General features: G+C 36.8%; 3 protein-coding genes across 6 annotated transcripts in view; 2 read left to right on the forward strand and 1 right to left on the reverse strand.

Moving 5' to 3' along the window:
• Nucleotides 1-2,617: 2,617 nt before the first annotated feature.
• LOC149798713 (uncharacterized) lies at nt 2,618-15,813 on the forward strand. The gene is made up of 4 exons (XM_089956971.1): nt 2,618-2,770; nt 3,866-3,903; nt 10,218-10,299; nt 14,309-15,813. Exons 2-4 carry the CDS (start codon nt 3,874-3,876, stop codon nt 15,604-15,606), a joined length of 1,410 nt encoding a protein of 469 aa, XP_089813097.1. The 5' UTR covers nt 2,618-2,770; nt 3,866-3,873; the 3' UTR covers nt 15,607-15,813.
• An 11,782-nt stretch (nt 15,814-27,595) lies between these two features.
• On the reverse strand, nt 27,596-42,560 carry LOC149798714 (lumican-like). 4 transcript variants are annotated; one of them, XM_089957580.1, is made up of 4 exons: nt 42,289-42,560; nt 40,660-41,132; nt 38,327-38,372; nt 27,596-29,121 (listed from the first exon to the last, which is right to left on the reverse strand). In XM_089957580.1, exons 3-4 carry the CDS (start codon nt 38,336-38,338, stop codon nt 27,730-27,732), a joined length of 1,404 nt encoding a protein of 467 aa, XP_089813706.1. In that variant the 5' UTR covers nt 38,339-38,372; nt 40,660-41,132; nt 42,289-42,560; the 3' UTR covers nt 27,596-27,729. The 4 variants fall into 4 exon arrangements, with proteins under 4 accessions (XP_089813706.1, XP_089813707.1, XP_089813708.1 ...); XM_089957581.1 differs by having other exon boundaries at nt 40,656-41,132; XM_089957582.1 differs by lacking the exon at nt 40,660-41,132.
• Nucleotides 42,561-70,163: 27,603 nt separating this feature from the next.
• Nucleotides 70,164-72,089, forward strand: part of LOC149798715 (lumican-like) — a 6,621-nt gene continuing 4,695 nt past the window's right edge. Inside the window, exons 1-2 of the mRNA XM_089957583.1 lie at nt 70,164-70,298; nt 70,737-70,783. Coding sequence (XP_089813709.1) covers nt 70,772-70,783 — 12 coding nt within the window. The 5' untranslated portion in view covers nt 70,164-70,298; nt 70,737-70,771. The remainder of the gene's footprint in view (nt 70,299-70,736; nt 70,784-72,089) is intronic.

Here is a 72,089-nt window from a genome sequence, read left to right on the forward strand (position 1 = left end):
TAGAACAACACAAACAGGCACAAAGGCAAATAGAACAACACAAACCAGGCACAAAGGCAAATAGAACAACACAAACAGGCACAAAGGCAAATAGAACAACACAAACTAGGCACAAAGGCATGTAGAACAGCATAAAACAGACACAAAGTCAAATAAAACAAAACAAAAAACAGGCACAAAGGCAAATAGAACAACACAAAACAGGCACAAAGGCAAATAAAACAACACAAACCAGGCACAAAGGCAAATAGAACAACACAAACCAGGTACAAAGGCAAATAGAACAACACAAACAGGCACAAAGGCAAATAGAACAACACAAACCAGGCACAAAGGCAAATAGAACAACACAAACAGGCACAAAGGCAAATAGAACAACACAAACTAGGCACAAAGGCAAATAGAACAACACAAACAGGCACAAAGGCAAATAGAACAACACAAACTAGGCACAAAGGCATGTAGAACAGCATAAAACAGACACAAAGGCAAATAAAACAAAACAAAAAACAGGCACAAAGGCAAATAGAACAACACAAAACAGGCACAAAGGCAAATAAAACAACACAAACGAGGTACAAAGGCAGATAGAACAACACAAACAGACACAAAGGCAAATAAAACAACACATACAGGTACAAAGGCAGATAGAACAACACAAACCAGACACAAAGGCATGTAGAACAGCATAAAACAGACACAAAGGCAAATAAAACAAAACAAAAAACAGGCACAAAGGCAAATAGAACAACACGAACCAGGTACAAAGGAAAATAGAACAACACGAACCAGGTACAAAGGAAAATAGAACAACACAAACAGGCACAAAGACAAATAGAACAACACAAACCAGGTACAAGGGCAAATAGAACAACACAAGCCAGGTACAAAGGCAAATAGAACAACACAAACAGGCACAAAGGCAAATAGAACAACACAAACAGGTAAAGAGGCATATAGAACAACACAAACCAGGTACAAAGTCAAATAGAAGAAGACAAACAGGCACAAAGGCAAATAGAACAACACAAACCAGGCACAAAGGCAAATAGAGGAACACAAACAGGCACAAAGCAAATAGAACAACACAAACCAGGCACAAAGGCATGTAGAACTGCATAAAACAGACAAAAAGGCAAATAAAACAAAACAAAAACCAGACACAAAGGCAAATAGAACAACACAAAACAGGCACAAAGGCAAATAAAACAACACAAACCAGGTACAAAGGCAAATAAAACAACACAAGCCAGGTACAAAGGCATGTAGAACAGCATAAAACAGACACAAAGGCAAATAAAACAAAACAAAAAACAGGCACAAAGGCAAATAGAACAACACGAACCAAGTACAAAGGAAAATAGAACAACACAAACAGGCATAAAGACAAATAGAACAACACAAACCAGGTACAAAGGCAAATAGAGCAACACAAGCCAGGTACAAAGACAAATAGAACAACACAAACAGGCACAAAGGCAAATAGAACAACACAAACAGGCACAAAGGCATATAGAACAACACAAACCAGGCACAAAGGCAAATAGAAGAAGACAAACAGGCACAAAGGCAAATAAAACAACACAAACCAGGCACAAAGGCAAATAGAACAACACAAACAGGCACAAAGGCAAATAGCACAACACAAACCAGGCACAAAGGCATGTAGAACAGCATAAAACAGTCACAAAGTCAAATAAAACAAAACAAAAGCAGGCAGAAAGGCAAGTAGAACAACACGAACCAGGTACAAAGGAAAATCGAACAACACAAACAGGCACAAAGTCAAATAAAACAAAACAAAAGGCAGGCACAAAGGCAAATAGAACAACACGAACCAGGTATATAGGCAAATAGAACAACACAAACAGGTACAAAGGCAAATAGAACAACACAAATAGGCAAAAAGGCAAAAAGAACAACATAAACAGGTAAAAAGGCAGATAGAACAACACAAACCAGGCACAAAGGCAAATAGAACAACACAAACCAGGTACAAAGGCAAATAGAACAACACAAACCAGGTACAAAGGCAAATACAACAACACAAACCAGGCACACGAGGTTCGATAGTGTGTCTTACACTAGAAGTTTATTATGGCATCGTTTACTGTAAATTTAATTATTGTCGCGGATATCGAAGTCGTGGGTCTTTTTCAAACCAAGGGACATTTTTGTCGGTACTTAATGTTTTGTATAAGAAACGGAGAACTTTTTTTATAAGATGAATCCTTGTTCGTTTGTGTTTAACTTCGTGGTTTCCTGCAACTTAAACATGTATGAAAATGTGTACCCACGATGAAATAGTGAACTCACTGTCATCATAAATAGGACTTAGATCTAATTTATTGCAGATCAAATGAAAATTCCTTTTGTGGGTTAATGAAACTACACAAGTAGTTAAGATTTTGGGTAAAGTAAAATGAATCACGAGCTCTTTGTTAAAGATGCCAGAAAAGGATTTCGCACCAAATAGGTAGACTGTACTTCCTTTTTGACAAGAAAGCTTGCGTGAGATCTTGTAATCAGTTATTTCTGTTATCATTTAACGCCACTTGAACCTATTGACCTTCTTTATGCATCTGAAATATTATCTACGCTGATTTTGCATTCTGAAGTTGTCGAGGCCAATGGGTTGGCTGATACTCTGTCTTGTTACCGGGCAAATAAATTCTACCGGGTAATAAGTCAACGACGTTCCGTGCAAGTTCAATCAATACTGCCTAAGTGTCGATTGCGGGTCATTCTCAGAGTATACGAGAGTTTGGGGGTAAGTATTTCATATGTTTCGCAGATTACGCCGTTTACAGCGTTCGTGCTTTTTTTTTTTTCATACATTTTTTTTTTTAAAAGTTGAACATGTACTTGCTGTTTTAATTACCATAATGTTGGTGATTTGCCTTTCTTGTCGTCGTTGTTGTCGTCGCTATCATCATCATCATCATATTATTATTATTATTAGTAGTAGTAGTAGTAGTAGTAGTAATAGTAGTAGTAGTAGTAGTATCAACATCATTGTCGTCGTTAAAATTTTGATTAATTCTTGTAATCCTAATTGATATATTATAGATCTCGTTTGATTTTCTAAACCAAAATTTGCACGTGCTTTATTATTGACGTAATCGTTTAATTACAAGCGTGTAAACTACAAATTGCAAGACATAATAATATACTTTAAATGCATATTATTCTTCTATATATCACAATTTAGAACTAAAATGCGAATTATTACGACCCAGTGATATTACTTTAATAAGAATTATTAGAACTACTTAGTGTTCAAATTATTACAACCCATTGATGTTCCTTTAATATAAATTGTTACAACTACTTAGAGGTCTTTTCTATTAAAATACATTGTTACAACTAATTTATATCCCTTTAATATCAGTTATTACAATTCGCTAGTGTTCTCCCTCTAGCAATACAAAAAATGCTCGATGAATGACAAATTGACAATTATAATTGTATAAAACTGTCTGTCTTCTATTCAAATTGTACCTCTCAGTTTCAATCAGGCTTTACATAATATGTTCACTTTTTTTAATTTTGAACTTTTCGTATTGTAGTTCATGGAAACTGACAAGCCAAAATGTTTGTTCCCCAAACGTTTGATGAGATGTTAACACATTTCAACTATTAAGCGACGATGCAGATAATGTTATATGCAAATATGTCAAATCTACAATAACTTAAAAACAATTAATTTCACTTCATGTATGCCATAATGAATTTATGTAATATCTGTGATAACATGCAATGTATGCCATAATGAATTTATGTAATATCTGTGATAACATGCAATGTATGCCATAATGAATTTATGTAATATCTGTGATAACATGCAATCTAACTGATTTTACAGGAAACAAGATGACTCATTTAATACGGAGTTTCGTACTGGTAAGTAGGTTTAATAAAACCAATTAATTACTTCAATAACGTATTAAAGCAAATTTTGCATTATTTACAAAACCGAAATTAATGAGTTCTGATTTATGAACCATGCATTATTTGTACACTTATTCGCATGCGCATCAATAAAATTATATTTTAAAAAATTGTCCATTGACTGCTTATTGGTAGGTTAATTGAATTAGTCTTTATCTATTGTTATGTCTAAAGCATCTGGGTTTATTTATGTTTAATAAAAACATTGTTCAGTCCCAAAATTACTAAGATGGTTAAAAATCCTTTACTACGATTGTCATTTCAATGCACTGTCTTGAAGATGAACATTAAAAATAACTAGTAACCGTTCGACCCCTCCAATGGCCTAAGTGGTTTGTGCTTCCGCCTCGAATGCGGGAGGCTGTGGGTTCGAACGCCAGCCAAGTCATGCCAAAGATTTACAAAAATTGTACTAGTGGCTCAGAGGTTAATGTTAGGACTGGCCGGCCTCGTGTCCGGATAATGTGAGTTGGTGGGACATGATTCTACCTATCTGCGGCATGATACCCCAGTGCTAGACATCAGTATAGACTGCCGCACTGCAAACATCGTAGCGATATGACTATAGTTGTTAAAGCTACATTAAAAATCCAAACATGCAAACACATTGCTAACGGTTCCTTCGGCTCAGTCAATTCAAAATAACCAGTGAATTGAAGCATGTTCGGCTGAAGTCAAAACATTTTTGTGATCATTAAATGTACTTTATTCTTCAAAATGATAGATGATATTCGTATCAGGTGCATTGATAATAAAAACATCAAAAACTTCCATTTGTCTACAAAGATATGATAATTTAATGAAAAGATGATATAAGACCTGTCCTGCTGACTTGGAGTGAAACAGCGTGGTTTTTTAAAGCCACTTTGCTTACATGTTTCATGAGGTAATAATCCATGTATTTCAAAAACCAATAAATATGCTTCTTTGCAATTATATGCCATTTTGTTAAAAAGCACCGTGTACGCTGAGAATCCTTTGATACTTTTACTTCTTTGTTGATTGTTTTATTGAACACAAGTTTTCAGGATTTGACGTGTCCTCCTATATCACCACCTGACCAGGTGTATGGGGAATTACCGTAAACTTACTTTTCATTTTGAAATATTTACATATGTTCTCTTACTCAGACACAATATAAACACATGCATATACCAACACATGCATCCAAAAATATTGTACACAAAGAACCACACATTGACAAACCACAAGGTGTTTTAAATTGACTGTTTGTTTCATTTGAAAGTATAGAAAACCTAAGAGTTCAAACCAAACATTTAGAAAAGGGTCCACTTTGTCTTAACATCATCACTTCTGTTATTCGCTTTGGGGATATATTTTCCCAGCCTTTTGTATGATAAAAAAACAATTTTTATGTTTATGAGATCTGAGATTTTCGATGCACAAAGCGATCTGCATATAATATCTATACAAGCAAAATAATGAAGTTGATAATATCATCAAAGGTTTTTTCCTATAAAGACATCTTTTTGTTTAATTTTAAATTTGGATCGTACGTTGGAATCCATTGCACAAATAATTTCCAAAAAGTGTTCAGTAACTGAACAGTCACAGAACAATTTCTCAATTTGTTTTATTCCTTCGTTATCGAAGGTGCATTTATTTTTATCACTTAAATTAATTTTTTTTCAAGAACTGAATTTTGACAATATTTATATGTAAAAGTCTAACTTTACAGCTAATCAGTAACGTGTCATATTTACACAGATTTGCCAAATCATAGGAGTTGATACATTCATTTGTTCCAGTTTCACAACCTAGCTGCCTAGACCAAGTTTCATTTTTACCATTTGGCTTTTGTATCTGGGTTCTTATTTTATAAATAAATATTCTTTGTTCTTACCCTAAGGAGCGACGTTTTGTCGAGTAATACATGGAAACTGTTTCCAGTTTCGAAAAAAACATAATTTTATTTTTCCTCTTCACTGATATATTTGAGATAAGAACAAAGTACTGTATAAATATAATATTTAGATTTCCTTGCTCTATTTCATTACAACTTAATGGAGATAGATCATTGTGTATCAAAAGGTGTTTAATAAGTACAACACCGTTTGTTCTCCCCCGTGTCTATGATTTAACATTATATGTAGTTACCAAAATTAGGAATATCTTGAGACAAGTATCCCAGTACAAACGATGGTTCATTTTTCCATTGTAATCAAGCATGCATAACATCATGCCAGAATATATTTTTAATTGCTTTAGAGATTTCGTTCAGTTCGGTTTTTCTAATTTTAATAGCAGCATACCTCCAAATGTTCCAAAATATTTGTTCAGAAACCAGTATTTGCCATAAACCATTATCGTTTAGTAAAGGCAAAAATTCCCGAATACCTTTATATCACAAACAAATTATAGCACGTTAATCATATTTAATCCCCTTACCTTAACGAGTATCTCTTCTTACCTTCCTTAGTGTGAAAATTTGGTTCAATAGTGGTTAAATAAATGGATTGTATGTCTATTCTGAAAAATAAAAAAAAAAACAAAGATTAAACAGATAAAACAAAATTGTATGATATTTATGAAAAATTAAAGAAAACAATAATCCTTTTTAATTTTGATGGGAGCGAATTATCACTTCAAGGTCAGAATCACGACCTAATCAAGCAACTAGTTAACATATCGTTGAAAGGGCAATGTAATATCATCTCACCGTACATTTTCGATAGCTCTAATAATGTTACACACTGAACTTGGTCGTGGCCTGTGAAGAAGCACTCGCGTTAGCTCTGAGACTAACACACACACACACACACACACACACACACACACACACACACACGCACACACACACACACACACATATATATATATATATATATATATATATATATATATATATATATATATATATATATATATATATATATATATATAATACATCTTTATCTCAATTAATACCTAATTTGTAACTTTTCTCCTGATAGCACCAAAAATGGTTTTTTTTAATTTTATTTGGATAATATTTTAATACTTGTAAGAAACCTTGCTCTAGTTTTAGTCGTTATTTTCAAAACATTTAAGGTTTTGGCGCCATTTTTCAGCTAATAATAGGCTGTATAGGACGGCCAGTATATCTGGTGCAAGAAAAACGCAAGTAAAAAAGCTATAAAATCCGCCTACCCACGGGAAACTCTTAACACATTTTCTCACACACTTATGTTTGCCGAGATGAGACTCAAACCAACATGGCCAGAGGTGAGGTGTAGTGATCTGTAGAGGGGAAAGCCGTTGACCACTCTGCCTCTTTTTAGTGGGAAATGAATATTTGTGTCATGATATATTATGTACACTTTGATATCAAGATTGAAAACAAAGGCGACTTTTAATCCCTCCTAGGATCGCCTTATATAGATTTGGCGATAATTTGTTTACCACTTCCATTTTTTATGGAATAAAAAATATTCACCAATATAAGGTTGTAATTGTGAATTCATATAATCTTGAATCAAAACTTAAAATATATAATGAAGATTTAAAGAGTTCTCGAAATATACTAGCATTACATTGAGCTAAAGCAAGGACTGCAAAACACAAGTCGGACATATTTAAGTGTCATGTTTTACATTGTACTGAAAAGTCAAATTATTCCTAATGGGGTCAAGTCCATACCTAACATTTATAAAATATATGAAAAGTTTGTTAAATTTCGCAGAAAAACAATGACGCATAACGTTTTCAGCATTCTATCATATGCTCTGCCAATAGTTTATGACTGTTTAAAAAATAAATGTAGAAATATAAACGTTATATATTGTACTATTTTTGTTTGAGTAAACTTTTTATTTAGTAATCACTTATGTATCTTCTTAAGGAAATATAATACAGTCATAGGTCGTTAATGAAATTTCACATTTGCATTTTGGACAATAAAACCTGAATGAATTCAATAAAGGTTTTTTTGCAATTTTATTTGTTTTTATTTTAAGATTCAGGCAATTTGACAGCTTAGTTGTAGATGGACTCTTCTATCCCATACACTGAACTCAGATATATAGTACAATATATAGTACAATATATAGTACAATTTGCTATATAGTATAATATATAGTACAATATATAGTACAATTTGATAAAGCAGGCAAACATTTGCTTCTTACAGCTATGTATTATGTTAGTACTTTCATTTGTAAATCATGTTAGCTTGTAATCACAAAACCCTCGTTTAATTCCCTATAAAAACAATTGTATTCTTCTCATTTGTATCTGTGTGGTATATCAAAGTTATTTTCTTTATATGGTGTACTGAAATGTTATGTTCGCAGAGGTGCATCACGTTATGAATGACCTATTTAGGATATACTTTACACAAACAAACATGTCATGAATGACCTATTTAGGATATACTTTACACAAACAAACATGTTATGAATGACCTATTTAGGATATACTTTACACAAACAAACATGTTATGAATGAACTATTTAGGATATACTTTACACAAAGAAAAATGTTATGAATGAACTATTTAGGATATACTTTACCCAAACAAAAATGTTATGAATGAACTATTTAGGACATACTTTGCACAAACAAAAATGTTATGAATGAACTATTTAGGATATACTTTACACAAACAAAAATGTTATGAATGAACTATTTAGGATATACTTTACACAAACAAAAATGTTATGAATGAAATATTTAGGATATGCTTTACCCAAACAAAAATGTTATGAATGAACTATTTAGGATATACTTTACACAAACAAAAATGTTATGAATGAACTATTTAGGATATACTTTACACAAACAAAAATATTATGAATGAACTATTTAGGATATACTTTACACAAACAAAAATGTTATGAATGAACTATTTAGGATATACTTTACACAAACAAAAATGTTATGAATGAACTATTTAGGATATACTTTACACAAACAAAAATGTTATGAATGAACTATTTAGGATATACTTTACACAAACAAAAATGTTATGAATGAACTATTTAGGATATACTTTACACAAACAAAAATGTTATGAATGAACTATTTAGGATATACTTTACACAAACAAAAATGTTATGAATGAACTATTTAGGATATACTTTACCCAAACAAAAATGTTATGAATGACCTATTTAGGATATACTTTACACAAACAAAAATGTTATGAATGAACTATTTAGGATATACTGTACACAAACAAAAGTAACCCCGGTATTTTGGACAACCGTCATCGAAATATAAAATGGAAAATAATGGTACAACTTCAACGTTTAATTTGATACTTTTACTCCAATGAATTAACCTACCCGTCGTACATCATTCACTGAATGAATCATATTAATGCTGACATCTTTATGGCTTTATATGATGTAACTGGAGTAGTGAGTTCATATTGTAAGCACAGTGTGAAATTACACTAGTTGCTTTCAAAGGGCATTGCGAATGGCATCAGGTACTGTATAAAGAAATCTAAATGCCTTCACTAATAGATAAAGAGAGTTTCTTTTCCACAAGCTTTAATTATTGTTTGCTATTTAATACGTAATCAGTGTTAAAACTGCTGCCATGTTGATAAATCTTTTATCCTGGCAGCCGTGCGCAGGTTCCAACGTCAAAGCTGATTTCCGGTCAAAACTGCTATTTTAGTTAGTTGCTTTGAATCTTTTATCTAGGTTTATAAAATGCTATATTTGTCTTGTTGGCCTCGTATTCATTATGCGGTAAAAAAAAGTATATAATTACACATTACAACACAGACGACGTCAGCATGCGATTATATAAGTGATATTCATCCAACGCACTAATAAGCTGGCCATTCTTTGAGGGTGCTGAAAGATCGCATTACATAATTCTTCAACTTTCGACAGTTAATGGCATGCTTTACATCTCTGAATCTTGGGAAGAAAAAAACCGCATAAAATCGTTTAAGCCTGTTGCAAAAAGATAGTTTCTTTATATGTACATTATCAAGATGTTTCAATAAATACATTTTAAATGCAGAAGTAGTTATCGTTTGTGATGCTATCTGAAACAACTTCATTGTCATTTTCGCCTTGTTTGCACACAATTTCAGGAAAAAAAAAGAACTTAGTCACATACAACAAGGCAAATTAGTATACACTTCCACAAGAATGAATAGAATCCCGTATCTGTTATGACGTTTTCTTGAAATTACATAAATAGCTGAATGTACCTCTGCTAGTTGCGTGTCCTTCATATATATATATATATATATATATATATATATATATATATATATATATATATATATATATATATATTTCAAGGTTACTGTTCTGTTCGGATTCAGTCACACCGTGGAAGATGACAGGTGCTATGGGCCTCCACCGCCATGTGTTTGTAAAGGAGGTAAGGACATACACTGATACATACATACATACATACATACATACATACATACATACATAGCACATAGTCGAGTGCTATTTTGTACATTTTGACTTTTTTCCCGTTGTGTTTTTAACATGAATTACAATTTATGCTTGATACAATCTTTATGTGCTGCTGCTCAAAAGATTTATTTATTCATTTATTATTTAGTTATTTATTTATTTATTACCGCTCCAGTGGCCTAGTGGTTAGAGCATCCGCCTTGGATGCGGGAGCTAACGGGTTCGAATCCTAGCCGAGTCTTACTAAACACTTATAAAACTGGTACTAACAGTTATTTATTTATTTAGTTACGCAACGAATTTATTTTGATCAATATCGAATACAGACAAGTTTAATAATTATGTCAAAACTACAAAGGACGTGTGGCTGCAAGTCCCAAATTTAAAACGGATCTAGATCTTTCCAATTGTAAAGTCGCCGATTTGTTGACCGGTTAGTCGGCGTTTGTACTATATACATAGATAACATAAATTAATAATTTTATATTTTGTTTGTTTTTGGAATAATCACACAGAGTACTTTTCTGTAATAAAAGTCTGTGTTTCTTTACAGTTACTTTGAAATTATCATATTTCATGCCTAACAATTTAGCACATAATTCTACATTCTACAATCTTGACAGTGAAATATAAATATCTGTATATTTGTCACTAATGCACAAATACTGTTAATGGACATTACGGTATAGATTACATATTCTTGAGACTGAAGAAAGTGCGACACCTATTGGTAACATTCAATTATTCCGCCTTCATCCAGATTTGCATAGATCACCTCAAGGTCACACCACAGTTTGGCTGAATGAAACTATAATAAATCTGTCGTCTCATTATCAATATATATATATATATATATATATATATATATATATATATATATATATATATATATATATATATATATATATATATATTTATTTATTTATTTATTTATTTATTTATTTATTGAAGAAAAACGCGCATACCGAATTCGACCGATTGACGAAAATAAAATACTGCAATGCTTACCATTGGAAAAGAGTCAATGGTCACCAGAATATTCTGTTCAAAATAACATTAATTTTGGACACACGGGATACCATCCCTGTGTTTTCATGACTTGCGATATGTCGGTCAACTGCGCACAGCTTTGAAAAGATGTAATGTTTATCCATCGGGCTATAGAAATGAAATACATTACCTTGGGCTGTTTCTGTCAGCATTTCAGTCGAATAATTAGGTAAGGTTTATAGCTAGTTTTACAAAATTCAACGTAACAACGCCAATAAATGGCAAACTAAACCGATCTTGTAAAAAATTAGTAAAACTCACCATTTTATATAAAAAAGCTATTATGTGGAAAAGAAACAATAACCAATAGGATGTAACGTGTTTATAACGTCTTGTTTATGGGAAAAAAATTCACTAAAGAATATAGAAACAGACTATACGCCGAGAAGTTTCGTGAGAATCCCGTTTTAGCGGCAAGCTGACATGTTGGGTACCAGACGATTTTGTACGGGACAATTTCTTGCAAAATAGGAAACTTGGATTAAGATGCAGAAATCTTTTAAGGTATACATTTCCATCTTTTATAAAAATGTATTTGTTTGTATGATTCTAACAGATACATAGTAAATAGGATTTTTTGGGTTACAGCTTCAAGAAGGTCATGGAGTGGGTCTTCATCTCGACATTTAGAAATCACATTTTCATATGCATTTCGAGTCGAAATGTGGGATATTTTTGTACATTTTATGAATATCACTTTACGCAGTTAAAGTACGATCGTTCTTTCTTGATACAAAATGGATTTTTGACAAAATAAAACCACGTGATCCAATGTTTACAGAAATGACGTATCGTTGCGCAGAGTTATAAGAAATATTTGATTGTTAATTCAAATTAATCTAAATAATGAACAACATAAAACCATAAATACACATCATATAAAACATTTAAAATGCAGATAATTGCTGTAAGCCAGTTTGTTACAAATGTAATGTAATTTTACTAAAGGATGGATAGCGTGGCAAGATAACATAACATGTATGGTACAAATGTAATGTAATTTTACAAAAGGATGGATAGCGTGGTGAGATAACATAGCATACATGGTACAAATGTAATGTAATTTTACGAAAGGATGGATAGCGTGGTGAGATAACATAACATGTATGGTACAAATGTAATGTAATTTTGCAAAGCATGGGAACTTTGGTAAGACTGCATGTATGGTACAAACGCAAAGTAATTTGACAATTGATGGGAACTGTGGTAAGAGAAAATAATATGTATGGTACAAAAGTAAACTAATTTCACAAATGATGGGAACTGTGGTAAGATTGCATGTATGGTACAAACGTAAAGTAATTTTACAAATGATGGGAATTGTGGTAAGAGAACAGAAATCAATTTATGTTATGTATATTCATTAAGCAAACGAAGATAATCAGTTATTTTTGTAGAAGTGCTGTATAGTTGTTCTCCGAATATTTATATTTTAGTAAGTATATCACGATTCTCAGAGTTATAAGATCATTAGATTTTATAGAAATACGACTTTAATGTACATCCTAGAAATGGAGCATTTTTCTTGTGTGTGCAAAAAAGGAAAACTAAAATGATAATGACAACCGTCACCTAGATTGTCCTTGTTAGACGATAAACGCTTTCTAATAGCTGCCTCCGTGTCAAAGAAACAACGGTATTATGTGGGTACCAGTATATACATATGGAATGGCATAGCTATACTGTAAGTGTTGTAGCAATGAAACATGTATATTTGATTGATAATTGTTTTTTAAAATGTACATATAAAAACTTTTACTCAAACTATAAATATTGTATCTCCAGGTTTGAATTTATTTGTTTGTAATTGTCTGTTGTACTTTTTGAATAATCGATCTTAAGTGAGGTTTTTTTTATACCTTATATACTCTAATCCAACTACAAATACACATATTTGGCTTAGTATTATGCGACTGGTCTGTGCAATTGTTTAAACCTAATGAGTAGATCAAACAAAATAGACCTTGATTTGCAGTATCATTATGCGACGGTACGTCAGGGTCTCTGTTCTTTGCAGTAAAATCTGACTTACATGCGAATAGACGGTTATTCGATTCACTCAAAATTCGGTATGACATTGTTTAGTGGATTCCATGATGAGCAAAAGACCCATTGAGAAGTCCACAGAAAACGTGCCCTAATTTTACTTGCTTTACCATTTATCCTCACACATAATTTAGTTTGGTAATACGTATATCTGATAAGAATAAATACTTTTTCATCTGCACAATTCTTTGTGATATAGTGTTGTCCTGCGTAACGAACAAAAAAAATGGTTTGGTAATAAGTGAAGGCAAAATATACTTAACATTGCTTACATATGTACAAATCAATTCAAATTGAAAAAGGCAGGTCTTTTATACTAAAAAAAAAACCTTCAGAACCTTGATTATTCTTCAACAAGGAACATTTAACAACTCGTTGGTCTTGAAAAAAGTAACAAAAAGAAGCGAAACTATCAACTCTATTAACAGTAATAAAACGGTTATTTCTCTAAGTTAAAAAGCGAAAGATTAAGACGAATTAGCAATATTGCGAACTAGATCCCAAATAATCCTAAATGTTATATGACATGTCCAAATATTTCGAATGTAACCAACCTACTTCCAATATTGAATGTGCTGATATGTAGTAGTCTTGAAATTGCTGATGTATTATATATATATATATATATATATATATATATATATATATATATATATATATATATATATATATATATAGTTTATACGCAACGATTGATCAAGTTAAAACGTGTTTAAGATCATAGTACTGCCAAATCACATTCCTAAAAAAGTATCAGAATTTCTTTGATTTTTTGTTGCCAACTATCCTAACTTTCAAAATATTTTATATCCAGATTTATGACCTCATTCTTACTAAAAAATGAACCTCTCTCGCATAATCCATTTCAGTGGTAATTGACTGCAGCTACAAGCATTTCAGTAAAGTGCCCAGACTGATAGACCCAGATGATCGCTACGATGTCCTGAACTTGGGAGGCAACGCCCTGAATCAAATTCAAGCCAGAATGTTCGAAAATATAACTGTCCATACCATACGCTTGAACAACTGCAATCTCGGCCACATCGATGATAATGCCTTTGGAGGAATAGAACAATATCTAACTACGCTCGATTTAAGAGATAATCATCTTGGTGAAGGCATTAAATCTCTTCCAAACGCTCTTCTTCATCTCCACAAGTTACAATACCTTGATGTCTCTGGTAACGCCTTTCGTGCAAGAGATTACACCGACCACGTCATGCGATCTATTGGTGCCAGTCTTACCACTTTCATCTTTGGTGACGATGCTACTCATAACCTCACGGAATGGCCTGCAAGTATTCGCCATCTTCAACAGCTGGTGAATTTGGACGTAGAGGGAGGTTTCCTGGTATTCCTTCCAGCGGAGGCCTTTCGTGGCTTCGAGGTAACTCTCAGGAATCTGACCTTCAATAAAGTAACCACATACACGGTACCGTTGGGAATTGCGTCGTTAAGAAACCTGGATGAACTTCACATGGACAATCTTCGAGAATTCAGTAATTCTGGCTTAATTGAGCAACCATTCCAAGGGGTGAGTAAGACACTTAGAATATTATCCCTGAAAAACGATACATTGACCGTTTTCCCAGAGGTGATCAAAAGTCTGATCAATTTAAAAGAACTAACCCTTGATGAGAATACATTGAAGTTTGTCAGCGACGACTCAATCTCACTCTTACAACAGAGGAATGTTACCTTTCTGAGCCTCAGATCATGTGATTTGAGTAGGGTTCCTGGCGCCATTTCCAACATCTCGGGCCTTCAGACACTGGACCTGTCTTATAACAGAATTACAAGTATCGAACAGAATGATGTACAAAACATGACCAACCTCAAAACCTTGTCGCTTGCCGGAAATCCTCTGGAATATGTGTCAAACATGTCCTTCAGAGGCTTATATAGTCTGGAATCAATGGACCTGTCCTCGACTAGACTTACAGTCATTTCCCAAGCCATTGAGCACCTCAGTAGCCTTCAAACTCTGGATCTGAGCAACAACACAATTGACTGCAATTGCGATTTGGTTTGGTTGAAGCGATTCCTTGGCTGCACCACAAGCGCAATAAACATAAAGGGTAAATGTGAAACGATCGATATTGGAGTCCAAGATTATGTGAACACATTTATCCCAAACTGTCTCGCCTATCGCGACACTCATTGTTAAGCTCCAGAACGGTGGTTAGACTGAACTATGGTGTAAAACTGGCTTATTCGTAAAACAACTTGTTGTAATTCATCAGAAAATATATATAACGAAATTCCTCATTCAATGTACGTGTTCATGCTACAATATGTATCAAGCTTTTTGTAGTTTTGCAAAATTGAAATAAACTTCAGACAACGTCAGGCATAATATGACGTAACAAACTCAGTCCATGTTTTCACTCACTTTTACTGATTAAAATAAAAGAATGAAGATTCTCTTTTAGACTGTGCGGTTAACGAATCTCATCGTAGATAGTTCTTTTATAGAAAAGTTGAATGGTAATATTTCTACTAATGCCTATTCTTATTTTGAGAAGTTTTCCCAAGTAATAAGTGAAAATAGAACAGATTACGATAATCTCATTTTACAGCATTTTATTTAAAAATGAAATGCTGGAATCATAGTAGCTCCATACTGTTCCGTCCAATATACGAAGCCTAATGATCTTTTTAAAAGCTGACGATATACTTTTTATCATAAAAATTCTTTGTGTAAAACGATACTGGGAAATATCTTGATTAATAACAGAACAGAATGTAATGTCACTACGAGATAACGAAGTAAAGGAATAGCAAGAATCCTCCCTATGAGATAACGAAGTAAAGATGACGATTAATATTCAAAACTTGTCCGAGATCCATAAAAAATATCATAAAATCTGAATGCGCAATGTAAATTATTTGCTTTACGGAAAGCGATCCAGTGGCTATTTACAAGCAAGGAAACCAAAGCGGACTGATACTATTTGTCACGTTTCTCTGTCTCAGAATCATTTAGTAATTAGTAATGAACAAAATGATATAGTAGAGCAATATTATTTTTAAAAATATTGATGTTATACAAACTCCTGTGCGCGTGTGTGTTTAGCTAATTATTCAAAGAACGTTTTGTACTGATTTAGAATGTTGGCAAGTAGGTCAGCACATTTCGCCATTAATTGATGACTTGTAGCAATGAAAATTGACAATCTTGAGTTTGCACTTGTGATTTGCTCTCGACCAATCAGAAAAAAGCGTTACTTTTCAAAGTTCGTTTCTGATTGGCTGAGAGTGATAACTCAATCTCAAACTCTACCTCAAATTGGTATGACCACAACCTGAGCCTCTTTGACTGAGGTGAAAAGCTGTAAAGCGCAATGAATACGTCATTGTGGTTTTTTATGCTACTTTTCATATAGAGCTTAGCAGAGTGATTTTTTTAAGACAGGTTCAGAAAATTATTGTTTCACTCTCTCTTAGAATTAGGGCATTAATGTATTCAAGGTTTTGATAACAAAGATGTGACAATATTTTGATGGTAAATCCACCTCCAAGTTTTCCCGCATATAAAACAGCTTGCTACAGAATGCAAGTTTAGTGCACACATTGTAGTTTAATTGTGTACTAAATTTATAAATGGGAGGAGGACCTGTTCCTGACAAAAAATACTTATTGGCAGATCATCTCTTTATAAGAATAGAGTATGCTTTTATTTTGAACATTAATAGAAGAACGTGGTGTCTAGGTCGTGGCAATAATGACAGGTAAATAATAAACAGTAATTTATTTCAGCAATTTGGAAACAAATGTTTAGAAAAGAATGTCAATAATAATAGTTGCTTTTGGTGTCTTCCCTAATCCAGTCCCAACCCGGCTTCATCCTGTGACAAGGCAACATCAATACATTGCAGTGGGTTATTTGTATAGTCACAAATGGAGGAATGGTGCTCTGATGTTTTAATGAAAAATGCTTTATCATTCTGAAAAATAAACAAGAACAGAAAATTCAATCAGAGATAAGGCCTCGTTGATTTAACTCGTTAAGGGATGAAGCAGAAATGAACAGCTCGAGGACAGCTAATGGATTTTTGAAATAGAGATTATATTTGCTTCTAAGTAGAGTATGTTTCCTGCATTTTAAACTATGCTTTTTTTAAATTAAAATTTGGCTTAAAAGTCCTATTGATGGCGAGACCTGAATTAAGAGAAACCCTCAACTTTTATTAAGCTCTTCACGTTTGCATCGTCAAATCAAGTATGTATAAATATTTTGTCTTTGATCTGGCCACTTCTCTCCAGTATCAAAATTCGAAAATGTCTTCTGTAAGGGGCTACGTGAACGGTGACGTACGGTATTTTTAAGTATGAGAATCGAAATGAATACAAGATTCTCTGTCCGTCAGTAACATATACAACTGACTTCCGGTGTGGTGATCTGAGATGCGTCCACAAACATTAAGTTTTTGGTCAACCAAAGCTTCTATAAATGGAATCTATGTTGACAATGTACATGATGATAGTTTTTAGAACTGGTCAAGAAGCGCTCGGATCAATATAACTTTCATGCGACGAGAAATTTAAATTGCACTAACACACGGACACACAATTTTAATCACTCGGATAGAATATACATAAAAACTTTCCTACGTTAGTAAAGTATTAGACAGGAGGCGAGTGAAATTTCGTCCAAAGGAAATACTACTCTATGTAATTGTTTAATATAAATGAAATTAATGTAAATTAAAGATTGTTATTTCTTTCGCTGATAAAGTTTATAATAATTTGATTGCATGAAGAATGAACAAACATGAATGGGTGGTCCATGCAGTCGAGAAAAGCAGGTCAGTGCATTCCCATTTTCATGACTGCTAACGTAAGTATACAATTTCAATACCGATATGCAACATTATCTAAGAAACTATATTACATGTAAATACAAATAATATCAATGAAGTATAAAAAGAGATAGATATTTTTTTCTTTGTCTATTCAAATTCCGTTAGAGATGTTTTGACTCGTACGTAGCAGTGGAATGTTGTATCTCATGCCCATAGAAAATATGTAATTTGCTAGCTCCACTCGGTAGTGACAAAGAGTAGTCGCTTTACACAGAGGCAAGGAACATTAAATAACAGTGGATTTAATCATACCTGCTTGATATCTATAAGGAGAATATTTATCTTTTCTTTAATACAAATTAATTATCGTTTATAATCAAATGTGAAAATAAAAATACTTAAAAATATATCCATGTCAGACAAACTGATCTCATTTAAACGTACGTGCCGGTCAGACAAAGATTCTGATAATGTCAATCATTCCATGCTAATTGCATGACCAAATTGGAACGAGTCTAGAAATGGGTGAACGTTAAAACGAGTACATAACTGGGTTGGAAAACGAACAACTGGTTGATTATGAAAATTAAAATTTCACTAAAAAGAATATTTTGATAGACGATCCCCTATGTAACTGAAAATAATAGGAACGCTGCTTTATTGTTAGAATTTCATTCCTTTAACAAACTTGACTTTCGACCAACCCTTATTGAAATTTGCACCTAAATTTGGTGCGGAACGGAAAGCATTTGTTTCAGACACATGAAGATCAATACATTTTCCTGGATCAGAGGGTTTTTTCTATAAAGAAGCTTCCATTCAGGGTGGATCTGTGCTCACAAATACAGGATAAACCGGAATGTTAAGGTTAATGAAATGAGTACCATGGTGTATACATAGGTTTGCAATGGGATCGCAATAAGTACGTGAATCCTTCCATCTCTTCATTTATGTAATCGTGGACAGTAGAACATTGTCTGGCACACTGTTCTATTTACGAGTGTGCATACTGGGAAGTAGTATTTTGCTTCAAAAGAAATAACCACAGTCAATAAAGAGTCGTATCCGATATTTCAAATCTAATAAACTCGGCCTTCTCTTCCTTTAATAAACATTCTGTCTTTTTTAAATATGCATTTTATTCCCCGAGTATTTACATGTGAGAGTTAAGATCCTGCATACATCTAAGTAAAGTTAGTGAATATTTGATTTCATAGTTCATAGTAGGCGACACAAGCAGTTTAATTTGGTCATATAAATTCTTGATATTTTGTTTTTATGTTAGCAGTTTAGCTGTCACAATGACCTAGTTTCGGGTTAATATTGTTGCATGTTCGAAAAACATTATCTTTATCAGTGCCAGATCAGGTCAAGTGTTGGGTTTAGAAAATTTCAAAAGGGCCTGGACTTTCTTCAAAAAGGGCACTAATACAAACGTCTATATTTACTAACAGTCTGCATAATGTACAATAAATGTGCGAATGAATGAAACGATGGTCCTAATTCAAGTGATACGTGACTGTCCGTTTGTTTGTGTACAGATATTTTTATGCTTGTAATATTGTAATTATCCAATATACACAATTGTTATTATTATTAGTAGTAGTATCAGTAGTAGTAGTAGTATTGTTACTACTACTACTACTACTACTACTACAAAGAAAAAGAGAGGAAGAAGAAAACGTGATAATGAAAATGTGGTACTTTTGATATCTACAGCAAAAGAACCCATTCCCGTACACGCTTGATTATCTTTATGCCGAAGTTATTTTTCTTTCATGTCATGAACAAGAAATCATTAGCAAACTTCCAAAATAAATATAGGTATAATTAACATTATAAGATATAAATAATAGCTAATTTGCCGAAAAATCAAAAGAAAAAGTGTCCGTAAATAATTAGTTCTTGGTGATGATGACAACCCGCTCATGGAATTAATTATTTCTAAAACAACATATCAACTGATTTCTTTGTTTATTGCACAATAACACAAGTAAGATAGTGCACGCCTTATCCAATAAAGCTGACTCTGGCTTAGACAAACACTGTGATGGTGGTGGTTGGGGGAAGGGGACTCGAAGAACACCCTTTGGTTCTAACCCTGGCTCATCCTATGGTATGATTAGAACTTGCACCCTTTCAACTTGAGAGGACGGCACGCTATTGACCGCTGCTCCGTTGATCGTTATTTAAAGTAATATCCACGCCCACGAGCGCATTTGGCTATTTCAATATTCCAGAACCAGGATAACGGGGTCAGCTAACTCTATCAGACATGATTTTATTTACTTATATAAAGTTATGATTACTTATAACAACACAAAGTTTTTGGAACATTTTAAATAATGCTATTTTAAACACATAAATGAACAGTGACTTGATACTGTTATATATATATATATATATATATATATATATATATATATATATATATATATATATATATATATATAACTGCCCAGGTCACTTAAAATTACTATTAACCTAGTCATTTTCTGCTAAAGGATGCAGCTCATTCAATTGGAAACAGATGTACAGTAGGAGATATGCGCAACGAATCATGCGAACGCACAAACTAGTACATATTGAGTATGTTACGCACACACACACACACACACACACACACACACGGTCGCCACCAAATTCGAATAAAAGCTGTACTGTGCGAGACATCACCGCACTCGGTGCAGTCAAGCCTATACTGTGTCGGATAACTGAGGGCATGCACGATATACACTATGGTAAGACTCCACATCCACCTAGACGTACTCCCGCCCACTCCCCTCCCTAATCTGATCATCTGTCTCTCTCTCTCTCTTACACGATCCCTAATCCATCCCGTATCGCTCTTCCTTGTTGAGTATCTGATAAGAAGGACAAACGAACCTAGGCGGTCCCTTTGATTATATCTACAAATGCATCCAGGAAGATAGCAGTATCATAGGTCAAGAGTCGGGAACGCACCAATTTTAATGAGTCCTCGCTGGAAGAAAACTTATCCATGAATCAAGATAAAACGATTAGTAGTTGAATATACGACCAATGACAATGTAGAACTATTGGCCTGTCGTTATATAGCGTCCTTGAAACTGGGTCAGGTCACCTCAAACTTCTTAAGGCATACATGATAAAACAAGAAGTGCGCACGATATAAAGGCAGTAGAGGTCAAGAAGTTCCAGTCCAGACGTGCTTATGAAGTATGGATCAAGAGGTCAGATTTTTGAGGGAGACATAAACCTCTCAACCCCCTAAAAATGGGTAATATATTACAGATTGGGTTTGGGTTTCTGAAATAAGAGTCCCCCCCCCGACCCGTCTAGATTCTTGACGTTTTTTGTAATTATTTACACGTCGTGTTCTGTACCTTACATGTATCTTATTTTCATAAACAGGTCAATTTTCGAATTAGCACTAATAATTGCAACTCATTTATATATTTTCTCTAGTAAAACAAAACTGCTCGAAGCACGACAAAATGACAACTCTAATTATGTGAAATTAAGTCATCTCTTCAACTAATAAATTGAAATCATATTGTAATAGTCTGTTCATCATTTATTTTGAACCTTTCATAGTGTACGTCGTGGAACTGGTCAAATCAAACATTTTGTTCAGCAAACTTTTAATGATCTTAAAACATTTCAGCCATTATTCGGCGTTGCAGTGATTGTGTCGAATCTAAAATAAACTTAAGGTAATGTATTTCACTACCTGTATGTTTTTATCTCATAGCTGGGATAACATCAAATCTGACTGATTTTGCAGGAACTAAGATGGCTCATTGATACCGAGTTTGCTAATAATAAGTAAATATAGTTAATTCAAATAACAGAAATAATGAGTTGAAGGAAAAGTGGACCCTTTTGTCAACTTTTGGTACCCAATTTCCTACATGTTATTTATTTTAGATCAACAAAAATACAGGCAATTGAAATCACCTCGGTGATTGTGAGTGAGTGGTTCTTTCTGTATATTTGTGAGTGTAGTGTGTGTTGTGTCTGTGTAAAGGACTACATGTAAAGATCAGGATGGCAAATAATTTAAGGCAATGCCCCATACACCAGGTCATGTGGTGATCTTTATTGCAAATTCTGACAATCTCATTAAAAAAGCTTTGTCAAAGCAATCAATTACTTAATTGATTTATTTCAAATATTTTGCGTTATTAACAAAAAAGACAAGATAGTCATAGTTTTCATTTTCAGCCAAGCATCACTTACCCAATTATTCGTCTGCGCATCAGTTTTAATCATTGATAGATTAATCGAATTAGTCTTTAAGCATCTATAATTATTTATCTTTAACATAGACCCTTTAAGTCCCAAAAATACCAGCTCTAACAATCTTACACACAGAACTCGGTCGCGAACTGCGCGAACGCTTTTCAGTACTTGTGTTAGCTTTGAGAATAGTGCATACTTTATAAATTGTATTATTATAAAACTTTTATTAATAACAAATTTTAAATATATTTTGCCTGATAGCTCCAAACGCCTTTATTCCTGTATTTAATTAAATAAGTATTTCATAATGTTAGGAAACTTGGCTTCTGTTATTAGCCTTATTTTAACCCATTATTGGTGTGGCGCCATTTTTCAGTACCTCATAGGCCATACCTAGGGGCTATCATATATGACGAAGTAAGAAAACAGGAAAACCCTCCCAACCAAAACTCTAGATCATAGTAAACCATACGCAAATCACAACAACAGTAATTATCATCAATCAGTATGTATCCTACACAACGTAAATGCTTGATACTGTGGCAGTGGAACTGCCGCGGGATCATTAAAAATTTGCCGAGCTAATCCAAAAAATTAACACCGACCAACTAAAACCGGACTTTATCTGCTTACAAGAAACCCACCATACTCAGGACTCTAAGACCATCCCCAAAATTCCAGGATACTCAACGGTATATACTAAAAATAGATCCAACGGAAAAGCATAAGGGGGGCTAACACCTTATATTACTGACTCACTTCCAAACACACTACATAAGTTGCCTCAGATCAAAACCAGGACACACCAGAACAAATAGAAATGCAAACCATCATGACTAACACTGGCCAGAGGAAAACCTTATCATATGTGGGAATTTTGACGCCCAACGTAAGATTAGGAGGAAAAACACAAAATCTAAGGGGAAAACTACTTGGAAAACGAACAACCAAGCAACCATCCCCCAAATTGACTTGAAATCGAATCAACAAAGAAAATGCAAAAACTGCTTGGCAATACACTTTGCAAGCATGAACAACAACTCCAGCCATACCCCAAAATCCAAAGAGCACCGCCCAAATGTAAAACAAAAGTATCCAAAGCTCTTCTCTGACCTAGGATCCAAACAATCTAGTTAAATGAGTACTTCTCAATAGAAGAATGGATAGCTGCACTTGCTAAGAAAAAGGCAACCTCAACCGGAGAAGACAAACGTGGCTATGAAATATACAACCACATCCCGGGAAACATAACCGAAATCATACTAGATCTACTTAATAATAGCGGACGCATGGGTCAACTACCCAAAAGTTGGAAAAAAGCTATCATCATTACATTCCCCAAACGTGGAAAAACCTCAAATGACATCAATGCATATAGACCTATATCTCTAACTTTAAACATATGCAAAATAATGGAAACAGTTATTAATGACAAACTAAAACACCATCTGGAAAGCAACAACTACACTGCAGAAACATATTTCGCAACAAAAGATCAACCCTGGACCATTTGTTCAGACTCGAAGCAAGCATCAAGCTATCATTTAATGCCAAACGCAAATGCAATAGACACCTAATCGCCGTAATTCTCGACCTAGAAAAAACATTCGATTTGGTCTGGACAAATGGTCTTATTGCGACACTTAGCTGATTTCCTAACAGATAATAGTGACAAAAGTAAGGGACTAATACTCAGATATATACAACCTATAAAACGGTACGCCACAATGTAGCGTGCTTAGCCCAATTTCATTCAACATCATGGTAAACGACCTTGACATTATAATTAATAAAAATAAGGTAGATATATCCCAAATAGCTGACAATAGCGGGATATGGAAATCAGGAAATCCAAACAGCAAACTAGGCATAGGGCACATACAAGATAGTCAAAACTAAATAGGTCGGTGGGCAGATAAATGGGGTTTCAAAATATTGAACACTAAAACAGAAACATTATCTTCTTCTCACACAATAGAAATGCCATAGAATATCCCAAACTGTATATACAGGGGAAAATACCAAAAAATGTATATAAAAAATAGCCAAATTCCTAGGAATAATTCTTGATGAAAATCTAACATGGAACAGCACATTAAAGAGGTCCCCCAAAAATGCAAAGCTGATCTAAATCTACTTATAAACCTCAAGGGAACTACGAAGTGGGGGACCAAAAAACACTTTAAACACTATATAATACACTTATAAGATCACATATATATTACGGATGCCAAGTCTATGCATCAGCTAATCAAACCTCACTCAACAATCTAGATTCCATACAACATAAGGCACTCATCATTGCACTGGAGCACTAAACTCAACCTCCCTAGAGCAGCTCAAAATACTGATAGGAGAACTACCACTGCAACTAAGAAGAAATGAAATCATATTAAGATATGCCGCACTAGTTTCTATCCACCAATCAAGCCACCCCACCAGGAAAATTATCCAACAAATTAATATCCCTTTCAGTGGAGAACTAATCCTACAACCAGCCAGTGCAAAATAAATACATGAACTAACTAAAGATCTCATCCTACCCACACTACAGGCTGAGCAGTGCAGTTACCCCGACCCATCACCTTGGACCAGAGGTAATCCTAATTGTAACATAATAGCCCTTACTTATGGCAACAAACAAGACCAAGTACATTATATTAGATCCGAAATTCTAGCCGAGCTAGAAGAACAATACATAGGGTACACCAAAATTTACACCGATGGCTCAAAAATTACAAATCAGAACAAAACTGTCACGGCAATAGTAATCCCTGAAACCAACACAGAATTCCAAGCTAGATTACCCGACACATGCTCCATTTACACAGCCGAATTATGGGCCATTATGGAAGCTCTAAAAATGGATCCAACTAACAAACACTAGACATACAGCTATCATTAGCGATTCCCTTTGCGTCATCAACTCGATTAAATCAAACCACTCTATCACAAGAAGCAACTTCCTAATGGAAACCAACCACTTAATAAAACAACTGCTAAATAACTAACATAGAATAGAGTTCATGTGCGTGCCCTTCCATATCGGAATAGCCCGTAACGATAAAGCAGACCAAGTAGTTAAACAATATCTCCATGAACCTGACTCCATAGCATTATACTACAGCGTCCAAGAATTTTACAGCATTATCAGAATTAAAATCAACAATCAGTGGCAACAACAATGGTATAACAGGAAAAAGGGACGCAAGTTATACTCCATACTAAACAAAGTCGCAAAATATACAAAAACACCACGACTCGTTAGAGGTCAGTATCACAAACATATAAATAGGATACTAATAGACAAAACTAAATTAACCAACAGTCCTGGGAAATATCTGACAACTAACACAGTCCCAAATGGCACATGCCCACGCTGTCCGCTCCGAGAGGATTTAGAACATGTTTTAACACCTGCCATAAGTATGGAACCCAAAGAAATAGGTTTAGGACCAAACAACACAAAATTGGGTTCCCACCAACCTAATCAGAATTCCTCAAAGAACAAAACCTAAATATGGGCACTACTTAGGAAAACATTATAAACTTACCTACCGACATTGGGAAAAAGGTGGGATTTAAACAAAAGATCAATTTAATGTAACAATTCAGCTGGCCACTTCAGTACCGGACGCTCCTCCTGGTGTAACTGGCTGGGGAATTGGGTGCGGAGGTAGCATACAGTTTACCACTCAATGAGAGGTGTGTAACGCCAATCGCGGGCTTATGATGCACCTACACATATCACCCAATGCAGCACCCTGTGTTATCCGGTTGTATGACACGCTAAACAATACAAAAATGCCGTTCAATTAATTACAACTAGGGGACAGGCTAACAAACTAAATGTAAGGAACAAAAGCATCAGATGTATTTGACACGTCTTAGCGACCCAAGTACTCGGCAAAGATATCTGTCTTAACAAAATAGATTTGGCCTGAAAATAAAATAACACCATACTCGTAGCTTCAGCCATACGCTAGGAAAATGAATAAAACATAAATATAGATCAGCAAGTACCACACCCAACCTTAACCTTACAATAAGCTGTATACCAAATAAAATATGAAACCACAGTATCATAACCCATCTAATATAGCTGGTCACTACACCACCGGACGTCCCTCTTGGTTTGACTGGGTGGGGGATTAGGTGTGGGGGCTAGTATACGGTTGACCGCTCAAATAGGGTCTGTACCGCCAAGCGCGTGCTGATGCTGCACCTGCACCTATCACCAACTGCAGCACCCTGGGTCATCAATCAGATGTTTATATAAAAAAACAATAATTTTTATTATCATCGCTAGGGTCCCAAAATCCTAAATAATGAAATTAAGGATACTAACATCTTTCCTACCGCAAGGTGACCGCAGTAAAACAAGCGCAACTGCACTACGGCACAAATTCTCTTCGAGCACTAAAACAATTAGAACACCTAGATAAGTCGAAAAAATGTAAAATATATACAGTGATCTTAAATGACCAGAACCATCAGGTCCTGCTGCACAAGGCGGCAAAGAATAACAAGTTAAGAAACTTATTATGACCAACAAATTAATGCACATTAGGTGGTCCAAACCCCAAGGACCATCAGGCCCCGCAGCACGATGCGGCAATCAAATATCTAGCGCAACTAGTTAGGACCCTAAACTTAACAACAAATCAGGTGGTCCAAATCCCAAGGACCATCAGGCCCAGCTGCACAAAGCGGCGCACCAACCAACCTAGGAAAACTAAAATAACCATACATAAAAGAGTGAACCCAATACAAGAATCACCAAACCCAAATCATACTCAATAGAAAAAGTTTAAATAATCTTTATTCTAAAAAGCACGAAACAGAATATATCTCCAAAATTCCGTCAGAACAATTCATTAACCTTTTGGCAAGGGAGTCAAAATGTATACCCTGGATAAACCACGGTGTATTCCTAGTGCGCTGGCTCCTCCCGGACCGAACCTTCTTCTTTGCCACCGCTGGACATTAAATTAATAATCGTGCATAGCACATGTTAAATACACGAAGGGAGAGGAACTTTTTCCTCTCTTCACGAACCATTAATGTGAAAATATAAATGGTAAAATGTTTGTGTAACTTATAGCTTACGGTTCACACAAATATAAATATAGTTTGGAGCAAACTTTATTGACTACATATCGCCATTAAGTCTCTAGCATATGTTTCTTGTTTGTATCTGAATATGTTCAAAGAAAACTGATCATATGTACATATGATATTTCGACTTTAGTGCCAAATTGTTAAGGATTACAATAGTCCTGTACACGCTTTAACGCATAATCTTGGATGCTAACTGCAATGGTCTCGCAATCGCCATAGATTATAATATTGCGCATTTGGAGAAAATTATACAGCCAGATCATATGTTCGCAGTTGCATTCTATGATTGGCGTTGGGCCACTCAAATCAACCACCTGAAGGTTCGGGATATTGCGGATTGCTTCCGGTACTAGGTTAACATTGGTATTACTCATTTCTAGTCTTTGCAGGGCAGAGAGGTCCCCGAACGCACTGTTGGAAACATAAGCCACAGGATTATTGTCGAGTGTTAAATTTATCATATTAACTAGTCTTTTCAAGTCGTTTGACTCTATAGTGTGTATTTTGTTGTTTGATAGGTCCAATTCCAAGAGATTAGTCAGCTGAGAGAGGGCTCCAGGAATCCGATCAAGTCCACACTCTTGAAGGTTAAGATAAGAGAGATTTGGATTGGCTATCTTCTGTACGGAAGCATCACTCACAAACTTAAGTGGATTCTTTGCCAAACTCAGGTTTGTAACCGCTTGTAGTGTTAACAAAATGTCTGGAAAGTCAGTAAGACTGTTATTTTCTAACGTCATTGTTTTTGTAGTGTTCACCATCCCAGCGAATGCGGGGGCTAGAATTCCAGCATCGCCCACTAGTATGTTGTTATCAAAATGGAATGCCGTGACATTGTGGACATACTGGAGTGCAATCGGCACAGAAATAAGCTTCGTGGTCCTTATGGACAACTCCTGAAGGGTCCACTCGAATCCCTGAAACGCTGATATCGGTAACTCATGCATATTGCCTCCGCGGAGTTCCAACTGGCGTAGCTGCTGAAAATGACGGATGGCCGTGGGCCAAGCGTCAAGCTGCTCATATCCAAAATAAAAGGTATTCATATAGTCGCCCATTTGTCTCATTATTACATCGTTAAAACCCGAAGAAGAAATACTGTTACCTCGCAGGTCGAGGTAATACAGCTTGTTGAGTGTTCCCAGTTCCTGTGGAAGGGCAGTCAGCTGATTGTTTTCAAGGTCCAGCAATTTGAGATCATTTCTTAGATAGTTAAAAGCCCCATCTTCAATAAAGTTGATGTTATTTCCTCCAAGAAGAACCTCAGAGACGTTAACGTTCATGAAGTTGTTTACGTTGATCGCGTTTATACTGTTGTCTCTGAGGTTTATCACCCTGTAAGACCACGGAACATAGTGTGCGGTAGGGACTCTGATCAAGTTTCTTCCTGAGCAGTCAATCACAAACTGATTTACGCAGTGGCAGTCTGTTTTCGAAAAGGGGCAGTCTTGGGTCTCATCCCATATAACGGCATCGGAGACCATATACATCGGGCTTAGTACGAGCAGCAGGTATCCAACTCCGACCTGAACCTAACAATGAGGAAAAGTACACAAAGTATGTAAATAAGAAAACACACGTTAAGTACAAAACTAAAGTGAATTGCTTACTTGCTTGCTTATTTACTTGAAAACAAATAACCGTAGTTTCGCCCGCCTACAGACAGGACAATAGGATGCATGTCCACTCAAGGTCAGATACATAGGTCACTGTTTACACCAAGTTTGCTTCAGTTCATAGTTATGATAGAACTGTTGCTTTTAAAGGTATTGTCTTCAATGCAATCGGAGCCGTATCTATTTCCAAGTGACGTACACGAGGAGACATATAATTAAATAAAAAGTAGATTAAAGTATACTGATTTGTGATAGGCTACGAAATGAACTGGAATCCTGTAATGTTTTAGAATGTTAATAACTATTGAAACCTATTTCAATATTAATATAAAAAACTAAGTAACCCACAAAAGACTTAAACAAGGAAACTGTTCAGAAGAATTGAGAATACTGCGTATTGTGATGCATTAGCACACATCCAGTTTACTGAAACGTAGGCATGCATGTATTTTCTAACCTTAATATGACGTCGGTCGCAAAGAGAGAAGAAAAGTGTACCAAATACCATTTCTTAGAAAAATTGTGAATAGATAATTTATAATGTAGTACAGGTGAATAAGATGGTAAATAATGGAATGGCGATTCACTGTATGATTCTCTTCTGATACAATCAGTTAAGTCAAGGTTTATATATCGATTCTAAAATAAATTGAGTTCAACTCAATTTAACACAGTAAGTCATTTTGGAATTTCCTGCTGTTCGTTAATTTTAACGCTCAATTTTGTGGATTCGATGGCAGCAAAGTTCACCGAAGAGACAGAGTTTTATTTACCAATACTCTTCTACAAAATGTAAGAAGCCATTGATGAGTATAGATTTTTTTGACATCTTAGTAACCGTGGCCATTCTCTGTAAATGCACCTTATCAAACATGTCTAAACTAGAAGCCACAGTCTGTAAGTCGAAATACATGAGAAACGTTCCACCCCTTATTCTTTTATTGGTCATTCCTAAAACGTAAGCATGTGTATACGCCATTGTAGTCAAGTCAAAGTTTATGAGATACCTTCCACCCTTTATTTTGAGATTGGGCAGTGCTAACATGTAAGCATGTGTATAGCACACGTGTCTGGAGATTATTAGAGAGCTATACCCAAATAACAAAGTATTAAAAGAAAGCCAGCAAGCCAGAAATAAATACAGACCATATCTGGTTGTACTTCAGACACACTAAAATAAAAGCAACGTGGACAACACACATCTAGTGACGGATTATATATTTAACAGAATATTGGCTACGCTACTTCAATTTAATCAAACATTTCGTACATTAATCCATTGGTGTATAATAACACATCTGGGTTAACGGTTGAGAAGAAATAAATAGAATAATAAATAAATAAATAAATACAGTTTCACATAAACATACAAATAACTATATAAATATAAAAGGCGAATAACAAATAGATGAATACATAATAAATAAAAACGGAATAAGTAAATCAACATAAGTAAACATATACCTTCGAAAATAGAAAATAAATTAGTAAATAAATAACTATATACACGAATAAATAAATACACTAGTCAAAAGGTTCAAAACACAGCTGCTCGGATCATACTTAGAGTACCACGATCAGAGCACACCTGCCCGCTGCTCTGTACCCTACACTGGCTATCCATTCGATCCAGAATCAAACACAAAATGCGTTCTCTGTGCTACGTTTCACTGTCGGACTCTAGTCCAACATACCCATCCGATCTCACCCATGTGTACACACCAGCAAGATAATTACGCTCCTCTTCTGACAATCGTATACTCATTATTCCCACTATGAAAACAAAGTCATATGGACAGCGTTCTTTTGCATACCAAGGCCCAGCAACGTGGAATGAATTGCCCACTGAACTTAGACACAAAGACACAGTGATCACTGACAAAACCAATATATGTGGGTTCGTCCGTGTTTGATTTTTCAAAGCTGTTCATGTACGAATGTTAATATGACAAGATCAATCCGTTTTATCAGAATCTGGTCCAGATGCTGTACACCGAACCTGACTCGCTTGTGATGCATATCACCACCGATGATTTGTAAACGGACATGACATAACCAAATCTGATCAATGAATATGATACCATCAAGTATCCGAAAGAACATCGCTGTTTAAAATACCAATAACATAGGTGACTGAGAAAGTAGAAGTTCAAAGGCAAACGAATCGAGAAGTATGTGGGAATGCGGCCTAAAATCAAACTGATTCGGATCAGCTTCAAAAACACTAAAAGGCAGAAAGGTATTCCGAAGGTGATTGTGCAAAAGATCTTAAACACGAACTGTATCTGGAATACTTACGAGACCCATGTGAATTTGCACACACGGAAAACATGATCCGACACACGAAACATCGCATGAGAGTATACGGACGCCCAAAGTGAGTTTGTCCCCACTTAATGCCAAGCGATGGATACTCCCAGATGGAATCGCCAGTTACACGCTTGGGCATTGAGCTCCTGGAAAAGATACCGGTTAATGATGCACCAAAACACATCCTAGTGTCCGTTCAGTATTGCCTGGAACGACTTACGATTAATCGCGCACAAATGCACGGATGAGAGGTTTTGGCCCACCAGATAATGATGTCCCCAATCGGTAACGGGTTGGCTGTCTTGGAGTGTCAACCAGTTCCGATATCACGAATACCTCGACAAGCATATTGGGTCAGTGGTACGACGTTTTTTCCCGCCTTCTAACGTTCAAATTGAATAAATATACCAAACAAGCCTGTGAACCTCTTTGATGTTTGGACACAGAACCAACCCTGTCAATTTTTTCTTGGCACTGGTAAAGGAACCACCATGATCGGGCTATCCCATAAGTGACCTTGACTGAACTGGCAGTTTCACCGCTCCAACATCAACGCGGACTGCAGTAGATTTGGGATAATGTCCGGATTTTTTTGTGTCTATTGTTTATTTTGGTGCTATCTTGATTTGAATGAGAGACACTATGCAATTTTGACTTTCATGCCACCTTTGACAACACATCGTGCGATTCATTCTCTCAATGTTTGTTTAATCGCATTCAAGTCATTAATCAGAGCCATGTCTGCTAGTTGACCTGCACGAATATCATTGGATGATGTCCAAAAAGCTTGAGCAGTGGTAAAACACAATCATCAATTTCTTTTCCACCATCGACCATTTGGATATAAACAACAACAAAAATCAATCTTGTTGTGTACGAAGAGGGGCTGCTTGAAAATTAAGTCAATCCCGTACAACAAATTTCACGAGACCAGCACTAAAGCACTGACGTCATCTATACGACTCATGGATACGCCCATATGTACAAAGTGAGTTGTGACAACTGTAGGATGCTGATGATATGCCGTGGCACATACAGGCATAGTCTTGGAAATATCAATTGGACTTAGTGTATCGACAAATACGTGGGACAAAATTCGTAACATGTTTCCAGGGATCACCATTGATTTGACTGAGACTTGCAGTCGAATGATGTAAATGTCGTCCTGGTATGGATGTGGATGCACCAATTTAACAATAAAAGAACACAATCATATTACAATGTCCAAAAGTGATACCATAAAATAGTTCAAAAGACGACGCCGAAAAGCTGTTCAACAATGCATAAAATAGCTTTAAAGTGTGGTAGAAGGCCGCAAGAAAGTTAAAGTTATGTAACAGTCGGGGCAGACTCAAGAGATTTGTGCGGTTGATTAAACACACAGAAGAAATCGTGAGGCCACCTAAACAACTGTACAACAAGTGGCAGCGCTCTCAGGGTATGTATGTACCAATGATATCAAGAAAGCTACAAGAGCAACTGCGGCGAAGATCGCACGTTTGCCACAGATGACCCAGGGAGCCAAAGAAGACGCTGTAGCACTTGATGAGGACGTTTGAGAGACACTGACCAAAATACCAAACGTGCCACAGGAATACAAGTCAGAGTAGCCAAAACGCCTCACTTTTTAACTAACTTTCGCCAGGCAATCTTTACAAATCATTTACGTGTCGTTCTTTACAAACTTTCTGACAGCAGAGACCATATCATAAACTAGCCATTAAACAATGCTGATGCATGGCTTTAAAGGTATTTGGATCGTTTAATGGGAAGAAACAGGGTACAGATACTGAGTGGGCTCATTGTAATATAATACTGAATGTATATAGGAATAAAAATATTGACGAAGGTAAAGCGTCGTTAAAAGCTCAGAGGGCCCTCGCCAGTGATACAACCACAGCTTGATTTACCAAGCCAATACGCGGTAGAAGAAAACAGTAGGCGAAACACAAGAAGAATAACAGCGAAGTATATTTCAGGGATTTTTGAGTTGGTTAGCACAAAAACCTCAACCCAAATTGAGCACAAAGGAAGACAACTTAGAGTAGCTTAAACAGCAAATATAAGTTTCTTCCAGGAAAAACAACAACAACGTGTTGTGCCTGTGCCTCCATCAGCAAAACCAAAAACAGAAGAGGGTCTAAAACACCTGCAAAAAGATAAGCTTAAAAGCCAAGAGTCGCACTAGAACAACCGATGAAAAGAGATGATGTATCTCACATACTTATAATACTTGCAAAAGTTGAAAACAGACTATGGAGAATATTTTGCAGAACTGTTCGTAAGGTAGCCTATGGAGCCAAACACAGTCACTTTATTTCGTAACAATAACTAACGATGCATGTTGGTGTGATAATGGTGCTGCCACCAATAAAGATGTTATAGATGCACCGACTTTGCGGATACCTGCGTTATCCCCATTACTTTCTACAGGACCACGTTTGTTATATTGTATGCAGTCGGGAACTACGTCAACGCTGTAATTTCTAGCACATACCCTAAACGTACACCCACCAACTGCTTCTGTGGGACATTTTCTATCTCAGATAAGTACTTGGCATGGTCTTGCAAAATAATGTGTTCATGGCGTTTGATCTTTATGGCGAGATAATCAGGAAAAAAAAATAAAATGATATTTGACAACTTAGAAGTGACCAAAGTCGTCAGGAATACTCTAAAGAAATTTGGCGTGACTATGCAGAAGCCAGTCATAATGTATCACAATGGTAGAATGGATGGTTGGAATTATATTTATGAACAGAGACAAGGCGCACAAACATTAATTTGATTTAATTCAATGGTTATGATAAAGATTACTAGACAATAGTAAAAAGCACGAAATCTTAATACATGCGCTCTAAATGTCCAGGTTTGAGCCCCTGTCCATTTGAATCTTATATGTGGCTGCCAAACATTTAAGTTACATAGCGTCGCTTTATACAGATTTTTGTACGATGTCGAGAATCGCACGAGCTTCTCGCCTTATAGGAACGTTCACCCCACTCTCACGGTCATATTGCTGATATGAGTTTGTACTCCATAGTCAATTTCGGATAATACATTTTTATTACAGTCGGCTTCAGATAATACACGTTGGGGTCTTTATTATCTAAAATCTAAACTTATTTAATGCATAAATAAAATAAGTGAATAGTTGTATGCCTGTTTCTGACATACTTCGCGTGCATATCACAATATGTGGTCGCTTATAGACCGGCATCTAAATGCTGACATCGGTCTGCTAATTTCCCAACAAGACTTTCGTACGTTAAACCGGTTTATTACATCTTACTGGAATATCTGGAGTTGTTCAGGCAATCCCTTGTTGACATATATTTTAATGCTAGTGACGCTAATTACATATGCTATGCTGTGATAATTTCTGACAGGAGTTATGTTGGAGGTTGCCCTTAGTACAATTCTGTTTACAAAAATAAAATTGGGGCCAAATACAAAAACACCTCACTGACATTAAAAGTATCCACGTCAGAGGTGACTCAAATGCAAAAGACCGGTGGAAACAATTGTTTGTTGGCAGCACCAGCTCTAGCGGTTGCATAAGGTTCATCTATAGGAGCTGTCAAAATTGCATCAGAAATTGCTTTTTAAAAAGCAGTCAGTGGACTCGTCAAAAAGGAAGAGGCTTCGATTACCAGGCATAATTCGTCGAATACCCTCCTGCAAAGGTCTTTGATTACTCGGTCAAAGGTGGCAAATTCGGTCAAAATATGTTCGTGGTGTTCTGATGAAAGATTAACTTTTATCGATTGTGCCATGTACACGTGAAACCGGTATTATCAACCTAGATCTGACAACAGACTCTGACTCTCACTGGTTCACATACACCTCAACATGGTTTGTATTTTGACTTGCACCACCAGATGAAGCTGATAATTATATATCCCAGGGCACTAGTGCCCTATACGGTAAACAACCGTTGTTTCATTCGACTAAACCAGGTAAAATACGATAGGATGGTCCCATATGTAGACATCATGTCATTGAAATGTTTGGTGCACAGGACCGTTCACCAACACTGCAACACTTGCTAAATTCAAAGTAAAGTATGTTTGATATTATACAACATGTCAGTTAAAAGTCATGGACATTACTCATTTCGACGACACGCTGATGACGTGGTTATAAGACGATTTGCCATCAAAGCGAATTTGTCTAAGTTTACCAGACGTGCTATTGTTGGTGCTGATCCTGGTAAACTTGTGAGTTTGAAATATCAAACTGTCGAACTGAAAACGTCGGGTGTATATATTCATGATAATATTGTAAGGCTCAAAGGCGACTTGCATTAAAGAATCTGGTTGAGTTTACTGTGCCAGTTAAACAAGGTAATTGGCTAAAAGTGCGAGTTTGTATTGCGCCTGCGTGCGATGAGGTAACCGGACAAGTGTTGTGCAATTAAAATACGTGATTGTATTATTAATAGAAGAACTATGACGGTCCCTCAGTCTTACGAGCGTGACAACGAGCGGAAAAAGAGTTGCGAAATAAAATCGGCAAGTGAACCAAAATGATCGTGAAATACGAACGCGCATGTTTGGTCGTGGATGCCATTTGCTGTCTTCCTGTGTCAGCCACTTTGCGTCTTGGTATGACTGGAGTCACAACAACATCAACCATTGTAGGTTGTTAATAATTAGAAATGTTAGAGCTATACCGATAGTAACCGGTGTCTGTGGTGGTGTTAGCCAATTAATTCCAATGTGACCGCATTTGCGAGAATGCATTTATTCCAAATTGCCACAAATAGTATTCTCAGTAGGATCAGTAAATTGTACTCAGTAGTAATAGAAGATAAATTAATCAGTACGGCTACGTTTGCGACTCTGATGACGGAAACGGAAAATCACAGACATTTCCGAGCACAATTAAGAAACTGCGTGGATTTACTAAAGGTCAAAGTCGAAGAAAAAAAAACAGTCTTCAAAAAAGTGGTTATTGATAGGAAACACATTAGCTCGCACTTAGTGTGTATTGAACGCTACCATATGCCTTATGTCTGAGTATACTATGCGGGATTTCGTCACTGACATCTGTACGAGACTCTACCCAAACGACTGGCTCACTCACGTGACGTGTTTGCTTGCACCTCCTCGGAGGCAAAAAAAACTGCTAAATAATAATAATAATAATAATAATAATAATGAGGATTTTGTATAGCGCCTAATCTTTAGACGCTCTAAGTGCTTTACAACACTGGACAACACATAAGGACATGATTACAAAAAAACAAACACCATGAAATTAAAAAACAGAAAACATGCTGAAAATATTTTAGGTTAGGAAACATTATTAGGTCATAATTTCTGTTTTTGCAATCGAAATAGGTGAGTTTTATTTAAGAGCGTTTTTGAATGAGATCACTGTGTCTTTGTGTCTAAGCTCAGAGGGCAAATCGTTCCACGTTGCCTAACTCTGGTATTCAAAAGAACGTTGTCCATATGACTACATTTTCATAGTGGAACTAATGAGAGTAAGAGTGTCAGAAGAGGAACGTAAGTATCTTGCTGGTGAGTGCACATGTGTCAGGTCGGACAAGTATGTTGGACTGGAAGCCGTCAGTGAAACAAAACACAGAGAACAAATTTCGTGTTGGATTCTGGATTGAATGGATAATTGAATTCGTGAAAGATGGGGAAACTATGCTCATTGTATTGCATAATTTTATTTTGCACCAAAGTACGAAAGACAGCCCAGTATTGCCGAGCACACATTTCTATTTACTACGTATCTAACTGGTATAATATTATATGATTAAGGCAAACGGTTCTGCGCGAAACTAAGAAAGACAGCCCAATATGTTCAAGCACACTGTTCTATTTTCTTTATGTTTAACTGGTACAAAATTGTAAAGTAATGGCAAACGATCCTGTATGAAGACAAGAAAGAGAGTCAAACAAGTATATATACATTTTATTCAGAAATTAAGAACAGTCCCTAAATTTTCGTACTGTAAACTTAAAGAAACAACAACAACAACAACAGCAACAAAACTGTCTGATAATAAGGACACTACAGTGTCCTCCAACAAAGACGATGGCGCTGAAGTTAAACGAATATTACGTAAGGCTGAAGTTCGTTTGTTTAGTAACTATAAGTAACTGTTTCGAGCATGGAATGGAAACTGTTTTGTCACTCCTTGCAAATCCACGAGTGATGATACAATATCATTTTTCAACATCACAAGTCAAATATTTCCGTATATCTACTAAACAGGGTAGAGTTGCTTTTATATGTATTGAAGGCGAAACCCATCGATTTCATTTACTTTTTATCTCCATTTTGGCAAAGGCGATAAAATGCAACGCAATTTACATACGACAATGCTCGGTCAGTTTGATGTACTTTTATTGTTGTCCCGATTCTCTCCCTGTTTTGCATATTTACTAAATATTAGTCTCTATGAATTAATTATCCAACGTTTTCTTACTAACATACTTGATTATGCTATTCCAACACCTCATATTATGACAATTTAACTATGATTAGATAATAAATAAACGTTGTATTTTTTCATTTTTAGAAAGGTCACATTTTATAGAATAATGGCATCTTTTATAGAGGACAATAAAGCATACAGACGTCGCTGTTGAATCAGCAATTTTATGTGTATGTGTAACAAAATCCACACTTTTGTTGAAACGTTTGGATGAAAACTTTGAAAATAAAGCTGGGGTGTCAGTAAAGTCATACTATATGATCTGCTAATTTGACTCTAAATTACTGATTCCAAGTAAGTCAGATAAAAAAGATTTTAATACAGTTGGTTTAATTTTTATTATTCATCACTTACCGTATAGAACATTATGGCGTGTCTTGATACCTCTCAGCTAAAAAACCTAAATGAGATAAATAAAACAAAGCAATATAACATGACAACATTTTCTGCATTGAAATAACAACCTATGCAGAGTAATGCAATTTTGTCCAAATTGTAATGACATTATCATAAATTGAAAGGCCACTTTAAAAAAATCGAAGACTATATAATTTTAGTGTTTAAAATAACTTCTATAATAAAATCAAAGTCACCAGCTAAAGTATCTCTTTCATGATATCAAGTTCAAGAGATGTACTTAATTTTGCGTACTATAGCTAATAACCACTTTGCACATTAGTAAAACCGGCTGAAAGAAGCATGAAAATATCTTTAGTTCAATAATAGGAGAGATAGTGGTAGAGAGAGATACACACCTGTAGATGGTAGTACAACACAAGATGAATGTGTCGATATGATTTTGGTGTGCAGGATAACTTATGTACTTCAAGGTTATCAGCAACCCGACTACAGGTGTATGTATATATATATATATATATATATATATATATATATATATATATATATATATATATATATATATATAGACAGACAGATACATACATACATACATACATACATACATACATACATACATACATGAATACATACATGATATAAGTCTGACTATTATGATTATTATTATTAATTATTATTATTATTATTATTATTATTATTATTATTATTATTCACTTCAACAGTAATTTTGACAACATATCTGACCTTTATTTTCTTCAAAGACCATACCCCTTACCGCTAGAGTTAAGATCTAAATTCAAGGAAAAAAATTCTTCTCAGGAGAAAAGACCATCCACATATTCCATGGGAAGATTTGTTGTTGTTCTCGTTGTGGGGTTTAACGCCATTTTTCAGCACACGATAGGCTATACATGGCGGCCAGTATTAATAGTGGCGGAAGAACCCGAGAAAACCCCGGAAAGAACCACCGATCCACGAGAACCTACTGGCAAGCTTTCTCACATCCCCACATTGGCCGAATCCGAGACTCGAACAACACGGACAGATATGAAATGGCAATGATCCGTAACGGAGAGCGCTTTAGACCACTCGGCCACTCGGGGCCCCTCCATGGGAAGAAATACTGCTTTTAATACTAGTTGTAGTAGTAGTCGTACTAGTAGTAGTAGTGCTACTGCTACTACTACTACTACTACTACTAATAATAATAATAATAATAATAATAATAATAATAATCATAGTCATGATCATCTTCATCATCATCATCATCATCATTGGGTCAGTACTACTCCTTTAACAAGAAATATTCCGTAACTCTGAAAAGTGTACGCGGGATGTTTTTCACGACATTTATGCCTGTGCCATATGTACCTAATAGTATATGCTGATTATTTTCTCCCTTAACTTTACATAGTCAGAAACGTTCAGTATTTTACGATATTGCACCTATTCATATTGCACTCACGTGCAGGACACGTGTACCCAATAGTGTATTAGGAACTACTTTGTAAACAAATCATGTACACTCGTGTAGCAGATGCTTTACATTTTGGTTGATTTAATTTGTTTCTGAATTAAATAAAACAGACGTTTCGTGGACTGCCACATACGAGCTGCTTTGCTACATTCTGCGTTAACCTTTTTGATACAATGTTTCGGATTTTGGCGATAGGGGCCAGATTTCATAAAATTGCTGGGTACATACAAATAACATGCAACTTGCAAGGCATAAACTGTCCCCTTTAGCTGGTAATAAGAATGGCAAGCAATAACCTTACAGTTTTACATCCTAAATTTCCTCAAAATGTACATTCTTAGTTCTACAAATCCGAATTACATGAGACAAATCATGAGTTCTCAAGCTTTATTAAACATTTCGAAATCTTGCTATAATTTTGACTATATGCCAAGTGCAATGACATCCTCGTTACTGCACTCAAAATGAAATAAACAGTAATTGGAAAATATGAACTCGTTTGTTCGGATGGATATAATGTAGCCCCAAGGTCGTTCATTATTCCATCCGAACAAACGAGTTCATAGTTTCCCATAAAAATGCAGTAACCTATAATATTTGCTATTTTATGTTAGCTATCGATAGATTATATTTGTGACATATATTCAATTGCACTTTTCACTTAATTTGATTTACGTTTAAATTTGAGTTTATATTTATGTTTTTTTCGTGTGGGGTGGGTGGTTAATGGACGTTTGATTGAATGCATTTCTTGGTCACCCACAAAGCTTTGTTCCTTCAACATTAGTTCATATCTAAGAAGTCTCGTGTGGTAGTTATTGACAGATACTGTATTTGCATCATACGTACATACTTCTAATCTTGCCACATGACTGTAGGAAGGCTGAGCTTGCCTGAACCAGCTTGAAAGACACATCGTGACAGGTTTTGTCGCATATTTTAGAATCTATACTTCTTATCAAGATTCCTGGAAATGTTTACTTGCAACATGGATAGATAACATCTGGCGTATTCCCGTCTCTTGACCTATGATACCGCTATCCTCAATGATGTATTTGTCGCTACAATCCGATCGGGGTCGTTTGTCCACTTTCTCAAACGTTCAACAAGGAAGTGAGACGGGGACTAGAGTAGGGGTGGGGGAGGTGAAGTCAGACATCGGTTTATACACCATACAGTGCATGCACACTTTCATGAAGCACATTAAACGCTTAATTGAACGGGGGAGCTTGTGACACAGCTTAACGTTTACAGGAACTTGACCTTGGTGGTTGGAAGTCGCTCGGGAAGACGGCGCAGTCAGTATTCACCAGCGAGTGCGTACACCTGCAGGCATCCGCACATGAAAGAATACACACATCTGCTATACGCCATTATAACAAGAACTAGAAGATTTACTATTGTAGCGGAAACAATAATCAAATTGTGATGCACGTGACTTCTACTTTACGCTAGTGTTACAATACTGAGTTCTCTCATGTGACTACTTATTCATATTGCTTTTCGTTCCTTGATTTTATAAAGGATCGCAAATTCTTTTCACACAATCGCATTTCATGTATTAGTTGGTTGGTAACTGTATAATGTCTACCAGTTTCAAATCATGCGCCAAAATAAATAGACCTGGTTAATATTCATGGCATGTGGGTTAAGTTACCTTAAGAATCGTAATTTGACAAAATCAAAAAAATATTCAGTGGAGCTAACATATCGCAGTTCAGTACTACACGAGAGCTAACATGTACAGAACTTTTGAAGATGAGAAAAAATGAATCTTTATTTTTTTAAATACAGCCCTTTTTCAAATGTTACACAATTGAACAACTGCGGCTTGTTAGACGCCTCATAGCGAAAATGCGTGAAGAGGCATCTTATTTAATTGAGATCCCAGTGCTGTCATCTTTGCTAGCCAAGGTTAACCCAATCTACACTTGGCGGATCGATCAGATATTTCAGTATTTCAAGTCTGTGGATTTTGGTTAATGCTGAGGCAGGCCACCATTGTAACAACATAACCGGTTTGTAGTCAGATTGTAACAAGGAACACTTTTGATGGTAAAAAAATAAAATGTTTATTGATGAATGATTCAGTGAAAAAGACTGTTTGATTCGTGCGCCCACAAAATCCAAATATTGGATATTTAACAATATATGCACGAACCTATACTGTTTTGCGTTTTAAATGCAATGTGTACTGATATGCAAGAAAAACAAATAGTAAAACGATGCAATGATTAATGATTCAAATTGATTCCATCAAACAATGGAAATAATGGAAATTGGTAAACATTGACAATTTAAAAAAGAAAATGATATAGTTCACTATAATAATGAAATATGAGACGTTTACACTCAAATATTGAAATCTGATTAGTTTTTACTCAAACAGTGAAATCTGATTAGTTTACACTCAAATTGTGAAATATTATTGATGACTTTTCACTCAGTAAAATGTAATATGAAACATTGGAACATATCTTACGGAATTGAACACAAATCGAAAGGTCTTCTCAGCCCCAGCGCTCTGGCGAATGGTTGACGATCCACCACGAACGGTCTGCTCCTTCTGGCCTGCCTAAAGATCCGTAGAATCTCTTGTTCTCTGCAGACCCATTTGTCTCGCAGCCTCGGTTGTTAACCACGTGATGACCTTTATCGTCTTCTGTGCCAACGTCACCCACCGACAGCAGCACCCTGTGTATAACACAACCCAAATTAGCACCACGGCTAAATAACAACTACAATATGGTGCATATACGGAGTTACAAAGTAACTGTCCCTCCCTCCCTCCCTCCTTCACTCCTTCAGCACTACACTCAGTATTCACCAGTCACCATTCAATCAATCACCAATCAGTCACCAACCAGTCAGCAGTGATCAGTCATTCAGCAATTAGTCGGCTGAAAAGATAATATCCGAATCCGTCTAATACAAATCACACATTCATGTATAACAACAACACGTAATGACAGTATAACAGTGTAAACTTAAGATTATTATTTTATACTAATCATATTATCGGGTCTACTGTGCAATGTGATGAGCGGGTTAGACGTGAACCTGTGTCTGACAAGAATATTATAGTACATAACGTAACACATTCTCTTCCATGTAACAAAATAAACGGAAAAACAACTTATTCAATTTGAACATTGTTCCTACATCATCGAGAGAAGGGGTGCACACAACTGGAATGGACTCATAAATAACCAATTTTCCACTGCCGGTCCGTGTTTGTACAAATGCATCTGACTGCTCCGGTGGCCTATTGGTTAGAGCGTCCTCCTCGTAAGCGGGAGGTCGTGGGTTCGAACCCCTGCCGAGTCAAACCAAAGACTTACAAAAATGATACTAACAGCTGCCTCGCTTGGCGCTTAGTATTAAGAGGTTAGTGTTAGGACTGGTCGGCCTGGTGTCAGGATAATGTGACTGGGTGGGACATCATGCTACGTGTCTGCGGCATGATGCCCCAGTGCTAGACATAACTGCCACACTGTAGACATCATAGCAGTATGACTGAAATACTGTTAAAGCTACGTTAAAAACCCTAATCACACACACACACACACACACATAAATGCATCTTTATCCCTCTAATATACCTCTAATTGCTTCTCTCTGGTACGTAGTCGTATTTTGATGTAAAACTTACAAAGTGTCCTTTTGAAATCAATTGACTCTTCCGTTCTTGGATGATAAACAAAGTACTGCTGCTATACGCTATATGTTATTTGCTATTACATAACAAGAGAGATAGTTATAAAAACCAACAGCTCTCGCCAGGACAAGGCACTGAACTATATATATATGATCGATCCGCCAAGGCGTCAATGGTGACAACATAACGGAACCTTGGTTACCGAACATGAACGCTCGTAGGAGGGTAGAAACTGAATGCAATATATTTGGATTTTTTGTGTTCATTTGATAAATATCTTCTCACCAGTACCAAAAAGCCAGACTTGCAATCGAAAGGGTGCTGGTTCTAATCCTACCATTTGATCAGCCCGGGTAGGCTAACGTTGTGTGCATTTGGGCGAGGTCATTCCAGCATTTAATAACCTATTTGTGTTGATGTGCCGTAAAATAACAAGCAAATAAAAGACTTAATAGTGTTCCCGATATAATTAAGTAGAACAGCATTAATCATTCCCTCAGTATGAATTTAATTGTTGAAAGATTTTACCTTGATAGTGACAACCTTAGAATAATGATAATCACGAACGCACATGCTCGTTCATCGCTCTCGCAATCGTCTTATTCTTTGTCTTTTTCTTGTTTTTCTTTACAATAATAATAATAAGAAGAAGAAGAAGAAGAAGAAGAATATTAATAATGTATTATTTAAATAGAAATATTATTGATGATGAAAACTTATCGTAAAGTAAAGAAAATTATTTTTGGACGTACAACACCTAACCCTAAAATCGGTCACTGTGACCTATATTTAACGCTTTACAATAATAATAATAATAAGAAGAAGAAGAAGAAGAAGAAGAAGAAGAAGAATATTAATAATGTATGATTTAAATAGAAATATTATTGATGATGAAAACTTATCGTAAAGTAAAGAAAATTATTTTTGGACGTACAACACCTAACCCTAAAATCGGTCACTGTGACCTATATTTAACGCTTTACCAAGTTCAATATCTTGTGTTTTCCGGTATTGACGGGTACCAACTTCAAGCTCTTGTATTTTACCGGTATTGCTACTGAATGGGTTCTGAAACAAGTTTGCTTTGCAGTCCGAGGGTATATCTGCCTTTTTATCATTTTCTTTAAAAGCAACACAATGGACAAAAAGCAGTACAACACAGTGTGTGTCTGTGTCTGTGTCTCTTTCTGTGTGTGTATGTATCTTTGATATAATTTCAAACTGTCCGCTTCCTCAGCGTGTGTTGTTACGAGAATAGGAGAAAAGACTACAGGGTAAAACTCAACGAATGATCCAAAATGTCCACAATATTGTAATGTATGCTGATAAACGTTAATGAAGATCATTTAGAACAGGTGATCAAATCTACGTCATTTTTGTTTGAAACAACATCATACAAGAAAATGAATTGCGCCGACAAATCAACGCGAATGTGGATCACATGGGCAACCTTCTGAAATGTATCAAGATTTAATCACCCGCACAGAATATACCAGAATAATATTCGCATTTTAAAACAGTAGCAAGAAAGAAAGCAAGTTAATTGAAATAGAGTTGGTTCTGTATCTCTCATCATCCGATTGTATCCACATTATCAGATTGTATCCACGTTATCAGATTGTATCCACATAATCAGACTGTATCCACATTATCAGATTGTATCCACATTAAAGAGCATCGCCTCTTTTCTCTCTCACAATTTAAAAACGTCTGAAAATCTGTGTGTAGAAAGAAATAATAGGATCTTCTTTTCGTTTGAATCCGAGGAGCATTTGAGGGTCGGATTATGGGTTTGAGCAAGAAAATGAGGTAACTGCAATCATATGTGTAAATATAAGTGACAAAGGTGAATGCATGCATCAAGGTTCATGACGCGAAATGTAATTGTCTACGAAAATAATCAAATGTAAAAACTCCTTCATGAAAAGAGCTTTCCAGATTTTGATTCGAATTTTCCCACTCCTTTCAAATATTTGTAATGTGATGTTGGGGTGGGAGGTTAGAGCGCATTCGTCATCAACAGTATGGAAATCGCCAAAACCACGCGGTAGCGGCATATGGTTTCACTTTAAACAGAGACTAGGAATATTAAATGATAGTGTATTGAATCGTATCGGCCTGATACCCATAATAAGAATATTTATCAACTCGTTCGTAAAAATCAAAATGTAATCTTTACAATGCCAGCGCATAAACTCTGTCTGATTAAAGTGGAGATTAGCTTATCAATAAAACGGAATGGGGAAGATCAGAAGAAATTAGAACTAGAAAGGAACACGTATGCAGCTTCTACCTAAATCTACCTTCTGCTTGTAGTGATTTCAATTGTGAATGTACCCCTCAGTTATCTTGACTATATATACCTGGTGTCTGTGAGCACTGTAACCTACATTTGCAGATAGCATTACCTTCCAACGACAACATACCATCAAGATAACACCATTTGATTGGTCACTTGAAACTGTGCACGTGTCATGATACTATGTAGTCTCATGTTCCAAAGATTTCACAAGCTTCTGACCAATTTTCCCAAAGTAATCATAACTGCTGAATAAATCTGAAACATACAATAGTTATACAAATTAGTTTATGAGAGTTATACAAATTAGTTTATGAGAGGACACACCTCTCCTGCCAGCAGTCCTTCAAAACTATACTGTATATTGTGTGGACCTTCACCCAACCGTTGTCCAGTGAAACATGTCAGATGCCGGATGAATATAGTGTTTGCATTATAACTCACAGGTCATAACGGAGATGGCCAAGGAGAAGATAAGATTAATTATTTGAAACAAATTATTGTTTTTGTATTCTTATTCTTTTGCTGCTGTTCTTGTTGTTTTGTTTTTGTTCCAGATCAACCATTCACTTGTTTTTAAAATATGTTTTAATCTGTTCTAAAATGTATTATTAGTAGTAGTAGTAGTAGTATTAGTATTAGTATTATTTCGTCTATCCCCTTAACTGCACATACAGATAAACATTAAAGGGACATTGTATCATTAATAATAAATATATTACTACTACTACTACTACTACTAATAATAATAATAATAATAATAATAATAATAATAATAATGTTGTTCTTGACTTCACTTGCGAAGATTCAGGAAGGGAGATTGTCAAGTCTTTGTTTTTCTTAGTTGTGAATCCAAGGATTTTTTCTGAGGTTTGCAGAATGGCAGTCTTGATGTGATTTCACATCCCTTCCAGAGGAGCATCGGGTGGAAAAGAAGGTTCTTCAAGTCTAGACTGCAAGCTCTCTTGAAAACCTGCCTTGACATCTGCAGATCTAGAGCTTCCTCCTCAGGGTGCCTCCTTGTTGATTGGACCTGGGCTTGAAGTGGAAGTCGAGCTTGCATCGGACAAGACAACGATCTGTGTGACACTATCCACTGGGCATCACTCTGGTATGAAGGACATCTTTTAGGTTCCTCTGGCGTACTATGCTGTAATCGATTATGTGCCAGTGTTTTGATCTAGAATGCACCCAAGCCGTTGTGAGGCTGTCTTTCTCCTTGAATATGGTGTTTGTGGTGGTGAGCTGTAATTCTGCGCAAAATTCAAGAAGCACGCACCCATTGTCACTGCAGCCACCCATGCCATTTTTCACAAGAACGGCTTTCCAGGCTTCTGAGTCTCGGCCTGCTCTGGCATTGAAATCTCTGGGTCTCTCTTGAGAAATCTGCGCAGGTCAACGTAGACTTTATCCTTTTCAGAAGGATCTGCCTGGAGTGTTGGATCATATACACTCAAGACTGTGGCGTGTTCTTTGTACCGTTACGGGAGACGCATGGACATGATGCGGTCCATGTGACCAGTGAGCATGTTTGTTGAGTTGGTGGCGATTGAGTCCTTGACCATAAAACCAACTCCTAAAAGTCGTTTTACAGTCTTTGGTTTTCCTGGTCATTACAGGGTGTATCCAGCGGCGAGTTCTCACAGACTTCCCTCCTCTGAAAGGCGGACTTCACTAAGGACAGCAATGTCAACAGCAAGGCGAGAGATTTCGTGTGTGATTAAGGCAGAGTGCCATTCTGGTCTGTTGCTGTCAGTTGAGTCTAGCATTGTTCTGATGTTCCAACAAGCCAGTTTTAGTCTTTTCCCTGGCTTAATAATAATAATAATAATAATAATAATAATAATAATAATAATAATAATAATAAATATTATATTATTATTATTATTATTATTATTATTGAAATAATAATGATAATAATAACAATAGCATCATCTTCAATCTTTTTTATCCTTCATCTTAGACAGTCCATTGTTGTCTTGCTCAATGTTCTATTTATTTTGTGCGTGCTAGGTCATTATATTATCCGAGTCAACCTTTAAAGTTCTCTTTTCGTGTAAGAAAAAACATCAGCCCATAAAAACCCATATCTGATATCTAATAAAGAGCACTTTAAATAAATCTTCTTAGATTTTCGAAAATTCGTTGTTTACCTTCTCCAAGCATACACATGTCAAAGTTAAGATCCTGGATACCTCTAAGTGATGTTAGTGAAAAATCAATTTTACTAGAGCCATATCTTAAAAAAATATTTGACCTACTTTTTCGCTGCCAATTCACATTTGAATTTAGAATTAAAGAAAATAATGAACTAGAGATCTTACAGGTAAACTCGCAGTGTTTATAATATTTGTTTAAATGTGTCTCGCTGCGAATATTGTCGAATAGGATATTTGTGATGTTGCTACAGTACCGCCACTCCAGCAATGTTTACTGCATCAATCCTTGAAGTAGAAGCATTTTGTATTGTTACTCGCGGCGTCGCCACTTGCTATAATATAACCTTTTCACTTCACTTGTGAAATATTGCTTATACCTGTTAAAATAAGGTAGATACCCTCATTATATTTTCAGATTGATACTTATTCCAGACTGCCATAATAGTCATCCCACTCCACAACGAGTTTATGACACTTAGTCCACACTGCCATAATAGCCATTCCACATCACAACTCGTCTATGATTCTTAGTCCTAACGGCCATAATAGTAATCCAAACTCACAACCCGTCTATTAGCAATACTCTGACAAAAGTACACAAGACTGAGGTCAATGAAACGTAAAGAAAATATCACAGTGACCTGTCTTGGCATTAATGGTGTTGCGTGGTCCAAAAACATTATCTTTATTTTTCAGTAAGTTGCCATCATCATCACCATCACCGAGAACAATAGTAATATTAACATTATTTTTGTTTGTATTATTATACTTATAGCATCATTATCGCTAGTAGTAGTAGTAGTAGTAGTAGTAGTAGTAATTGTTGTAGCATTAGTAAGAAGAATAAGAAGAAAAAGTAGAAGAAGGTATTCGATAATGATATGAACAGCAATACAAAATTATCATGAGAATCGTACTTCTAACGCTGTATACCAGTAACCCCATCTGTACGTTTCCAAACAATACTATTTGGGAAGGTAAACTAATCGTTATCATTTATAAACTATATCGAATATTGATAATATCGATAGCAAAAGTATCTTTCTGTAACTATTTTTTTGTGTGGCGATGGTGAATATAATCTGTCCGAGTGAATTATGTCGGGAAAACTATGTTAACTGGCTCATGTTTGTTGTTTTCATGACAACAACACATGTAGGTTATTAACGTTGGCAATTGTAGTCAAGTGCCATGCACAAAGACACACACAAGACACCCGTCCTGGGCTCAGAACCTGCACCCTTTCGGTTCATCTTTATGACTGTGTGACTCTCATTTTGAAGTAGCAAAGAAAGTACTTTTATTTCACCAAATTTAGCACTGAGATCTAAGGACAATCGATTAACAGTCATAGGTCGAGAGACAAAAATACATCGACTGGTATTTGTCCACGCTGCAAGCAAACTTTCCCCAAATCCTGATCTGAAGTCTAGCTGCCAAAGTATAACGCCCGTAACATGTAGCACTGCTGATCTGTCCTGTTCGTGTGCTTCAAACTGGGTCAGACAAGTGCAACCTTCTTACCGCCTACTTGTTAAAACTAGAAGTATATATATAGGATACAGTGGCATTGGCGAGGAATAACTGACACTCGAGGCTTACATATTAACTTAGGGCTGAAGGAAGCAACCGTTGAGAGTGACAAAGAAATGCATTCAATTAACCTTTCGTCAACCTCTCCCTTTCCCAACAAAATAAATAAAGCAGAATGTCATCGCAAATCAAGGTCAGTGAAAAGACCAATGAAATAAACATGGCAATAACCCAATATAGTTAAATAATGTAAATATATTTGAAAGTATACCTTAAAATAATTTCGCCATTTAAACACAAATAGCAATGCATAGAAAAGAAAAGGAAATCAGCAATGCTCGGGTAACACAATAATAATAATAGGAAGAAGAAGATATAGGGTATGTATTATTCTGTTTGCGTCATATTTATAGATTTATAAAATATTAGTTATTATTTGTTTGATTATGGGAAACCAAAGTCTGGAAGATATCTTGCAAACAGTGTAATTAGCCAATTTTAAGGTACTGTCGTCATTCGTACTGAGCCATATTGTTGGAAATGGTGACTGCATGGATTAGTTTCATCAAATGGTCCATGTCATTTTTCTAATATAAGGAAGAAATGGGATATTCTCATGCATAAGAGATAGTGTCACGTTTACCTGCCCGCGATTACGTAAGTCAGGAACAAAGGAATGGGTTAGCGCTATGTGTATGTAGACCCTGCGTCTATCGTAGCGATTCGTGTTTGTACAAGAGCCCACTTCGTTAGGTGTCAAAACTAACATGTAGACGTTGGAAGCTTTGTTCTAGAACAAAGGACCCTCGATGTTGTTGTAAATCTCCCCGCTTTGACAGATGGCCTGAGGCTCCTCTGGATATCTGGACCGACTGGGGTAGAATTGATATCCAATCGGAACTGAGGAAGGGTGGGGCCATCAATTCGAACCAGAATTTAACAGTCATTTGGGCTGGGAACGAATTAGTCATTGTGAAGCATCGTGCTGAGAAGTTGTAGCAATAACTCCGAGGAAGCCACTCGTGAATTGGCGGGAAATGAAACGTTGGTACATTCAAGGACAGAAAGCTTCGTAAAGGTCAGCGAGTTATTTGCTCGATTGTTGCAGAATGTTACGGCATTGTAATTGTAATTATGTGCAGTATGTATATTTACTTACTAGAATTGTTAGTACGTATAATTACCTTTGCATTGTTTAATTTACATGCGTACTTGAGAAATGAGCTATGATTATGCAAATTGCTAGCTCGTAGTCAGAATTAATATTGTAATTCGCTATCTGTTTACTTCGTGGTAAACTAGTGTATTTATTTATATGATGTTCTAGATTTTGCAATTGTTGAATTAAATTGTAACTTTGGAAATGGTTACAGTGTGTAAATTTAAATAATATGGATATTTGAATATTTGTGTACACTTGTGGGAGTGTAATGTACAGAAATGCGTCTGATTGTTGTGATATTGTTCAGAATAATGAGATTAAGAATATACTGATGTGACTGAATTTAGTGATGTCTGTATGATAAGTAGGATACCGCTCTTTATTGCAACGTTGTTTTCTATAAGAACGGGTGTGGTTTTCGATGTGCACGAATGCGTGACCGAAGATATAGATAGCCTCTATATGATGACTGATTGTTGATCTAGTGTGAGCTTGATGGCTAACGAAACATGCTAACGTCCTTGTGTTTTCGCAGGAAGCTTCTGGGGACAGAATTACCGGGTAGTCAAGTCCCGAGTCTGAGAGAGACAGGATAGAACAAGGCAGTAGGCAGAGAACAAGCCTAGTTGCTAGAAATAGAGAGAGAGGAGGGGAAGGAGAAAAGGAGACAAGGAGAGTACAGGAAGAATCGGAGTACGGAGAACGCCGGAAGGAAGAAAGGAATTGGCAGACTAGAGTACAGATGAGTAGAAACCAAGTACAGGGGAAAGCCATCTCACACTATAATCACGTGATGAAATAGGTTGTTACATGGTCGAGAGGAAGAAGACTGGTTGAGAAATTAATATCGTTTAAATTGTACTAAATTGTTATTCTTTTGAATTTCATCTTTGTGTTCTTAATAATTTAATTGTCGGTATTGCTGACTGAGGGCTCGGAGCGTTGATGGAAGAGGGTCTGTTGAGGATACCGTCAAAGTGTTCCGCCCAGCGATCCAGTATCTTCTCCGTCTCGGTTATGAGAGTGCTGCCATCGGAGCTCAAGAGTGGGGCTGTGCCTGATGTTACTGGGCCATAAACATCACGAACAGCACTATAGAAATTCTTCATATCGTGTCTATCGGCAAAGGACTGTATATCATCAGCCTTTAGGCTCAGCCATGTGTCCTGCATCTCACGTAGTTTCTTCTGCACAGCTTGGCGGACTCTGCTGAAGGCATCTTTCTTTGCAGCGGACTTGGGGTCGATGTTGTATGCACGATGGAGATGATGCTTCTCCTCTGGCAGGGACTGTATTTCTTCACAGTTCTCGTCAAACCAGTCATGTTTTCGCGCAGTGAGGCCAAGGGCTTCAGATGCAGTGGAGTACAGCAGATGTTTGAAGGCCATCCAGCATTTCTCTACGTCGTTGGTATCAGAGTCTGTGGTTTCTAGCTGGCTTGTCAAAGCTTCAGACAGAGCTTGCTCATTATTGCAGACTTTCAGCCTGGAGACTTTGAGTCGTTTTGGGACTTTAATTCCCTGTGGGCGTCTGGGAGGTTGAATTTTTAGATTCATCTTGGAGATCAGTAGCCTGTGGTCTGTCCAGCAGTCAGCACCACACATGGCCTTGATCACACGGACATCCTGCCTATCATTCCTACAAACTAACATGTAGTCGATCTGATGCCAATGCTTAGACCGTGGGTGCATCCAAGTTGTTTTATTGCGGTTAGGCAGACGGAAGATGGTGTTTGTGACCAGGAGATCAAATGTTGCGCACATTCTCAAGAGTAATGTCCATTACTGTTGCAGTTGCCAATTCCATGTCTATCAATAATTCCCTTCCACGAGATGTGGTCCGTTCCAACTCTGGCGTTAAAATCACCAAGAATGATCAGCTTGTCTGACTTTGGTACCGAAGCAATCAGAGTTTCCAGATCCTGGTAGAACTTGTCTTTGGCTTCCTCCGAGTAGGTCATGGTTGGTGCATAAGCACTAATGAGTGTGGCTTGCTTTTTTCATGTAAGGGTAGCTTCAGCATTATAAGCCGGTCATTAATTCCCTTCGGTAAGATGGAGAGCTCAGTCACCAAACTCGACTTGACAGCGAATCCAACTCCCGACTCCCGACGTTCATCGGTGCCACGTTCACTCCAGAAAAAGGTGCAACCAGCTCCAACTTCAGTCAGTTGGCCTTCGTCGGCCAAGCGAGTTCCACTTAGGGCTGCTATGTCTATCTTGTAGCGAGCAAGTTCTCTTGCAATCAGAGCAGTTCTTCTCTCTGGTCTGTCAGCCTCTGCACGATCCAATAGAGTGTGTATGTTCCACGCACCAAGAGTGAGCGGAACGTTTTGGGTTTCCTTTGTGTTTCGACCGCAAGAATGGGATTCCCTCCAGCCGCGGTAAGCTGGTCGGGGTAGATGAAGCAGGCTTTTTTTAGGGCACCTTTTCTAGCCCCTTCTCAGGCTATGGAGGTAAGCAGCGCTATCCTAAAGAGGTCTTCTTAGTCGCTCAGACGGCTGCCGGCATCCATTTCTGCTTCAGATCAATGGAAGACGACCATATGGCCTGAGCCGCCTGCGTGCAGGTCCGCCACTACGGCTGCCAGTGCATCCACACCTGCCGCTTCGCAGCTCGCCCATCTCCGCAGGACTTGGGTACGGGTGATGACATAAATGATTTGCGCGTGAGTTGGATTAAAGTGAGGAAGAGTTGCGCTGCGTGAGCCTCACTCTCTCGTCCAGGATCTACTTTGTCCAGTTGCAAGACGTAGTCAAGACGTCTGGAATGGAGACTGGATGCAGTGGATGACCAAGGCGTCCTACGTGTCTTGCCGTGTTCTTAGCGCTCCACGTCGCTTTGCTGGGTCCGCCTTTCTGCCCCTTGACCAGCAGGTGGTTCCTCCTCGCAGTCCGCCGGTTCCAGTCTTCACATGCAATAATATTAATAACATGTAGAACGATCACAAGGCAAAGGAAGTTGTTGAGAAAATCATATAACCATGTTTTTGAAGGAGACGTATCTTTGACCCTAATCTTATTATTATTATTATTATTATTATTATTATTATTATCATCATCATCATCATTATTATTATTACTATTTCTCTCTTCCACCGTCCTTTTAATGGTACTACTGGATGGCCATTTTCCTGGGACATGACCACTTCCTGTGGACAAATATGTCACTATTTAAGTGCATATCTAAGCCCAGGAAGCGTTAGATCCGACTAATCCGACAAGCATTTAATGTTGTGAGTACCTAATGATTCATTATGACTTACAGAAACTTCGATTTTTTAATGACTTTCAATTACTTTATGACTCATGATGACTTGTAGAGTATTTAATGACATATGATGACATATTCGGTGATTTCATCATGCCTTTTAGTAAGACAGCATACCCCATCCACCCAAAAAACGAAAAAAAATAAAATAAAACAAAACAAAAATAACAAACAATCAGCTTCTAAGTTATAGTTTGTTTGTTTCTATTATTGTCATGGGGTTGAATCAGTATAGTTTTGTGCGCCAATAAATAAATAAATAAAATAATAAATAAATAAATAAAACTCCGGTTCCTTGAAATCTTACAGCTTTGGTTAGAGGAAAGAAGAAAACAAGTAACACGTCACAAAGTTAGGAGAACTGATATATAACCAGTTACACTTGTAACGTTGTTACTGATACACTTGTAACGTTGTTACTGATACACTTGTAACGTTGTTACTGATACACTTGTAACGTTGTTACTGATACACTTGTAACGTTGTTACTGATACACTTGGATGCATTATTTATACCACTGGTCTACAATGTTTTAGAAGTCGTCTGCTTCAGAGATAAAATGTGTTATTTATTATAAATTTTGATGTGCTGAATTCAAATATGATAATTAGAACAACTGATTGGCTATTGTTTCCAAGATATTTAAGCTTTTAAAATTATGTCTATTTTTGTTTGCAGATAGTAGAGTTTTAATCATAAAATGTAAACCTAGGTCTTTTCATGTGTTTTTGGTTGCTTTACATGATAATATATGATCTATCCTGTTTATCTAACACTTCAAAAGAAAACAGCAAAGGTGTTATATAAATAAAATGTCTTATGAAACCAAAGGGAAAAACACTGTTAAGTATATTTAAGTAAACAGTTTAGTATTTATTCAGTGTCTACTCGGTGCTTCTTAGTTTGTCTCTTGTATGCATTAATGGAGCATCTCTTGTCACTGTCCAACATTAGTCTGCAAGTAATTATGGGTTCCATTTGCCCTGACAGCATTTCTACATTGTTGCAATGTCCTGGTGCTCGTCGCTCACTGCTCTGCAGTTCGGTGGAACAAAATCTAGATGAGAGTGCAAAAATGTATCTTCAATGACATGTTGCAACCAAGTATTTTGTATGCCTTAAGGCGATTTTCCACCAACTCCCTGTAGTTGTCTGCCTTGTTATTTCCGAGCAAAATTTGTTGCCACTAACTGGAAGAATTTCCATGCCGTCTTTTCCTTAACACGCAGCGCACAGTCAAATGGATCACCTCGAAGTACTTTACGAATCTAAGGACCAACAAAAACACCTTCCTTGTCTTAGTTTCACTTGACCTTGGAAAGTTTTCACGGAGGTATTTGAAAGATGACTGCATTTTGTCCATGGCCTTGACATCAGACCCAGCCTGATATGCAAGGTTGGTAACAAAATCTTCCTTGATTCAACAAGTGGTGGATGCTGAACACTTTTTATCCTAGGCTCCAATGACTGTCGGAATTGCCAATCTCTCTTGATGTAGTGGGAACCTCTCGCACGACTATCCTATTCGCAGAGGAAACAGCAGTACTTTGTATATCAGGTCTGCAGACCGAGCAATAATATTCAAATCGCCAAAGAGTTGCCATTGGTCATAGTTTATGCGCCTACAAAGTTGTTTCATGTTTTCATTTGTTTTCTTCGTATGGACTGCATGACCAACTTAAATAGATGGCAAAACATTGCCAGTATGCAGCAAAACAGATTTAAGACTCGCCTTCTATGAATCAATGAACAGTCTCCACTCGTCTGGATCATGAGAGCTGCCATCACACCATCGATGTTGCTACAATCTACAAGATCGTCATCCACGAAGATGAATGGGAAAAAAGCCTTTTTGGACGGTCACGGAACATGGAAACCCTAACATCACCTGCCAGGAGATTCCACTGCTGTGGTCTGGATCCCAACAGTTCTGCCGTACTTTTGGATAGTTCCAAATCCCTGACAAGATCATTCAGTTCACCTTGTGTTATAAGATGTGGTTCAGAGGAGGATGGGAGAAACTATGGGTCATATGACACTGATGGTTCAGGACTAGAAGTTTAATCCTCTTCCTCGCCTGACTCAAGTGAGGATGATTCTGGTGCATCAGGAACCGGCAGGCTTTCTCGGTGGGGTACTGGGCGTATAAATGATGCAATGTTCGGATAATGCACAGTCCACTTTTTCTTCTTTGACACACCTTTCCCAACTGTAGGCGCCACGCAGAAGTAACAATTGCTGATATGATATGCTGGCTCTCTCCAAATCATTGGCACTGCAAAGGGCATATATTTCCGTTTCCGGTTCAACCACTGGTGATGATTTGCTTCACAACTGCTGCAGCATGTGTGTGTGGCCCACCTCTTGTCCTGATCTCCAATTCTGCGGCCAAAATAAAGGTGATAGTCTTTCTTAACCATAGTGGTTATACTGCATCACTTCATCACATAGTAGAAGTTATCTGCATTGTTCACACAAGTAGGAGCCATGTATGATTACTTTGGCTAACAAGAAATGTGTCCCCTTGCAAATTCAAACACTGACAAATAAAAGAGTTCGACACTTTATGATTTCATGAGCTGATATAGGGCAAGTTGTTCAGCAGAGTGATGTAAGAGTAGTTATGTTTGCTTTATCCATGACTTCTAGGAATAACGTGGTGCAATTCATATGATGTATGACGCAAAACCAGTTTCAGATTGCATCATTCATTGTTTTGCCTAAAAAGCAAGTACTATCCAAACACAGTCATAGATTTATTCATAGATTCAGTTTTAGACATTTCTGGTTCAAATTGAGATTCCTTCCCCCTGTAACTCACTTATCCTCCGCTATCCCCAAGTCAAGAGTCGTATGTAACGACCCAGTATCATATTTTTAAAACTAAAGTCAATCAACAATTTTAAGCATGATTTTCGCTCTCAGAGACCCAGAATTAGTAAAGTTTGACTACATTTTTTTCGGGAGCATTTTGGCTGTAGACCAGAGTACTAGAGACCAACTAGGGACATTCGTTAGGTTCTGTACTACCTCCTACAGGTTTGTATCTCTCTCTCTCTCTCTCTCTCTCTCTCTCTCTCTCTCTCTCTCTCTCTCTCTCACACACACACACACACGAACTTAATAAAAACTAAATAAATATTATTAAGGTGATGTCTTTTCTTCCAGCTGATAGAGCTCTCTTGAATGCAATCAGACTGTCCATATTGTGGCGATTTGAATATTCTTGCTCGGTCTGCAGACCTGATATACAACGAGGCTGTTATCAATCACAGGAATGAATTCAAATTGCTGGACCTTAAGAACAATCGATTGCCTTTTCTACCACTCGAAATTGGAACACTCACCAATTTGGAGTTCCTCGATTTGCGAGGAAAAAATACTTCCGCACAAGAATTCAACATACAGTAATGAGACAAATGGGTGAATATATCAGGACGTTTTATTTTGGCTATGATCAACTCGACGCTTGGCCCGAACCCATCCGCCATTTAAAGCAACTACGCCAAACTGAACTACACGGAGGCAGTATATCTGAGTTACCGATATAAGCATTTCAGTGATCGGAGTGGACCCTTCAGGAGTTGTTCATACGGAACACAAAGCTTATTTATGTGCCGATTGCTCTCCAGTATGTACACTGTTTCCAGATCTTCGATTGTGATGACAACACACTCGTTGGCAATACTAGAATTGTGGTCCCTGTTTTTGCTGGGATGGTGAACACCGTAAACACACTGACCCTAGTAAATGATTGTCCTACCATTATCTAGATATCTTGTGAACACTTCAGGCCGTACAGAACCTGAGTTTGCCAAGGCCAGCACAATCCTTAACCTGGAGAAGTGTGAACTTAATCGGATTCCTGGAATCATATAACAGCTGACTAGCCTCCAGGATTTGGACTTGTCATGCAACCGAAAATACACCATAGAGAGAAACGACGTTCAGCAATTTGATAATCTTACTCTTGTACCGGAGTCAATCAGAAATATCCCACGCCTTCACGAATTTGACTGAGTAACACGACTCCAAAGACAGAATGCAACCGCGAACGTATGATCCGGATGTATTATCATCTCAAAACAAGTATCAATCTTAATAGCAACGTTACAATCTATGGACAGTGCGAGACCATTGCTGTCAGCATCGGGCATTATATGCATGGAATCGTGTACCCAATGACTGCATTCCTTGACAATTTAGCATTATGCATGGGATCGTGTACCCAATAACTGCATTCCTTGACAATTTAACGTTATTCATGGGATCGTGTACCCAATAACTGCATTCCTTGACAATTTAGCATTATACATGTGACCGTGTACCCAATAATTGCATTTCTTGACAATTTAGCGTTATGCATGGGATCGTGAACCCAATAACTGGATTCCATGACAATTTAGCGTTATGCATGGAATCGTGTACCCAATAACTGCATTCCTTGACAATTTAGCGCTATGCATGGAATCGTGTACACAGTAACTGCATTCCTTGACAATTTAGAGTTATACATGGGATCGTGTACCCAATAACTGCATTCCTTGACAATTTAACGTTATGCATGGGATCGTGTACCCAATAACTGCATTCCATGACAATTTGGCGTTATGCATGGAATCGTGTACCCAATAACTGCATTTCTTGACAATTTAGCGTTATGCATGGAATCGTGTACCCAATAACTGCATTCCATGACAATTTAACGATATGCATGGAATCGTGCACCCAATAACTGCATTCCTTGACAATTTAGAGTTATAAATGGAATCGTGTACCCAATAACTGCATTCCTTGACAATTTAGAGTTATACATGGGATCGTGTACCCAATAACAACATTCCTTGCCAATTTAGTGTTATGCATGGGATCGTCTGCCCAATAACTGCATTCCTTGACAATTTAGAGTTCTGCAAGGGATCATGTACCCAATAACAACATTCCTTGACAATCTAGCGTTATGCATGGGGTCTGCCCAATAACTACATTCCTTGACAATTTAGAGTTCTGCAACGTATCGTGTACCCAATAACAATATTCCTTGACAATCTAGCGTTATGCATGGGATCGTCTGCCCAATAACTGCATTCCTTGACAATTTAGCGTTACAATCAGCCTTCCCTAAACATGTTCAGATACAAAGAAGATATTTATGCGTGTGATTTAATACGATATATGTAATCAATAAAGTTGGCTTCAAACTATATTTATAATTGTGTGAAACTTTAACTATAGGTTAAATAAACATCACACCAAATAAATTGTCCCATTTCTCAAGCTCAGTATATATATATTCATATATGACAAAGACAAAGTTTAAAATGTAAATGATACGCCTTTCATGTAATATTTCTAATGAAATATGATAATTTGATTTACATATGGCATTACCCCCATCATATAACTGGATCCACATCAATAGATCGATTATTCAAAACGATTAGACATATGGAACAAAAAAACAATATTGCAATCATTTACTTTCTTATAAAAATATGAAATAACTCCATTTTCAAAGATTTGGGAGCATGATGGAAAAATGGTTGATCTGGAGCACCTCACACAACTTCTTAGCTGTAACGTCGATTAAAAACGGTGCTGACCAGCTTTCTGCCAACCTCAAGTCCGAATAAAGTAATTTTACAGGTCGTTTGACCACTGACAATACACGTTTATATTAAATGCTGTAACTCACTTGATACTTAACTAGAGATTGTAGTCATGTGATAATTAAGGGATTTGTGTTGTAAAATTAAACATTTTTCACTTTTATACAAACTTGTTGTCATTGCATCGTTTAAATACATTATTTGTCTCTTTAAATACACATGTATACCATTTTGTTGGTCAACAAAATGCAACAGAAACATTTATTGTATGCTAACATAACATTTTCTTCCTTTGATCTTATGTTTGAGTCAAAGTCACTTGAACGCTTGCGATACACACGTGCTATACGTTGAATGATCCGTAAAATCGATCTGATTGTAACTGATCTCTGTATTATATGGCGGATAATATGAGAAATTAATGAAAGGTGGAATGTATACATATTCCTCCTGCCAAACCATGCAGTAAATGTATTTATGTCAGCAAGGATAACAAACAAACTTTACTAGATTTTTATAAACTGTAAGCTTTGATTATTCTTTAACTTTTGACAGTTCGCACTAAGTACAATAGGTGATATCGACTGCAATCAACGGTTTGGGTTTGGTGAATGAATTAAGGGCAGCTGGTTAATGATAGTTGTTGTTATTGCTGTTGTTGGGTTTAACGCCATTTTTCAGCACAAGATGGGCTATACATGGCGGCCAGTATTAATGGTGGAGGAAGAACCCGGGGAAAACCCGGGAAATAACAACCGACCCACGAGAAACTACAGGCAAGCTTTCTCAAATACCCACATTGGCAGAACCCGAGAATCGAACCACCCAGAGAGAGATATTGGTTAATGAAGTTACTAAACATTACAGTCCTTCAATAAATATATATGCAACCAAAATTCTGATGAAAAATATTTAGTAGATAACGACTCTATTTAAATACGAGCAAATGTATTTTTCTATATTAATTTCATATATAGAAATTAAATAATAAGGCCATATACATTATTTGGGACGAAACCAAGGAAAAATCGAATAGCATTTGAACAGCACAGTCTAAATCTGGTATATAACTCTTCATAAAGAAATGTAGAAGAAGAAAAATGAATAAAACGAAAAGGAGATATATCCTTGTAACAGGATAGACCTGAATGGATGTTTGGATCAAATAACAATACAACACAATGCGATGGAAGATTATATGAATTGATGATGATGATGATGATATATATATATATATATATATATATATATATATATATATATATATATATATATATATATATATATATATATATATATACCACAAATACAGTGATTCTTTCACGCTCTAAACATACGTCTCATTCAATTACTTTATCCAAACATTCACAAATAGGAAAACAAAAAATGATTCATATATTCAAATGTATAACGGTAAGATTCGTATAATCTCACGTAATGATTACAAAATTCAAATAATCTTATGTAATCTCATGTAATGAAAGTAAGATTCAAATAATCTCATGGAATGAAAACAAGATTCGAATCATCTCCTGTGATGAAAGTGAGATTCACATAATTTCATGCAATTTCATGTAATGAAAGTTAGATTCAAATAATCTCATGTAATCAAAATGGCCCAACTGCACTCAATTGAAACAACAATCAATTGAAACAAACGTATGACTCTGTCATTTTGTAAATCAATATGATTCATAAATATCTGTAAAAACTTGCATATATGTCCACTGACAAGCCCTACAGTCAGTTCTCCCGAATTCTTAGGTTGGCCCACACTTGTATCAGACGCACAAACCCTTCATGGATCCACCATGCACACAAGTTTACAAATTAGCGGTTTCGTCTTCGTATGCCCTTGATGGTTACATCATCTTCCATATCCATATAGACACACAGACAGACTGATTTACCCGCACACACATACGCACTGACAGCAAACTGTTCTTGCCTTATTCTGTGACAATACCTACCCCAAGAGAAAAATATGCACATTTTTTTAACTATCAAAAAAAAAAATGGAAAATAACTACTGATGCTGCTTTACAATATTTACACTGGTTATTCATTAATCCGGATTTTCTATTTACATCCTACTTAAATAATCCTCATCTCCGTTGTTGACCCCTCTGATTGCCTCAACTCGAAAATGATATGGTTGTAGTGTTAGCGCCCAGCGCATCAAAAGAGCGTTAGCGACCTTATCCTTGCTTAGATACGACAATGCTTGATGGTCCGTTTTGAGAACAAAATCTCTACCAAAACGATAGGCATGAAACTTACCAATCCTCTATACTACAGCTAAGCATTCTTTTCAATCACTGAATACTTTTATTCCCTAGACAGTAACTTCCTACTGGCACAGTCTACAGGCATTTTAAAAATCATGTCTTGTTCCTGAAACAAAACTGCTCCCATCCCAGTATTGGAAGCATCTGTTCTTATGATAAAAGGTTTTCTGATGTTAGGTAGCTTTAAAATAGGTGCACTAGTCAATTTTTCCTTCAATGCATTGAACGATTTCTCCTGAGATGGTCTCTATAACACTTTACCCTAAATGGGTAACATAAGTTTCCAGTTTCATGTTAAAACACTATTTTTGTTTTACTCATCAAACACCAAGATTTGTAGAATTAATCTATGGTTGCATGACCATATTGTATTTCTTTGCGGGATGACTTGTCTGTACTAATCCACAAAGTTAGGGAGAACTGACTGCTCTCTGTCTGATTCTCTAGAACTGCGTAAATAATTTGCGTTGGATATAACTTGCTGTAAATTAGTTGTTACCCATAATTAATGAAAAGTGTGTACAGGTAGCCATCAAAGGGTTTGTATCAATTTTATGTACAAAATATGAACCGGTCTAGAAATAGGTATGTATTTTCGGAGCCATGATTGAATGACAAGGAAAAGTAATAATTTAGTTATAAAACCTGTCGAGAGATTGTCCGTTTTATGACCAAACAGAGGCAAATTAACCAAACAGAGGCAAATTAACCAAACAGAGGCAAATTAACCAAACAGAAGTAAATTAACCAAACAGAGGCAAATTATATTGAAACAGATTCCAACTCATTACAGACTTGACTTAGGAATATGAACAGTACTCCTACTTAATCAAAAGGATGTTCACTAGGTGCTAAAAATATTGGGAGACATTTTAGCGTCTTAATTAGCTTGATGCATTCTTTATGAATTAAATGAAATCCAGACTGGTCACAATAATCAGAAATCCTAAGAAACGAACAGAAAACACAAGACTCTTAGGATAAATAATATTTGATGCTTTCCTGTGGATGAAACCATTAAGTCACTGACTCTATAATTCAGTCAGATGTTAACATCAGTCAGGTCTCAAATTCCCACACATAGCTGATTGTCATAATTCAATATATGCATATTCAAATAGTCCTAACTTGAACATTGCAATCAAATTTACATGAATTTACAAATCATCAGGATATGCTAAGATTTCTTCAACGAAAAAAAAGGCAATTGAAAAAAGAATAACTTTATATAATATGCAATCAAAATGAAAAGCCATGGAGATATCGATTTTGGTGGTAGGTTAATTTCGCGGTATTTTTATCCTGAGACACATTTTCGTTTCTATTACTAATATTCATTGTGTAGTGTTCTGTTCGTTCCTAATAGTGATGCTTTTAGGTAAGTCTGACTATTGGTTGTTGTTGTTGGCATCCGTTAGTCTCGAGAGACGATGGAAGTGCGCCCATGAGAGATGTCCCGGTTGGTGGTTGTTCAGTGTCTGCTGTGGCTATGTAGTCCAACACGGGAGTGGCAGTCCTCGCTGCTCTTGCTGCACTTGAAGATTGCGTCTTCTGTCGGTTGGAACAGCTCCTTCTGCGCCCATGAGAGATGTCCCGGTTGGTGGTTGTTCAGCGTCTGCTGTGGCTATGTAGTCCAACACGGGAGTGGCAGTCCTCGCTGCTCTTGCTGCACTTGAAGATTGCGTCTGCTGTCGGTTGGAACAGCTCCTTCTTCCTCGGCGATCGTTTTTCATCACCTAGCAAGCGTAGTTTATCCTCGCCGGCTTTCAGACCAGTGATCAGAGAATGTCACCAGCTTGATCTGTCTAGAGGGAGCTCTTCCCAGGTGTTGACATCGATGTCAAGGGCTTTCATGTCGCGCTTCCAGACATGTTTGAAGCGGCGATGTGGCCGTCCGATCGACCTTTTGCCAGAGGTGAGTTTCGAATAAAGAATGGTGTTGGGGATCCGTCCGTCATCCATCCGACGTACATGGCCCAGCCATCTGATGCGGCGTTGGCGGAGGAGTGTGCCATGCTGGGAATCTTGGCACGTTCGAGCACCTCGTTGTTTGTTACTCGATCGCTCCAGGTGATCCCGAGTATGCGTCGGAGGCATCGCATGTGAAAGGCGCTCAGTCTTTTCTCTTGTGAGGCATACAGAGTCCAGGTGTCACTGGCGTACAGGAGAGTGCTTAGCACGCATGCACGGTACACGGTGATCTTAGTGTTCATGGTCAGCATGCTGTTGTTCCACACTCTCTGCGACAACCTGGAGATAGTTGTTGATGCCTTTCCGATCCGCTTGTTGAGCTCAGCATTGAGCGAGAGGTTGTTGGTCATGATAGAGCCGAGTTACATGAACTGACTGACCACCTCAAGTTCGTAGTTGTTGATGATGATGCTTGTGGGGTCTGCGTCCTGAACAATCACCTTTGTTTTCTTTAGGTTTATGGCCAACCCAAACTCATCGCATGCTTTAGCAAAGCGGTCCTTCAGGAGCTGTAGCTCATCTTCTGTGTAGGTGGCTAGAGCAGCATCGTCTACGAAGAGCATGTCCCTGATGGTGACTTCACGCACTTTGCTCTTCGCCTTCAGTCGTGCTAGGTTGAACAGTCTGCCGTCTGATCGCGTGTGCAGGTAGATCCCTTCTATGGACGTTCCAAAGGCGTGCTTGAGCAAGATTCTGCAGAAGATGCCGAAGAGCGTGGGGGCAAGGACGCAGCCCTGTTTCACTCCACTGCGGATGTCAAAGGGGTCGGATATTGAGCCATCGTACTGCACTCTACCTTTCAGGTTAACGTAGAAGGACTAGATTATTCTAAGCAGCTTTGGAGGGCATCCAATTTTCGCCAGGATTGTGAAGAGTCCGTCTCTGCTGACCAGATCGAACGCCTTGAAGGGGGTCTATAAAGGCCAAGAAGAGGAGTCTGTGTTGTTCTCTGCATTTTTCCTGCAGAAGATCGTTTCGATTCTAGACCTCTCTGCGCGGAACCCGCACTGCGACTCTGGATACACTCTGTCAGCAAGTGTCTGCAGTCTGTTCAGGATGACGCATGCGAAAACTGTACCCACGATGGTGAGAAGGGATATGCCCCTGTAGTTCTTGCAGTCGTTTCTGTCGCCCTTGTTCTTGTACAGGGTTACGATATTGCCTTCACTTATGTCCTGAGGCACTGCACCCTCATCTCAGCACTGGCAGAGGAGGTCGTTCAGGTATCTGAGCAGTATGCTGCAGCCGCACTTGATGGCTTCTGCTGTGATTCCATCATTCCCTGGGGCTTTACCTAAGGACAGTTTCTTTAAGGCCTTCTTTAGTTCGGATACAGTATGTTTCTCGTCCAGTTCGGCCATGAGAGGGAGGTTTTCAATGGCGTAGAGGGCATCATTGGTCACATGGTTCTCTTTGGAGTACAGTTCAGAGTAGTATTTCACCCAACGCTCTATCTGCTTGCCCTTGTTGTGAATGGTATCGCCTGTGAAAGACTTCAGTGGTGCTGTCACTTTCTTCGCGGGACCCATTGCTTTCTTTATGCCATCGTACATGCCTTTGATGTTTCCGATATCTGACAGAGCTGAAGCCAGTATTCATTGGCACACTGCCGTGCTAATCTCTGCACTTTGCTTCTGGTAGACCTGTATGCCTGTAGTGTCCTCTGGCAGGGGGATTGCTTGTATTGTAGGTGAGCACTGCGACGCTCTTCTATGGCTGGCATGAGTGTGGCGGAGTTAGCCTCAAACCAGTCATTATTCTTTGATTGCTTCTTACCAAAGATCCGTGTGGCTGTGCTGCACACAATCTCTCTGATGTGATCACATCTTTCTTTGGCACTGCCGTTGGGGGTTCTGAATCAAACGTCTTGAAAAGGTCATAGGTGAATTCCTCAGCCTTGTCTGGATATGACATTTTGCTCTCATCAATGCGTGGTTTACACTCTTGCCTAGAGCGGTGGATCTTCTTCGGCTGAAGCTTCATTTTGCAGCACACCAACGAGTGGTCGGTGTCGTAGTCAGCACTGTGGAAGGCACGGGTAAGAAGCACACACTTCATGGCCGACCGTCTTGTAATGATCAAGTCCAGCTGGTGCAAGTGTTTAGACCGGGGATGTATCCAAGACACTTTATGATGTGGCGTAGTCTGAAATAATGAATTGGTGATGCTGAGGTCGTGGTACGAGCACATCTATAGAAGTCGCTGCCCATTCTCATTCAACCTCCCAACGCCAAACTTGCCAAGACAGGAGGGCCAACAATCATTGTCGGCACCCTAGCATCGTAAAACTCATCCGTGGTATCTGTGGAGGCGCAAAGTGTGGGAGCGTAAACGCTGATCAGGTTGACAAGCCCGTTTGTGGTATTGATGCGGAGGGATAGCAGTCTTCCATTTCCTTGTTGGCAGGGTTCTATCATCCCCAGCAGAGTGTTCCTGACAGCGAATCCGACACCAAACTCTCTGGCTTCGTCGACACTCTTTCGTTGCCAGAAGAATGTGTAGTTCTTTTCTCTTAGGGACCCGGAATCTGGTAGTCGTGTCTCCTGTAGCGAGGCGATGTCGACCTGAAGTCTTGCAAGTTCGTCGTTGATGACTGAAGTCTTTCGAACATCGCTGATCGACTGGAAATCATCTGAAAGCCCAGTCAGCATAGTCCGGACATTCCAGGTACCTAGCTTGATGATTGGATGTTTCCTTATTGGTTTTCTTTTGTTATTGTTTGGTGCAGTAGTTGCAGTTCGCTTGTGAGGTACTCACGTACCTTAAACCTTATGCACCCAGCAAGGCAGGCGAACTGTGGCGGGACGGCACCTAATTGGATGGGGCTGTTCAGTCAGGGGCGGGTGGTAGCTGTCCAGTGAAACATGTTGGTCTCTCCCACGGTCAGAAGCAACCTCTTGCGTATGGCACAACACCAATCGAGCGGTGACTTATAACCGGTAAACTGCTGCTTCCCGTGTTGTGTCGACGCTGTGGAGCGAAGCTGGAGTGTCCTCTTCAGGGCGCAAGCCTGGGCAGGGTGATATGGAGAATCAACTGTTGCCCCTGCAGCTGATCACCCCTCTCCACGCAGCTGATGGATCCAAGGAAAAAAACAAGCCGATACGTCGTGGCACCAGCTGCGTCGGAGGTGTTGCCGAGATGACACTGAAAGCAATGCCAAGTCGGCTTGACTCTATTATCATTATTATTATTATTATTATTATTATTATTATTGTGGAAGATTTTTTTCCTTGTCTTGAGCTAAGCAATGGAAAATAATTTTCATTTTTGCGGATGTGTCGCTTGTCTGCTACCATATACGTTTGTTTCAACCAGATTCAATAAACAGTAATGTTTCATTTTAAAGTGCTTGTTATGACTTATTTAGGAAAAAAGTAACAATATGAGACCATACATATCGTGTATAAATCACTGTTACTTATATTTAAATACGCAAAAACTTTACTTTTGTTTTCTACTTCATTCCCACTGCACTACTAGACAATCTGTGCAAGCTAGTAAGTATGTAGTCACTGTCCGAAATGTTTGATGCTGCACTAACTAGTTACCTGTTTCATTCATCGTTTCGTGAAAACGGCATCCGTTTCAGTACTATTACTTCTCCATCTTTATAAAAGTAGATCACTGTGGTCTAGTTTTGAGCTTACTCACAACTGCATTTCATAGGAACTACTGATTGCAAACTTATGCAGTATGTTTAGAAGATAACACTCTGTGATGCCTCAGCATCACTTCAAAAGAACGTTAATATAACAATTGGTTTGCTTGCTTTGTTAAATTTGCTATTTAGCTTCTGTTTTGATGTACTGATATTTATGTTTGATTGGCAAAATTATTTTAGGGTCTAAATTTAGGCTCTTTCACATTAGTTATCTATATAATATAATTGTGTCATTTATTCCACTTTACTTTTCACAAAATTTTATTTACGTTTACATTTGACTTTTTAGTTATGTTTCTGGGGTGAGTGGAGGCGGTTGATAAGGTTTTGACTGAAAGCATTTCTTTGTCAGCCTCAAAGCTTCATTCTTTCAACTTTAGTTCATATCTAAGACCACTCGTATGACAGTTTTTGACAGCTACTACCTTTTTATCATATTTACTTACTTCAGGTTTTTCCATATGGACCGTAGGAAGGTTGAACTCACCTGACCCAGACTGAAGGTCAATTTTTCTCTTATGTGTTGTTTGTTGCATATCTCCACAACTAGACTTCTTATCTGGATTCCTGGAAAAGCATGCATGCAAATTGGAAAAATAATAACCTGTTTATTCCCGTCTCTTGACCTATGCTACCGCGTTCCTCTATGATGCACTTGTCGCTACAATCCAAAGAACAACTTGAACTCTTTTGTCCATTTTATCAGATATTCAACAGGGAAGAGAGATACGCACTGCAAGAGAGAGAGAGAGACAGAGAGAGACAGAGAGAGAGAGAGACAGAGAGAGAGAGATTTACGGAGGGATTTGGTTTGACGGGGATATGGAGTCAGATATGGCTTTCATATTCCCACATATCAGACACAATACGAGCTACAAAGAAAGGGACAGTAGATTACGTTTACTGAGCTGGTCGTTGGTGGTTGGTAGTAGATGGAGAAGACACAGCAGTCAATATTCACCAGCATATGCGTACACGTGCAGGCATCCACACATGCAAGAATACATACCTCTGATGTTTGCCATTATAATAAGAACAAGGAGATTTATCATGGCAGTTGCAATAATATTCATATTGCGTTACACATGACAACTTTACGCGATTTTACAATAATGACGTCGGTCATTTCACTACTTATTCTTATTTCTAATGTTCTTTTTCTCTTTGTTTCGTTCCTTGCTTTGAAAAAGATCGCAGATCCTTTTCAGACAGTCGCATGATCATGTATTGTTTAGTAACTGTATAGATTCAACACATATGCCAAAATAAGATGATCTGGTTAATATGTTTTTTATGCGTGTTAAGTGACTTCAAGATGCAAATATTGACTAAATATAAAACATCATTGGAGCTAACAAAGTCACCATTTACTAACACACGAGACTGAACATACTCAGACCTTTTGTTGAATGAGGAAACAAAATCGTTGTAAGAAACATATACGGCCTTATTTCAGATGTTACACCACTGAACAACCGCAGCTCGTTAATCGCCTCTTAAAGAAAATGCATAAGACAGAACATCTGGCTTATTTGACATTCCAGCGCCAAAAGGAGAGTAACAAAGTGTAACATATATGGTTGAATTGTGACATGTTCATCTGCAATTATGATTTTAACCAATACTAAGATACCAGACTTGCAATCGAAAGTGCGCGGGTTCGAATCCTACCATCTGATCAGACCGGGTCGGCTGCCTTGATGCATCTTTGGGCATATAAACATTCATCAGCATCAAGTCTTCTTCTTCTTCTTCTTCTTCTTCTTCTTAATAATAATAATAATAATAATAATAATAATAATAATAATAATAGTTTATGCTTCAAATAATAGTAATATTAATAATATTATTAATAATGTTGTTAATGATGATGACTATATGATGACTTATTGTAAATGAAGTTATTGCATTTTGGACGTGCAACACTGAACCCTAACAATTGGTCACTGTGATTACCATTCACTGATTTAAACTTTTGAGACTGAATAGGTTGTAAAACGAGTTTATTTTGTAGTCCAGGTTATATGTAAAGCCTGACGGCATGCCTGCATTAATAAAGCAAAAGAATGGACAGATCGTAGAGCAAAACTTGTGAGAAGAGTTCATAACTCTGGGTTGTTCCGATCGAAGCGCCCTCTGTTTCTTTTCAAGATATGACACTCGTGAAATCAAATATTCACAATTTTCACTTAGAGGTATCCAAGATCTTAACCCATACATATATTACTCTAATGGGACAATCGTTTACCGGTAGCGTCCGAATGTAACTTGCAAGGATATATATATATATATATATATATATATATATATATATATATATATATATATACGTGTGTGTGTGTGTGTGACTGTGAGTGTGTGATGTTATAAATATTTAATTTGTATCGTTTGATAGGTGTTTTATAATGAATTACAGAAGCTACGATTATTTAATTACTCTCAATTACTTCATGACCAAATCAGCAATAGCAATGGTGAAGGACAGATTGGAATTTGCAATGTCTTAGCATCTTATTGTCGTTGGTGATTTAATAATGCTATCAGCAGGAAAGCAGAACAGAACGAAATCTGCTTTTGAGTTATCGTTTAGTTTGTTTTTCTTCTTTAGCTATGATTTAATCAATCAATATAGTTTTATGTTCTTCTAAACAAACAAATAAATAAATAAATAAATAATAAAATAAATAAGTAAAAAAAAAATCTCTGGATCCATGAAATCTTAAAGCTTGGTCAGAGGAAAGAAAAAAACAGATAGCACATCACCCATTTATGAGAACGGATGTATGCACCTGTAGTGCTGTTGCTGATAAACTTGAGGTAGATTAGCTATGCATGATTCCAATTAGAAACATTCATCAGGTTCTGTGCTACCGCGTTCAGGTGTGTAGGCCTCTCTCTCTCTCTCTCTCTCTTTCACACACACACACACACACACACACATATATATATATATATATATATATATATATATATATATATATATATATATATATATATATATATATATTTGCTGCGATTTAAATGAATATACATTCAAGATTCTTTTCAAGGCCGTAGTAACCTGAAAACTTGATATTAGTTTTTCGCACGAAAAACTAGTTAGACCTCATGGTCCTGATACAACTTTAACTCATGATTCTGATCATACTATAGCAATTATTTTAGCACATCATTTTATATAGTCGTAGATCTTTTAAGTGACCTTTCAGTTTAGGATAAATAATATCAGAACTGTTTGGAAGAAAACTATGGTAGGTCTCCTGTTAGAGAAGAAAAAGCTAAAATGTTGTATTACTTTGTTTTATTAATCTCTTTTAGGACTTTAAGTATAGAAGTCTAAAGGAAACTTCAGGATGCTCTCTGCGGTAAGTGTTGAATAATCACAATTAATCTAAGTCTATAAAGATCTAATTCATCAGACTGACATGGAAATATTTAATTCAAGTTAAATTTACCAGCAGTTTGTATAGCCATATGTATTGGTCACTCCACACTTATTTTCAAAGTTGTCTTTGAAAAGTTGAAAAAAGGTGTGAATTGTTATACGAATTCCAAACATGTCTTAACATTGTTGATACGAAAGAACGACATGTGCTTTGTATTACTCCATAAACGATCGCATTTCTGACCTAAAGTTTTTCCTTTGCAAAAATGAGAAACACTACATCTGTGTAATTGTAATAATATCGGGTGTTGTAATTGAATAATCTATTATGGTAGTTTGAAAACGTCTGACAATTGATTCATACCGACTAAGGATTAGTAAATATTAAAAATCTAAAGATAAAGTACATATGAAGACATTAAATAGATCGAAGATATTCATATGTGCTTCGTCATTTTTCGACATGGAACTTTTTATTTACATGCAGGTGACTTTAAACAAAGTTCGTCGATTGAATCACCCATATCTTACTTGATGTGAAATAAGAAGAAAATATGATATCAAGTAAAAAGCATCATCAAAAGGAATCACTTGAACCAGGCTAATGCCAGATGGTATATGTAAAGAATGTTCCTAATTTCATCCAATGATGTACTGGATACGTGAATCACTATATCTTAATTTTATCCAATGATGTACTGGATACGTGAATCACTATATCCTAATTTCATCCAATGATGTACTGGATACGTGAATCACTATATCCTAATTTTATCCAATGATGTACTGGATACGTGAATCACTATATCCTAATTTCATCCAATGATGTACTGGATACGTGAATCACTATATCCTATTTCATCCAGTGATATGTTTGCACATGTATCAGTTCATCCTAATTTCATAGAATGACATGATTGATACATATATCCCTGCATCCTCAAAATTAACTTATGAATAAACTGGAACCGAATACAGATATTATAATTAATTTCGCCAGTAAGAAAAATTAATAGGTAATGCTAAAAGTGTATTTAGAATTTGCCTCTCATCAAACAACAAACAATACTAGCTAATGACTAAAATTATTCTATTGACACTAATACAAAATAGCAACAATTTTGTCCTTGCAAAAATACCCTTTTTTATTGCATGTAGACAAACATTGGATGTCTGGAATATTCTTTTTTAAATTGATGACCCAATTGGATGTCTGGAATATTCTTTTATATTTTTTAAATTGATGACCCACTCCCCACTGCTGTTTTGCACAGATAATTCAGTGA

The sequence above is a fragment of the Sinohyriopsis cumingii genome, chromosome 5 (genome assembly GCF_028554795.1).
Source record: "Sinohyriopsis cumingii isolate HCF-2022 chromosome 5, ASM2855479v2, whole genome shotgun sequence".
Lineage (NCBI taxonomy): Eukaryota > Metazoa > Mollusca > Bivalvia > Unionida > Unionidae > Sinohyriopsis > Sinohyriopsis cumingii.

What these genes read in the sequence shown, in the direction of transcription:
- LOC149798713 (XM_089956971.1), top strand. Translation starts at nt 3,874, where the DNA reads ATGACTCATTTAATACGGAGTTTCGTACTG. An exon ending in TAATACGGAGTTTCGTACTG is followed by an intron (nt 3,904 to 10,217) that starts GTAAGTAGGTTT and finishes ATATATTTCAAG; the next exon opens with GTTACTGTTCTGTTCGGATT. An exon ending in GCCATGTGTTTGTAAAGGAG is followed by an intron (nt 10,300 to 14,308) that starts GTAAGGACATAC and finishes AATCCATTTCAG; the next exon opens with TGGTAATTGACTGCAGCTAC.